This window comes from Electrophorus electricus, chromosome 8 (genome assembly GCF_013358815.1).
Source record: "Electrophorus electricus isolate fEleEle1 chromosome 8, fEleEle1.pri, whole genome shotgun sequence".
Classification (NCBI taxonomy): domain Eukaryota; kingdom Metazoa; phylum Chordata; class Actinopteri; order Gymnotiformes; family Gymnotidae; genus Electrophorus; species Electrophorus electricus.
The window spans coordinates 14,511,678-14,568,232 of record NC_049542.1 but is presented as its reverse complement, the minus strand read 5'-3'; the positions used below and the strand labels follow the sequence as shown (position 1 = coordinate 14,568,232).

At 39.5% G+C, this 56,555-nt stretch overlaps 4 protein-coding genes across 10 annotated transcripts in view; 2 read left to right on the top strand and 2 right to left on the bottom strand.

The window, feature by feature from the left end:
* Window positions 1-5,552: 5,552 nt before the first annotated feature.
* pdpk1a (3-phosphoinositide dependent protein kinase 1a) lies at window positions 5,553-14,038 on the bottom strand. 5 transcript variants are annotated; one of them, XM_027004361.2, is made up of 14 exons: window positions 13,932-14,038; window positions 10,211-10,407; window positions 9,968-10,010; window positions 9,687-9,824; window positions 9,406-9,550; window positions 9,166-9,263; window positions 8,743-8,818; window positions 8,563-8,631; window positions 8,040-8,136; window positions 7,772-7,945; window positions 7,349-7,566; window positions 6,919-6,976; window positions 6,560-6,712; window positions 5,553-6,294 (listed from the first exon to the last, which is right to left on the bottom strand). In XM_027004361.2, exons 2-14 carry the CDS (start codon window positions 10,385-10,387, stop codon window positions 6,181-6,183), a joined length of 1,560 nt encoding a protein of 519 aa, XP_026860162.2. In that variant the 5' UTR covers window positions 10,388-10,407; window positions 13,932-14,038; the 3' UTR covers window positions 5,553-6,180. The 5 variants fall into 5 exon arrangements, with proteins under 5 accessions (XP_026860162.2, XP_026860313.2, XP_026860236.2 ...); XM_027004512.2 differs by lacking the exon at window positions 13,932-14,038 and adding an exon at window positions 11,115-11,134; XM_027004435.2 differs by lacking the exon at window positions 13,932-14,038 and adding an exon at window positions 11,060-11,113.
* Window positions 14,039-20,207: 6,169 nt separating this feature from the next.
* LOC113567475 (interleukin-21 receptor) lies at window positions 20,208-28,546 on the bottom strand. Its single transcript, XM_027001311.2, has 10 exons — window positions 28,235-28,546; window positions 27,766-27,889; window positions 27,512-27,620; window positions 27,129-27,316; window positions 26,844-26,998; window positions 26,515-26,701; window positions 25,808-25,889; window positions 24,864-24,957; window positions 20,617-23,370; window positions 20,208-20,252 (listed from the first exon to the last, which is right to left on the bottom strand). The coding sequence occupies exons 2-9, from the start codon at window positions 27,821-27,823 to the stop codon at window positions 22,633-22,635; spliced, it is 1,611 nt and encodes a 536-aa protein (XP_026857112.2). The 5' UTR covers window positions 27,824-27,889; window positions 28,235-28,546; the 3' UTR covers window positions 20,208-20,252; window positions 20,617-22,632.
* A 276-nt stretch (window positions 28,547-28,822) lies between these two features.
* Window positions 28,823-35,141, top strand: ube2ia (ubiquitin-conjugating enzyme E2Ia). Of its 2 annotated transcripts, XM_027003820.2 has the most exons (8): window positions 28,823-29,318; window positions 30,019-30,117; window positions 31,875-31,958; window positions 32,193-32,265; window positions 32,386-32,495; window positions 33,826-33,905; window positions 34,015-34,049; window positions 34,181-35,141. In XM_027003820.2, exons 2-7 carry the CDS (start codon window positions 30,052-30,054, stop codon window positions 34,016-34,018), a joined length of 417 nt encoding a protein of 138 aa, XP_026859621.1. In that variant the 5' UTR covers window positions 28,823-29,318; window positions 30,019-30,051; the 3' UTR covers window positions 34,019-34,049; window positions 34,181-35,141. The 2 variants fall into 2 exon arrangements, with proteins under 2 accessions (XP_026859621.1, XP_026859542.1); XM_027003741.2 differs by lacking the exon at window positions 34,015-34,049.
* A 5,287-nt stretch (window positions 35,142-40,428) lies between these two features.
* baiap3 (BAI1 associated protein 3) overlaps window positions 40,429-56,555 on the top strand; it is a 30,672-nt gene continuing 14,545 nt past the window's right edge. For both annotated transcript variants that reach the window (XM_027003295.2, XM_027003369.2), the window contains exons 1-5: window positions 40,429-40,652; window positions 46,839-47,013; window positions 54,920-55,007; window positions 55,582-55,659; window positions 56,047-56,154. In XM_027003295.2, the coding sequence (XP_026859096.2) occupies window positions 46,853-47,013; window positions 54,920-55,007; window positions 55,582-55,659; window positions 56,047-56,154 (435 nt within the window). In that variant the 5' untranslated portion in view covers window positions 40,429-40,652; window positions 46,839-46,852. The remainder of the gene's footprint in view (window positions 40,653-46,838; window positions 47,014-54,919; window positions 55,008-55,581; window positions 55,660-56,046; window positions 56,155-56,555) is intronic.

Genomic DNA, 56,555 nt, shown 5'->3' with positions numbered 1-56,555 from the left:
ACACAGGCCAACAAACTTTTGGGCCACCCTATGTGACACACACTTATTTTGTCACTACACCAACAGCTATGTTTTAGCATAATTTTTTGCTTAGCTAAGTCATTATGAATTGAAGTTTTAAAATATAAATGAAATACAGAGCCATCCTAGAGGCTTGAATTCTAAAACTGTATACAGATGTGGATTAAAATAATCTGCATTTGGTATTTACAATGAGAGGTAAATATCGAAATGTAAACACACACACACACACACAAATCTAATATGAGGCAGGATGATGTTCAAAATATTTTTGGTTTAACTGACCAAAGAACTGGACATAGATGATGACATAGAGCAACTATAGCATAGATATATGTTGTTTTCCATTTACTGAGTATGAGTTCTTTCATTGAAGACATAAATAATTAGGTGTATAAATAAACAATAAATCAAATGAAACAGTTGCTATTGTATCACTTCATCTATAAATGTGTCTTCTGAGCTTTCCTCAATTATAGGTTAAGGGTGGCTACATACAGTGCATGTTCTTTTTCCTCAGAGGGATAAATAGCTAAACCTAGTTTGGTTAGTTCTTGTCTGAGATAGTTTGCTTGAAAAACACACCATAATGTGTAATCTTGAAATGCCTTCCACTCACGATTCCAAGAAAAATCATGTTTCTATTTTTATATATTAAGGAAGCACAGGGATATTAAAGTATATGATCTAATAGTATTCTGTGCACCAGTGCTTTACTATATTTGGCTGTACAGTCTGTGTATATCAAGCATCTGTGGTCTTTGGTTAGGCTCAGAGAGTGTCATGCAAACACTAACTTCATATCTCATTTATACAGTATATTATGCACAGTTCCAGGTAGCTCTGTCTGACCCCTTATTTCATGTCAATGTTTGACTAAATTGCTATACCACAGGTAGTGTAGGATCACTATGTGAGACACTAAATATTTGTTAAGGCAGGTTGTTGCCTTGTACATTCTGTAATTCCATACCACAATTTGTCAGACAACTTCATAAAAAAGCTAAAATAGGTGTTTGGTTTGTCTTTTCTGTGTCATTACATTTTAAAGTATCATTGTAATATTCTTCCCTCAACATTATTTTATTTGTTGATATGCATTACTATTTTAGTTGTATTTGTCTTTTAGGCACACATCAGCATTTGAGGAAAGTTTGTTGACTAATTTGTCCTTTGACTGTTTATTTTATATAGACTAATGCAGTTGTTTGTTTGTGTGTGTGTGTGTGTGTGTCTGTGTGTGTGTGTGTGTGTGTGTGTGTGTGTGTGTGTGTGTGTGAAAAGCTTCAAAATGCATTCCACATATGAAAAGCCCTGTAAGATTAAAAATAATCAGGACACAAAATGTAGTCTTTCATTAAATCTACTTTATATTGTGTGTTGAACACATCTCCTAACTCTTGCACATTTGTTTCCATCCGTGTCATGTTTTATTTAATAATTCACAACATAATTGTAAATAACGGTACAGCCTTATGCATTATAGATTGAGCAAATTGTAACGCTGAGCGGTAAGGAGGCGGACACATGCGGAGAAGCAGGGGAATCAGGCTATAACAAAGACTAGGGAAAACTCGGGGCTAAGAAACACGAAGGCTAGGATACACTGAGTACAAACTAACACTTCATTCAACCAAACACACTGAACCTAGCACACGTATTCGAATAAACATAATCGCACGGATTCAAAGAAACACAACCATTCAAATAAACATGCAATAAACAGCAAACATAGAGGCCTCAAGCCAGGGTTTAAATACATGAATTTAACAAGCCTAGAAACGAGGGACAGGCGTGGAAACTCAAACGAGGGCGGAGAAAACGAAACTACGGAATGGAACTAAAACAAGACAGGGAAAACATAGCTCATGGAAGCTGGAAGGGACTAATCGTGACACAAATATTTATACACCAGTATAAAACTATAAACAGCCATTGTTTGTATATATGTGCAAAACGTTTGCTTGGCAAATGAAAAATCCCAGAAATGTTATTTTTAAGAATAATATAATAAACAAACAAAACTGTTTGAAACATGCTTATGGCTTAATCTAAAACTGCAAATATTAGGTAACAGTGCAACACCTTTTTAAAATGCTGACTTGTGAGAATATTCATAAAACCCTAAGGATAAACAGGCTTTTGGTGTCACAGTATTAGTTAATATGTAGTGTGGAAGCATTGGATTTTTTCTCAAAAGACATGACTCAATGATGAGGTGACAAGCTCACCTTTCTTATGGTATCACACACAACATACGCAATAAAAGTACACTTTGAACTATACAACCCTGCCATCTTGTGTTACCCCCTACCTAGAATATCTTGCATCACACATATCTTACAATATTTAATAGGTTTCTAAGAACTCTATGGAGCATAATGATCAGATATGGAGAGTAGTGCAGCATAAACAGAGAAAAAGGCATATAACTCAATATTTCATGTCATATCACACCCTCAGTTGTCATGTCACACCCTCTAATAGGAACAGTCAATCTGAATGCCTGGAGAACTATGCTGAGTGCTACAGCTCACACTATGACAGGCTGTCCCAGCTGCAGTCTGAAGGATGCTCTGTTGTAGTTCAGTGCTGCAGTCGGCACTCCACTGTTCTCCTGTGTTTCGATCTAAGCTTTGGAAAGGCTGATATCCATTATCAACTGGCATAATGGTGCTTTCACAGCCAGGCAGTGAAACATCCTGTGCATTCGTACTGCAAAATGCCATTTCCAGCATCTGATTAACATCATCGTGAGAGTTAATAAATGCATGGTCCAGAGATGCATCTGTCTCTGGCTTGTTGCCATGATCCAGGACTTCACTGGTGCTCTGATATCCAAGAATAAAAGTAAAGTCACTGCTGGAGGGAGGGACTGTTAGGCTGGTGTCAGAAGGCCCTGAACAGCCATTACACTGGCTACACTCAAAGTCTGTTGGTATCAGTAGCTTCAGGTTCTGAGCTAAACAAGAAAATAAATCCTTTTTGTCATTTTGGCAGTGGACTGAGTATCTAATGGGTTAGCATCAACTCCTTCTGCACTCTAGTGGCCAGTTTGATATAAAGTCCAATATAAAGTCCTAAATGGTACAGTGAAATCTGTCCACACTTATCTTGCTGTTAGGCAAGGGATCCTTCTCTTATGTGGTAGTGGAACTGCTTAGGCTTTATGGGAAATTTTTGAGAAATAGATAACCATCCTGTTTCTGAGCCATTTTACCATTTTAATATAGTATTTGAAAAAATGGTACAATAGAAACTTCCCAAATTTGCACTGGTGATAGGCAAAGGCTACCACTCTTGGGTGGTAGTAGAACTGTTTTGGCATTATAAGAAAATTCAGGAAAAATATGTAACAATACTTTCTCTGAATTGAATGGACATTTAAACATTATTAAAAACACAATGATTTCAATATAGATTTATTTAAAACTGGTGCTGTAGAATATTTTCAAACTTGATCTGGTGACAGCCAAGGGCCACCACTCTTGGCAGTGGAACTATTCAGCCCTGGAGCTCCCTCTGCCCTGTATATTTGCAGAATTCCACTAGTTACAACCCCTGTTTTAGGTGGCAGTCAAGCTCCATAATAAACCTCTGAGAAACATTATATAGAAAAACCATTTTCCCAATGCTTATTAAGCTGTTTAAATATATTAATAATTGTGTTTAATGTAATGTTGTAAGTAAACTAGTTCAATCAAGTACACTGTATTTTGTATTTATAAATGCAGTAAAAGTGCGTGTCAAAGCTATTCAAAAAATACGAAGCAGCGAAATACCGTAAAATTGCGCATATGCCAGCATTAGGATTTAAAGCACGGATGACTCGCACGTGAGTCGGTAAAGCGAGGATAGCTTGACCGCGGTAATGAAACGTGGCCTATATATAAAACCTAGCTGGTGTGGTTGCTATGGTAACACTACAGCGATGTCTGTAAATACAATATTAGCGCAGATCATTTAAAAATAGTATTGTAATTTGATTTTATACTGATTTCATTGCCAGATGGTTACGCTTAATCGACCTGGCCCGAGTTTTATACATTGTTGCATTATCTTGATTTGGTAAATTAGTTATAGTACAATAGAGAAGAATAATAGTAGAAAACTTACCATAATATTCTGTAAAAACAACACTGATGAGGGGAAAGAGTAGTAGCAAAATCACAATGGTACGCATTGCTGTCAAAAAGTCTGCGGACAAACGAAAGCGTAAAAATTGTGTATAAAACATAATTTAGCCGAATTTCTCTTAGATATAGCTAAAGTGCGAGATGTGTAAAACCGGTCATTTCTATATATCAAAAAGTCTATATCAAATATAAAAAACTGTTTGATCTTGTGGAGAATAACGTTAAACATAGAAACGCCACGGTAATTTGGCATCAATTTTTATGAATCTGCCTCATCATGCTTTTGTGCATATTTCAGAGAATTCCATGGATTATGGTTATAGAGGGCTAAAAATACATTCATGTTCTCAGACTTCATGTTTTTGTACATATCTACGAATCACAGGTACTTGGAGCTTTTAGTTGGGGTTAGCTAGTCTCTACTGAACAAAATATGCCTTTACTTAGTCAAGAGTCCGGTTTGGTTTAATATGGAGCTTTGAGCCACTGCATTTAAAGACTTGAAGCCCATAGATGCTCTCATACAAAAGGTAAATAAGAAATCTGAATAATGTGCAAGACATTACTCTGAAATAGTAATACCCTTTTATTATATGACTTTCCATGAGTTCATGTGGAACAAATCTTCAATTTAATTGAAGTAAGCAAACCCCAGCAGAATAAACATATTTCTTAAATTTGAAATAAATAATTGAGTTATCAAACAGGAAAATTACAATGAAAAAGAAAGGACATTGTTTACAGTAAATATTGAATCAAAGGCATTACATATCAGTACATACACAATGGCCCCCGAAGATAACTTCTTAAAACATGGTTCATATATTAGAATTTAAATAACACAAGAAACAGCATGTTGAAATGCTATCAGCAAATAACCTCATGTAAGAATAAAAATATAAAACATGTGTATCCCTGTATCCCTGTAACATTGTGTTACGTTAATTTTACATATGTACATCACAGTCATATTCGGCCACAGACCAGGTAGAACTCCAAATGCATAAACAAACAAAAACAAACAACAAGCCCCCCATACAAGTAAACAAACAAAAAACCCAACTAAATGACAAACCCAAACATTGCCATATTCTTTGAGGGAATTGAGTAACCTTTTCGATATAAAGATTGCACTTACAGGATTTATTTACAGCTGAGAATGGCAACTTTCACTAAAGGAAAATGAAAAACATGTACCTAAAACAAGTACACCTTTACTTGCATTTCCATTTTGTTAAAAAAAAAAAAAAAAAAAAGAAATTTATATATATATATATATATATATATATATATATATATATATATATATATATATATATATATATATATATATATATATATATATATATATATATAGCGCATCTGTAAACCAATAAGAAGAAAGGATTCCATCTATATTGCAAAAGCAACAGCACTCTATCTCATCATCGTATACTTACTTAAGCTTTCATTTGATCGTTATTTTTTAGTTTGTGGCCGGTTCAAATACAACATACAGCATCAAAGTCTACAGAATCTAGGTCTATGATGAACTGCAAAACTGCAAAAACTGTAGTTGTTTTTCTTGCAACAAAATGAAAAGATAACTGGCATGTCTCATAGAAGAACCATCTATAAGACACAGTGGTTACAGACATTCCAATTTACCACAGCCTCACTATCACTGGTAGAGTACTCTGTACTAAAAGAGTAAACAGGGAATTCTGACTATATATTTTTTTTAAATACATACATGCGCACACACACACAAACACACACACAGACAGACACACAGTGCAATAACCCATAGTCTCGATAATCGGCAGCCCAACACTAGAAGAATCTTCACCTATAGAGCAAGGTGCTAGCGAGTATAAGCAAAGTGAACACACTTATACAAAAGAGTGTACATAAATTTGAACTTAATATTGAAATGTGATCCTTGTAATGTAATATTTCAGGGAACAGCCAAAGTCTTTCAAGAGATTTAAGATCAGTTCATAAAAGATATGTCTTGATGGAGAAGGACACTCCCTGCAGCTTCTTACACTCCCTCGGTCTGATGGTTATGGTAAATCTTCCCCCATACCTCTTGGATCTTCCTACACCATTTGTCAGCATTGCCACTGGGATCCATTAAATAATAGGTCCTGTTTGGCTGCATGGGGATAGAGATCAGCATCAGGAGAGGATTGTTTGTTTCCATTTCATCCCTGGCATGAAATGCAAAGGCAAACAAACAAACAAACGATTCACGAGAACAAATAATTCTCACATGTAAATACATTTTTTAAATCAAACAAGCAAAAATCACACCTTTGCCTTTAGCAAATAATCCATCATATTTACACCTGAAGTTCAACAGGCAAAAAAATGTGCTGTAAATTTGCTTTAATATCAGGGAACAACAGTTGAAACTATACCGTGTGGACAAAGAAAGTCTTGAAGTTCTTGGCTTCTGGTCGCAGCTCTGGAGACCACGGGATCTCTCCCTTAAGGACTTTGTTCACAGGATCTACATAGTAGAGATGTGGTCCCTCCGTCAGCAGCAGCTGCCGCCGGCGAGCAAACAGCCCCTGAGGTCATAGAAATGCAAGCAATACTTTCATAGTACTGCCAAGGTCACTGTCATTACAAACACAGACTGCAGAGGGTGCTCCAAGGCTGAAGAGACAACCACATGTTATGCTATGCTGCTTTAAGCAAATACCTTTGTATTCATACTCACTATACATTACACTCTTTTGACAAAATTTCAGATACAGAGTTTAAAGTCCCTCACCTTCCTTTTGTCAACTGGACCCATTTTAAGTATTAAATTATTTTCAACAAACTGGTGCCTTGAAACAAAAAGAAGAGAAAGATCATGTTAAATGGTAGTTGGGTTATTTACTAGACAAACCCACTGTTCAGTCTAAATTCAGAGTAGGGTTATGGAAATTCCATAATGTCCAATCAGAGGATACAATTAATATGAATACAATGCATTGCTGAACTTTAATTGTGAGATGAATTCAAACTCATGGGCTGAACAAAAAATTAACTTGATGTCAACAGCATAATCTTTTTTATTTTGCCTGGAAAAAATGCATATGTTCACAGCGCACATCAAGGACACACAAATCACTCTAGTAAAAATGTTTAACATGCTAAAAAAACTGCAAAAGCAAAATTTTACAAGCACATGGCTGGAAGCACGTTACAGTACGCACCATGGGTTCCCAGTGGTCTGCTTCTGCAGTAGCAGCTGTTTCTCCTCACTGGAGAACTGCAGGTCCAGCTCGAAGGAGTTGGAGTCTAGGTCATGGATGTACTGCTCAATGTTGCTGCTGGACCTCCGGGGGAACAAGGCAGCTGGCACGGTGAGGACCGGCAGGGGTGTGGAATGCACCACCTCCATGTTCCCGAACTGACTCAGGAGGTTATCATACTGCCAAATGACATATTCCAGTACTGAGCATGGAGTAATCCAAAGTATCACAGCATAAGGTTGACTGTACACTCTGAGGGTAACACTCTGAACAATCTCTCACAGCTGAATGTATGAAGATATGGAAACTGGACCATAGTTTGTTAATGCTTGCAAGCCCATTTTGTTGTCTTAAAAAAACAATAAAAACAAAAAACACACTCACATTGCCATAGTACTCCTCATCATCCTCAGCCATGGCTGGCAGGTAGGGAGTGAGCTTTGGGGGAGTCTGGAGGTGAAGGTCCTCCCAGGAGATGCCCTCAAAGAACATGTGAGCTCTCAGCAGATTGTAGCCTCCCACCTCTTCACAGCCCAGCCTTTGGGCTGGGTCTAAATTCTGCAGAAGCAACATTGAAATGCCATTAACAATACTTCCGATTGGAAGCTGAATGCAAAGTGCTTGGTTTCTGGCACCTCATGAGCAAACTCACTAATAGCTTCTCAACCAGATCCTTCGCTTTAGAAAAGAATTTCTCTGGGAACTCATACTCCAGTTTAATTATCTTCTGGAATGTCAAGTACTCGTTCCTGGGAAAAGACGTTAAAAAAGACATTAAGAAAATCTTTCATTCATACAGTGGCACTATTATTAACACCGTGTTTTTAAGAACGTTAATGAGCAGGGGGACTGCACAGTCACATGATGTTTATTTGTTGTTTTCAATGGCCATTCAAGACTGTGAGTTGTATCGTAACTGTGACAGAGACGCCCCACGTGATACATTGGTTGAGGTTTTCTCAGAGCCTTCAAACTCACTAAACACAGAAGTCATAAACACCAAAGCCATTACTTCCTGTTATTTCACACCATGTTTTTCATATTAAAGGAAAACAAACTGCAGTTACAACAGCGCTCCCCGGCTGCAGGAGCGCTGACAGGCAAACCAGCCACACTCACAGCGTTAGAGAGATGGCAGGAGGACAGAGGAGAAGGGAGAGCTGTTTGTGACTTACACTGCTCTGAAAGGTGCCAGCCCTGCCACCAGCTGGTAAACTATACAGCCTAATGCCCAGAGGTCCGAACTGAAAACATACAACACAAAACTAGCTGGGTTTTTTGTCTTTTTACATCTGAATGTAAAAGTGAAATATGAGGGAAAGACTCATTCTTATCAATGTGTCCAGGCTAAGCACCTCTTACAGGCGGACTTTCTGGTTAGCAGCTCTGGAGAAACATATTGCGCAGTACCCACAAAGGAGTTTGCCCTTGCTGGAGACACAGAAAGAGGACAGTTATAGTCAACAAGCATGAGAAGTTCCAGAGCACTGACTTCCAGTGGGCACAGTGCCTTTGCTGACTGACAGATATAAACAGGGCAGGGTCTTACGGTGACCATGTGTTTTCTTTCTGAAATGCATGCATACACTATGAACCTTATTTACTGTTTTGGTGCTGAGGGGCAGACTATAGCTAATGTCTCTATAAAAACAAAAGTTAATCTCAGACCTACAGGGAGGTTAAGGCAAGTTAACCACAGCAGAGTGGAATAAACATTGCCTGGAGAAGAGGAAAGTTGACACAAAGAAAAAAAGTAGTCATAGTGGAGTCGACGTTACTTTGAGTACTTTCAGAAGAAAACTGTTTTGCTGTTCCAAAATCAGTAATCTGAATGTGCATCTCTTCATTCAGTAAAATATTTTCCGGTTTAAGGTCCCTAGGAGAGAGAGAAAAATATAGCAATGCAGTCAAAAACAGCAAAAACAAACATAAAAAACCCCAAACAAAAAGCCATCTAAAAACATCATCCATCACAAATACAGAATTTCATGTATTGGAACCATACAACAACGAATCACCTGTGAATAACTCCTACTGAATGCAGATATTCAAGAGCGCAGACTATTTCTGCAGAGTAGAACCTTGTGCAAGCTTCATCAAAGGAGCCTATTTTGCGAATGTATCGAAGCAGTTCACCATTCTTTGCATAACTAAGCCCAAAATCTGACAGACACAGGTTAAGGAGAGACAGTGGTTAGGGACAGATGATTAGAACACTAAATAAAAATATCATCATCATCTCAGTACACCAGTAATGTGTGTAAACACAGGCAACCTTTTACAATATCAAAAAGGATACATAATTTTTCAACATCTTGAAATGTGAAGTAGAGTTTTACAAAAAAGGGATGGTCTAAACTTGACAAGATATCCCTCTCCCTTTTCACATAGTGCATTTTTTGCTCCCTTCTAATGTGCATCTTTTCCAGAATCTTGACTAAAAAGATAAAAAATTAAGAGTAATAATGATAATTTAGATTAGACAACTTTGTCTCTTACCTGAAGAGGTTGAGTAAAACAGTGAAAATGAACTGCACCATACTGAAGAGTGCTTATGAACTGTGTAACAAAAATCATTACTTGCATATTCCTTTCCTGTAGACAGTTCTCTTGCTAAAACAACCTGAAATAAAAAATGAAAATCTTGTACTCTTGTGCAAGAGAAAGCAACTATAAAACAAATAAAAATATGCAAAAACCGAGAGAAAGTACCTGATGAAATATCTGTTCATCACTTGAAATGCCTTTTTGAATGGGCAACTAAGTTAACAATTGTACCCAAGAAGTAAACTGCACTATCAAATGAAGAGCAAGCTCACTCACGGTGGAGAACGACCCTTCCCCGAGGATTCTGCCAAACTTGAAGTCCTCTGGTCCTTTCTTGTGTTGCTGCAGGGGTTGATGGGCCGGTAGTGTGCATGGTTGGGTACCGGGTTGGCCGCCGGGGGCCTGCATGCTGACGGGGTGCTGGCAGCTGTGGCTCACCCGGGCCCTCACCATGGAGAGGGAGCCACGCTGGGCTGTAGACAAACACACATACACACACAGTCAACTGTATAGATTCCCGCACTACAAACAAAAGGCAATAAAAAAGAGAAAAGAAGCTCTTGGTGAGCAGCAAGGCAGCAGTGGATAAAGCAGTTCTGAGCCGTTCAGAGTCAGGGCTGAGCACTGGCTGTTTAGAGAGCAACAGCAGACCTGTGTGCCTGTCCTGCCTGGAAAATACAGTCCAGCTAAGGACTTTTCATTCCCCCCTACACAATACTACAAAGTCTAGAAAGTTCACAATAATTAGTCTTAGCGCTCACAGCCATCTGTGCCTGTTAGTAACATCACATAATTAAATAAACTTACAAATCATTTTCAGTAACATGGATAATGTGCTAAAAATAATAACCTGGGATGCAAGCTAAAGTATCACATTGAATTTGTGAAACTGAACCATAAAATAGCTCTTCAGTAATTTATGGAGTACCAAAAGAGGAATCTGATAACAGGAAAAACAGGGTAGCATGTCAATTATCCATTACATTTGCAAAAATACATCAGTAAACTTCCAGCAGATAATTACTACACCAGACTCCTCTCAGGTAAAAAAAAAAAAAAAAGCCCTGTTAACCCCTTCTGCTATTTTAACTAAAATAAACATGGAAGAAAAAAAAACAAACAAACATTATAAAGCATTAAGCTGGTAGTCCTGTAAATTAAGGAAGGCGCAGTTCCCTACAAGAAGCTGATCAGTCCTCATTTGTTTGTAAGTGTAGCAAAACAACATGCACTGTGAGAAGGTTCTCTTATTAGTGTGGCTGTCTGGTACTTTCCAGACACCTGCCACAGCAAGTACCACCCTACAATAAAAACCCATCAAGAACACTCAACCACAGAAACCATAGGAGCCTTAACCCCACTTCCCCCCCCACCACACACACACACACACACACACACACACACACACACACACACACCTTCTTACAAAATAGAAGGCGTCCCTGTACATGGAACTGGATAATATCACACAGACAAAATCACAAGGACAATGTGATATGCATCATTTCACAACCTTAAGGTTCAGAATGGTTTCAGAAACTTGCCATATGTCTAAAAAGAAATTCTAATACAGACAAACATTAATATTGATTAATATTTAAAAATCTCTAATTTGAAAAGAATGCATTGGATATTTGTGGCTTACTGCAGGTCATCCTTGCCTTTTAAATAGATACACATTACATGAAAATATCACAAGCAAACACTAAGAGTCTGAAAAGTGCACAGATTGAACAGTGCCCAGAAACACTCATGCTGTGTCTCTGTAAAGCAGCATCAGCATTAACACGAGCCATTCCATGTAAGAACACTAGGGAATGTGAACCACCCATCACAGATCATAGAGACACTGCCAGAAACAAATTAGATGTTCAATATCTGGCAGATGGTAAGGCAGTGAGACAAATGTTTGTTAAAATTATACATTTGTATTTGTATTTACTAAAGTTAGTCAAGGAATGGGTTAAAGTTGCTTCAGCATACAACTTTACAACTGCAACATATGCAGCCTAGTTAAAAAAATTATATAAAAGTATTTACAACATTTCTGCACTTTTAAAACATCTCAGGAAAACATTAATCTAAACATAAAAAATGATAAATGTTTTAGGAGACTAAAACCACATGTCCACAATTACCACATGCTGCTACTCATGCCATACTGTATGCTGAAAGCAGACCTTTCAGTATGATGAGGCTACCCTCACTCATTACTTCAGCAAAGCGGTTTTAGCTCGTCAGGGACAAGTAAAAAGAAAGTTAACAGCAAACCGTAATAAGCTTTTTCTCTAGTCCCATCTCACTGCTCTTCATTGGGGTGTTGTCCTTCAAGAGGCCATTAGGATGAGAATGCAGTTCAAGCAAAGTTGGTACCAGTTTGCTCCATTCTGAACCTTATGCTATACTCAGATATAAATGTCAGCCAGTGCAGTTTTCCAAATTTATTATTAAATTAATATTGTTTTGCAAACAAAAGGGTATTCTACACATTTCTGTTTTATGTACAAATGTTACTCATATTAAATATAATATGTGGAGTCTGTCTCTTGTGGAAGGGACAAGTGAACAAACTCTGGAATTGATATGGGGCTCCACATCTGAAGCAAGCAGGCTAGACTTAGACGTCCAGTATACTGTGAAAGGCTAAGGATTGGCTCAGATCCTAAGACAAAATTATTATTATACATTCAAGAGAGTAGCCGAAGCCCACTCTTTTAAATACAAAACTGGAATAAGCAGTTTTATGCAAACTATCTGCACTTTAGCTGGTGATTTAGTTAAATTGGGAACAGCTAACCCGATGCAGATAGTAAGGTAAGAGATCAAGTCATTGTCTTGCATTTTACTTTCAGATAAGGCTACGTTTGTGAACAATCACTCGGAGTTGCGTGATTTCAGTTCCGACTCAGTTCAAAGGTTTAGGCACTTTTATAGAACACCCTTATTTATTTGAACATTGGACTTCACAGACAAGGTACTCACGGGAGCCAAAAAGCAACATTCTATCCGCTTACTTTAGCAACCCTAAGTCAAGGACCAAGTTGTGAATTATAGACAACAGTGCATTAACCGTACTTGGGGCTGCCTCAACGAAGATCAGCAAAATGCAGTTTTAGAACCCCCTGTTACAAAGGCAGTCGTGAGCTGCGGCCCACAATTCATTGCTTTGTTTACAGATGTAAAAATACCTTCAACAGTGGCCAATATTGCAGATTTGAATGCTGACTCAAGTAACGCTAGCTAGCGACTGTGAGATAAACAACGAAACTGTGTAAGCACGTAACTAGAAATAAACTACGTGCGTTAGGTACATTTCATAAAATATCAATTTTATGGGATTACAGTTTTCTTTGATTTAATTAGCTAGCGCTGGCTACGATAGCCGACTTATTCGTGCAAATTCCAGTCAGCTAATGCTAACCTACCAAGCTTTTCGGTTAGTTAGCTAGAATGTTCGTACGGGAACTAACGTTGCAGGTAGTTAGTTATGTAGTCAACACATTAACTTAAACGTTCAATGTATGACTGCTACAATTCATTAGCTAGCTAGCTAAAAAGTTGAAGTGACTAGCAATGTTAGCTAGATAGCTAGCCATAGCTAACTTAAGTTATTCACGGTGCTGTTTGTTGTTAACTTGTAACAGCAGGGAGGGACTTTTGCAGTAAGTCCAATTTGTTCCCATTATGGGGCAAAGGATGTCATAGTTTAAAATGCCAGCGGTCACCATCAGATAGAGACAGATTAAACGTGTGATGAAAATGCACTGGATTCAAAATGCATGAACTTGCCCAAAACAAAAAGTCAAACACTTCCCGAAACACTCGCAAGCTGATTTGCTAGCTAGCTAGCAACTTCTGCAACGTTAGTAGTTTGACACGCAATTGAAAACAAGTGGCTGTTCAGTCCCAAGAGAAAATGCTAAGCACTGTTCTGATGTTTTTATTTTTATTTTTTTTTTTTCTTGAGAGAAGGTTAAATGATTATTATTATACTCACTCTTCGACTACAGGTCCTTGCCATAGAAGTTTACAACCAGATTTGTTAAAAATGTAGTCATTACAGAGCCATGGATGACGGTTGTGTCAACCCCCTCATCTTCCAAATTTGACGTCACTCACCACACAGCAACAAAGAAGCAGTGACAATAATAAAACTTTATTTGTATTGCACTTACCTTTACCGTGTTGTATAGGTAAACCAACAGGCATGTCGATAAGCTAAGTGAGTAGAAAACTATATGGTCTATGCTACATTTTTCAAATCTTACAAATATTACACAGTTCAGTTGCACTGATCACAAAAACTTGTGAAAGCTATTGAACGACATATTAAGAAAGAGCTATATACAATAAAAGCAAATAAACGCTAACAAAAAGTGAAAAATTGCTTAAACGAAGCTGAAACAAATCTGAGTAATTTCCGATTGATGGGGGGAATTTCATAGGTAGGTTTTCTTCAAAACCTTTGGGAAGTAATTTAAGTATCTGAAGACCTATTACTGTTATCTATTATTGTAACAAGGCTGAGATCTATTACTATGAGAATGCTCTTAAAGCTCTACAGTATAGGTTGAGAGTGCATGATTATGTGATGTTTTATAAATCAGAAATAATCAACTCTAAAAATTAGAATAAGTAATGAAGTGACGCTCAAACGGGATTACGTTTTAGCGTATAGATCCCCTAATTATCAATCCAATGGGTATCATACAGGGAGAAGAAACTTAGGTATAGAATAAAACGTCAGTATATTTTAGCCAGCAGAGGGCAGTATGTTATTTGGTATAATGTTCGCTCATAAACAAGGCGATTGTGTGGAATTCTAGTTAACTTAGGTATAGGTCGCCCAGGCAAGAAAGCTGGTTATGAATATGTTTACTGGGCAAATAATAGGTCTTATATGATATTTAAAGCGAAGGAAACATTTCATTAAGAATATATGACCGTGGTCATTCTTCCATTGACAACTGCAAATTGTCAAGAGTCAATGTAACCACTTCTGTATTCTCTTCTAACTGCATTTTTAGCAGATCTGTTGAGATATGAGTATCTGCCACCAGATCAGGTCCATGTGGCCCTGCGCTTAGAGTGGGAATAAGGCCAATGGCAGTGTTTGTTAATGTACAGTAATTCTGAGTAAAACATGCAAGATTTGGAGTCAAAGCAACAGGGGGTGAAGAGGTCTCATCGCTAGGCTCAAGGTCTGCCAGAGACAGAAATCCCATGTCTGCATCATCTGTCTGCAAACACACAGGCTTTTCTCCCAGGCGCTCATCTGGCAGCAAGTTGATATCAGCACAAGGCATGCCTGTTTCAGAGCCTGGCTCCTGCATTTTGAAGGGGACCCAGGCTTCCACTGAGGGGCCCACATAAGGTGTTCGACATTGGGCTATGAAAAACTTGTTACAGATCTTTACTGGGTCCTCCTTTACAGCTGTGAGCTCTGATATCATATCAATTGTTGAAATTTCTTCACTGCAGTTTTGTTGCATGTGACCTTTCAACCCTCTGCCCTACAAACAAAAAGGCAATCAGTACACATTAAATTCATAAGGATAAATTGCATGAAACCTATTTAAAGTGAGATGTACTACCTGGAAAGATCCATGATCTTTATGGTGAAGTGAGTGTAAGTATGGAGTTGGTGTTGATAGCCAAGTGATCACTTTAATCTTCATTCTGCTGCAAAAAGAAAGTGTGGTTATATATATATACACACACACACACACACACACACACACACACACACACACACACACACACACACACACACACACACACATTTCAAAGAGTTGCCTTCAAACTAAATTCTCTTCTTCTCTCTGTGCATACAGACTCTGACTTTTAGACAGCTAGGTGTGTTTCATATGTATACAATTAAAAAACTGTCTGATCTGTTGATCTGTCAACCACTCTCTACCCTGTTTGTCACTGATCAGTTTCTTACCACAGGGATATTGCTGGCAAGATGATATTTGGGTGGTGGACCATTCTCAATATAGCACTAACACTGACATGGTAGTGGCATAGTTGTGAAGGTAAAACTAAACAGTAAGCTAAGCACTGCTAACAGGAATGTTACATGTCCACCACCCACATATGTCCAGCCAGTAGAGGTCCTGTGGCCAGGAACACAGTCTTAATAAAGATTAGATTAGATTAGATTAGATTAGATTAGATTAGATTAGATTAGATTAGAGATTTTTTTTTTCCATTTATTTAGGGCAGTACAAAGCACAGTGGAAATTTTGTGCATGTCTCACAGAGTCATCTTTACAAAAATCAGAAAAATACTTTTTAAAAAGCAGCGTAAGTAATGGATACTATTTCAAAAAAACTATACACACTATAATAATAAATGTACACATAACAACAGCCTCTGTTGAGCTCGTATTCAGAACTTGTTCCTGTGCTGCCATGACTAGTGGCTGTGTTGTCTTTCAACCCATCTTTTTCCAGTCATTTGTTGGTGGTACATACCATGTAGGGGTTTTTAGTCCCATGATGGACACTATTCCTCCTCATTTCCATCCTCCTCGGGTTTCTGCTGTTTGTGGTACTCACTAAGCAATTTATCACTTTGTGCCATCATCCTGGTATACCCCTGGATCTTGGTTGTTTCATCCTGGACAGTGTCTCTGATGTTCACTAGTCCCCAGTCCCCGTCCGCTTAGTGTACAGCTTCAGAGTGCTGGATTTGAGATGAAACCCACTATGCATTGTAAGGAGTTTCTTTGTCTTGATGTCAGTGGCTTCTGGCCAACTTATTATGCCATAATGACTGGCAGAGCATACGTGCTGATAGCCAAGATATTGCTCCTCCCATTCAACTGACTTTTCAGGACTTGCCTCACACTGTGTGTGTATTTGGCTGTAGCTGCTTTCCTTGTGGCCTCTTTATGATTTCCATTTGCCTGTGGGATCGCAAGGTACTTGTAGCTGCCCCAAACATCTCTGGTAGTATAGTCCCCTCTGTTCTAGTTAATTTCCCTCACCTTGTAACCGTTCAACCACACTTATCCATTCCGAGTGACATTCTGATTGCTGTATATCCTGGTGAGGTAGATTAGTGAGCCTATGTCTTGTTCACATAGACATAGACACAGCTTGATGATAACATCAAGCTGTCTGGAATATAGCTTGATGTTATCCATGTAGAGAAGGTGGCTGATGTTTGCTTCATTCCATAACCTGTAACCATAGCTACATTTGGTGATGATTTCATTTAGGGGGTTCAGGCCTATACAGAACAGCAGTAGGGACTGGGCATCTCCTTGGTGTATCCTGCACTGGAGGGTGAATCGTGCTATTAACTTGAATTGGCCTCTAGGGTCGTCTTCCACAGTCCTGTTGAGTTCTTGGTGAAGGCTCTTAGACTCCTGTTATACAGCCTCAGGCATTCCAGGATCCATGTGTGGGGCATTGAATCATACGCTTTATTGTAGTCAATCCAGGTGGTGCACAGGTTGGTCTGTCTGGTCTTACAGTCTTGAGTAACTGTTTTATCCACCAGTAGCTGGTGATGTGCTCCTCTGGTGTTCTTTCCAATGCCTTTCTGGGCCCCGCTCATGTATTGAGCTTTGTTCCTACTTATCTTAGCTGCAATGATGCCTGACAGGAAATTCTGTGTTGTGTAGAGGCAGGTTATCGACCAGTAGTTGGATGGAACTGCCATTTTCTGAGGGTCCTTCAGGATCAGAACTGTCCAGCCTACAGTTAACCATTCAGGGTGGGTTTCATTAGTTAGCAACTGGTCCATTTGTACTGCCAGGTGTTGTCTGTGCAGTTCTTTGTATTGAAGACCATTTCTTGGATATCTGCTAGCGTGATGGTTACCGGATTCTGTTCAGGGAGGTTGTTGTGGTCTGCTCTCTGGTTCTCAAACCACTAGGCATTGTTTGTTGTTTGATGCCTCCTTCTCCTATATGTATTTCCAGTATTGTTCAATCTCCAGCTTTGGTGGGTTTGTTCTTATGCTATTATCCTGCCAAGGAGCATACACTTTGTATGGGTCATGGGTGGGCATCCTGTTTATTCTCCTGTCTATCCTCTTCAGGCAAACACCCAGAGCTGTTACTCTTTGCTTGGCAGTCTCCAAGGCCTCAAGAATGGACAGCTTGTTGTACTTCTCAGGTACCTTCACCACACATCATTTCTGATAGCTGGCTGACTTCTCTCCATGTTGCTGTTATCTTGGCCTCCATCCTCCTTCTCTGTGGATGGTATTCACTTTCTCCTAGATGGTGTTCATCTTGTAGCCAAGCGTCTCAAGTACCAATGTTGCTGTGGCATATATGTTTGATCTCAGTGATGATCACAGCAGTAATTGTTCATAGTGCTGCAATCACATCTTCCAGCAGTCTTTCAGGTACTTCACTTGGTTATGGCTTGGTAGTCTGTTCATCTTAGCCATGATCTTCAATGTTGAGCTTGGTGCATGGACTCATTGTGTCGTGGTTCCCAATACTAGTTGTTTTGGTGTTAGTATAGATCTTAGGTTTTTAAGTATCCATAGTATCTGAGCTATCCCTTGAGTCCTTAACCCTCACAGCTCCAGGAACACTGTATGATGGCCATTCCTGGGATATGCAAAGTACTATACACGTGACACGTGTATATGTATATATGACAAAGGCATTCCATCTGGCGAATATATATATATATATATATATATATATATATATATATATATATATATATATATATATATATATATTGAATTGAGAGAGAGAGAGAGAGAGAGCGAGAGAGACTGCTTGCACAGCTGATGATGGACCTCTGTCTGAAACTGGACTTCTTTGTATGACACCTTGTCTATTACATCTATTACATTATAATTTTTACTATCTCTACATCTTTGCTACAGCACCTGCAGTTACTCCCTGGAATCTTCATATATATTTACCTTGCCACTGGGTATATCAACAGAAAAGTTAGTACCACAGCCAAACAGATAGGAATGATGATCTTGCTCCAGGAATTTAACACTGGGGTTGCTGTTAGAAAAATGGGAATTACAAAGAGTTGAGATTTATGCAAACATATCTTCTACACTTTAACAAGTTTTTTCAGTAATTTTCATCTGAATCCACTTGTAAAATATCCTTCTATCGACTCATGGGAAATTACATTAAACAATGTTGAGAACAAAGAAGGCATGAAATAACATTCCAAAGACAAGTCCCTTATTGAATTTTAATGCACATAACTAAAATGTTAGCTCAATTGAATCACAAATCTCCTAATATCACACTAACCATATATTCCTGTGTGTAAGGTGCTCCACTTGACTGGATAGCTCCACAGACTCTTTGTCCCATCATATGAACTACTGGGAATGACTTCACTGCATACCTTTGCAATGTATTCAGTACCTGGCTCAAGTTCATCTTCTGGAATGTTGAACATTGTTTGAGTTCTTGTATTCAACCTTAATGCCTGCAAAGAATGGTAGCAATGTACTTAATTCCTGCAGGACTGTGCAGAACTTAATATCAGGAGATGAAAATATCAGGAGATGAGTCTCACATGCAACTTACTGTGTCAGGATATCCCTCTTTGTGGTATGATAAAATGTATTGAAAGGGTAAGATTTCAGCATATGTGTGGTTCTCATATCCACTTATCCATCGGAAGGTGTATTGTTTGGCTGCATATTGCATTGTCATATTATATGGTGTTATTGGTTTGACTGTGAAAAAAGTCAAATGCCAGTAAAACAATTATCTTCAATATTTAGAATATAATCAGAATATAGTCTATATTTTCTGTGTACATATCAAAAGGTAATCAAAAGTCAGCAAAAACTATATATTGTTTGATTACCATTTTTACAGAATGACAGATTATGAATTGCTTGATACAGAATACATATTTCAATGGAAACTCACTGTGTTTTGCTGGGGAATAAGCAGAATCCAATATTCTAGACTTCTTATGGCCGTTCTCCAGAGAACATAGATGTATATCAAAAACATTCGTAACCATGAATACAGACTGAATTTTAATTTTGGCTGTGAAATTACAAGTGTAATGATCCTTTCCAATTAAAAGTGAACAGTTAAAGATTTCCCTGTAAGTGGGAGAAGGATCTGTTAGTCTATATTTTTTAAACAAGGTTAATAAAGAAATACAAAATGTAATTTATGAGGTATATTAATTTTCACTGATTACTTTGGTTTACTTGTTGCTTTTTGTTTTAACTGAAATTCCAGCCAGTTTGAATCATTTTCGGTGCCATGGGAAATGACAGAGGAGTTTAAAAAACAATCAATGGTCAACCAGTAATTGGTCTTACATGTGAGCCCACTGTCCTGAACTGAAACATTAAACAGAGAAAGTTGTCTGTTATATGATAACCACAACTCAAGAACACAAGACCTTACATATTCTCAGGCATGTCTCTTTTGGTAGGTTACTTATGTGTATAAAGAAATGGACATGGTGTATATATTTGTTAATAACTTGAACAGGGGTGTCAGACTCCAGTCCTTCATTAATTAAGTCTGCTGATTTTTCAGACTATACCCACAACCCCTAATTCAAGTCAAAGCATTATTAAGTCTTTGTTTAGCCAAATTGTATGTCAAACTCTATAAAAACAACACTACACAATACATTTGGATTAGAACTGAAATCTGATACCTCTGAACTACAATATTCAAATATGAAAGGCATATCACCTGATGAGTTGGCTTTAGAGCGTTGTGTAATGGTTAGAAATGTACAGAGGACTCCAAATTGTAGAATCATTTTCACACGATGTATTTGCCGACAAAATTTACTTCCAACCAGAGTGCTGAGGCCCACCTCTTTAAATACAATGAACATTTACATAAGACATATAATCCATATGCGCATACCTTTTATATTTAAACCTGCAATGAAATATATATAGTACTTTTCCCATCTTGTGTGCACACATGGCAACATTCATAGGTGCGAGCTGGTCTCCATAAGCTTTTCATTATTTAGAGCCCCTATTCTCAATCACTTGCTAACTGATAGCAGCAGTAATCACAGAATTCTTCCATTCTTACAAATGAATTGGGAACACGCCACACGTGTGAATCAGACGTAGGAATTGACAATAAGCAAGAAAACAGTATTAAGCCATTTTTATGAATACCAAGCATATGTACAATCAGAGTAATGGAGTTCAAGATTAAACCAGAAACGGCAAAATCAAAGCAAAGTAAGCAGTGAAGAACAATTCCTTTTTGCCCAGTGTTAACAGTTTTTGATATAGCCATCAAGATGAATGTGTGGCAGTAAGCCCAACTAAGTAATGACACAGTGAAACATAACAGATGCGAAATAAAGCATGAGAAATATCACCATATTACCTTGCCCAGCACAACTCTCTCAGGTTATCAAGAGAAGAGGTGCATTTTAAGCATGGGTTTATACATACGGAAGTTCCTGTTTTGTCTGATCTAAACCTCTGCTATCTGTACATCTTTGATCAGTTAATGAAGCAAGCATGCCAAAGATTGGTCTCTGAGCTATGACTAGTTTCCGAACTCTTAATAGTCATACTGTGATGAGTCAGTATGGAATATTTAATCCTAATAGCTTACAGAGCATATAGTATTTGTGTAGTATTTGTCATGTATTTTTACATCACAAGACAAACTTGATTGGAAGACCAGATTTATGTGGAGGGTTTCCTTCTCTAAATTTAGCCAAACAGTCCTTTGTTTAATGCAACTGTTATTTGTAATAATAATAATAATAATAATAATAATAATAATAATAATAATCTACATTCATTTATGTGCAATACTATATGTATGTGAGCTGGTCATGGTTAACTTAAAACCTGGTATGATAACATAAATGTTCTGTGTTAGCTAAAAGGTGCTAGTTAGAAAAAATGCTTTTGCAATAGTGCGCAGCAGGAAAGTGTTTTAGCTGGAATGCCACTACCATCTATTATGCAAAACTGGGGTGCCCAACGTAGGTTACCACTAACATTAGGGAATTTCCAGCCCTAGGTGTGCTAGGGGAAACTTAACTCAGCAGACTGTCTCTTCATAAACAAAGCTTGGCACCACAATGTCTCACAACTGAGTTATGCTTTAGCTGTAAAAAGTGCCATAGCTATAACAATATCTGCAGCATACATTGCAGAATGTTAAAGTGGAGAAAAATAACTGAGCTCAGACATTCTAGTCATGTAGGCATAAGATCTTATCAATTTGAAAACACACTGGCATTATCAGATTGGGGGTTCATAACAACAACTGAACATGCTTATCTCTCTTAGTTAACACACTCATCACTCCTGTGCCAGTCCAGTTCTCAACACCAGAACTTGATAAACACAGATCTGTGGGAAATACTCTCAAGGCTTGTCTCTGTTCATCTTTCATGTCCCTCCACCACAAATGCTGAAAAAAACCCCAAAAACATACAGTTCTGAAAGCTCAGCGATACCAAATCAGATTTTGTTGTCACAAACACAGTCGACTCACTTCCTCAGATTTTACTTCAGCAACCAGAGAATCACCAGTCTATTGTTCCCATAGTCCAGGCTGTCAGTGTAAACTAAGCTCTAGGTAAGTCTTTATGCCTGTAACCATCCAGAGTGAAACATTTCTAGTGATTCTGGTACTGCAAGTTTCAACCCCCTGCATGATGGGCAATCAGTGTACAAAGAGAAAAAGAGTTCATAGTAAAAGTAGTCCCTCACTGAATCACAGACTCTGCTGCCCAGAGTTGCTTCTGTCTCCTGATGATGGAATAAAGGCCACCCACTGTTTGACATAGTTTGAATGAGCACCCACACCACCACTCAGTAAAGCGGCTTCCAATTGTTCGCCTCCATCACATTCAGAGCTCAGTGGGCTCGAGCAGTCTGATTCCAGGAAGCCACTGTCGATGGTGTCCAAGTCCAGGCCCACTTGCGGGTAGCCATCGTCATATTGCTCGTTAGAACTGTACGAGTCGAGGGAGCTTTCTTCAATGTTCTCCATGTCAGTGGCTTGGAGCTGCCACTCTTCAAAGCCCTGCCCCCTGGGGCCCCTCTGTCCATCTAGCCCTGGGACTTTGTCATCATCTGCAAATCCATCTGCCCTCTGATTGGCCCCTTCGAGGCCAGGCTGGTCTTCGAGCTGTGGCCCGTTCCTACTGCCTCCAGTCCAGTCTGAAACGGTCACGGTATCCATGGAGATGTGGCCCCCAGATCGTGTGGTAAGAAGGCTGCTGCTTCCGAGGAAGTAGCGCTTGGACATAGGGTTGACCAGGCTGCGTGTGCTCCAGTCTCCCATGCCACTCCCACTCCTACCACCACCATCACCACCACCACCATGCTCCTGCAGAAGCTCCCTCTGACATGGCAGAGCTGCTAGTGGCTTCTCACTCAGCACCTGCAGGGGCACACTCTTCTCCAGGATGTCCATGGTGTTGAAAGTAAGGACTGGCCCAACCCATTTCTGCAACAGCAAAGGGGAGCCGTTTTAGACTTTGACTGCTCACAGTAGCCTATATATATTATAAGGCTTAGCATACCCATGCTTATCTAGGATCAGTTTTTACAATGTAGCTGGTAAAAATAATAATATAGAAAAGGAACACCTGATGGAAAAATGAGCATATTTTAACCATTACATAAAACAAAAAGAATTATGAAAAACAGAAACAAGAAACATGGACACTGGCAATTAAATTTGCCAAAGAGGAAGTTGCTGCAAAGCTTATAAAAAGGCCTATCTTTGTGTACAGAGCAAGACATTTATAGCAACAGCCTGAAGAAAACCCCAAAATGCCACTGCAGAACCACAAGCAGCAAAAATTTAATATTATGACAGTCCTGAAGTTGATAGAAGTCAAGGCAGCAAAAGGGGCAAACAGGTTTACCCTTAAGATGAAATCATGGGTTATATCAGGGAAAAGGCCTTAAATGTCAAATTCTTGACTCATAAGGGTAAAGTCTATGACTCAATACAAAAATAAGCAGTAGAAAAAATGCAAGTAGAGATCAGAGATTAAAAATAATCATATGAAAATTAAACAGATCATGGCATTGCCATTATTGTTATATAAGTGTCATATCTATGAGTAACCTCAACCAGAACCTCTAGGACTTGTTGTTTTCCAAAAAAAAAAAAAATTCTGTTTATTTTTTTCCTTTATTTTAATCTTGTTTTACATGATGTCTTCTGTCTTCTGCTACCTGTTATTTATGCACCACTGTCCTCTACTGGGCATGTGGTGTCTGTGAAGATCACATACTTATATAATTTTGGACTTGTGCCAGCTGACAGTCATCACCACTTCCTTTGGAATCATTTCATGCTGAAGAAAGCAGCAGCAGCTCAGTGAGATTGGTGAGACAGTAGAACCCTGTCATGGTTACTTATTACTTCACTTCTAAGATACAAAAACTCTCCCATCATCCTCAGCCACAGACCAATGTTATTTACCACTAAAGGATAAAAAACTCAGTTTTCTGGCTTCTGTGACGAAGATCTCAGGGCTGAGAGATTACTTTGCTTTGTCTGATGGAGTGGAATCTTCATAAAATTTCCCTTTGAGAAGAAAACATCTATATATATCTACCCACCTAATCTGAGTTTAGGTTTGAGCTCATAGTACTTTCCATCTGAGGGGAGAACTGCTACTTTCATTTTGCACATGTAAGTCCACCCAGATGTTAACCATGCAGCCCTCATAGTGCCTTTTGAAGCCCCTGGAGACTGACTCATTTGTGAAAATGCCATGGTCTCTTCTTGACTGTGATGAGAAGGGTTTTGCTATATTTGACACATGAAAATCCCTCTGACACATCGACTCTTAAGAACATTTGGTGTTGAAGCACAGGGTGGGGTGGGGGACGTGGAGGCTACTGGGAAAACGAGAAAGCCACCCAGCAGTGATGGATAGACTGAAAACATCGCCATACCACGGCTGCCCTCTCTTATCTTACCTTAAAGTCTCCTTGATATGTGTGGTAGAGAGGTTTGAAGAAATTTTGCGGATTTGGGATGTACTGACACATGTACAGCTTAATATGCCACCTCCTGTAAATGAGGGAACACAAGAAAGAAGCCCATCGTGTTATTTTAGGCTTGCCCTAAAATTCCTCCAAAGCTTAGTGTAGTGCCACCTCAGGAGCAGCGCAAGAATATGCGACATGTGGGTAGCTGGAGAATAAACAGGAGATTTATGTCACTGAACCTGAAAACCAGGCCAGTGTTGATACAGAGAGAGCTGAGTGCAGAGAAAGGGTGATGCGTCTGTTGCACCAGCAGTAATGCAGCTCTGACTTCCTCTGCTTTCTTGCCTCGTTTGAACCGAGGCAAGGCTGCAGTATGTACTTTGCTGCCGTTGTGGTTTTTGGTGAATGTGGGCGATGTGAGAGATCGATGCATGTACGGTAAAAGACGTGATGTCAATTACTGGAAAAGGTGGAGGCACTATCAGTGTTCAAAATCAGCCAAACCTTCTAATCCTCCATAATCTAAAATGACCACTAATAAAAGGTTAAGACCAATGAGCCATATAATGTAGAGAACAGAGGGATAATGACATGATTAATATTTGATTCAGTGACAGGCTGTGAGTGGATTAATTCAAAAATTAACCTCATGCCATATCAACCAAAAGACTGTAGTTGTATTTGAGGGGTGAATAATAATAATTTAAAAAAACAAGCAAAAAAAACAAAAAAAAAACAAAAAAAAAACAAAAAAAAAGACTTCTCTCTTTTTTAAAATGTAAAAGAAATATTTGTTTTGAGACTTTTGCAGTATTTTTATTTAAAAAACTATTAGATATCAGGCATTATTATACATCCATTAATAAATAAAATGTTCATCTGCATATTAATGAATCTGTTCCTACGGTATGTGTTTCAAAAAATATACTTACAGTTTCCCAAAGAACAAAAGCATAAGTGGGACCACTGACAAAAGCACCAAAAAGTATCGCTTTGGCCCCATGAAATCAGCATCTGTAAGAATGAGAGAACAGTTAATATCAGATTTTACGAACTCATCTTAAAAATGATGTCAAAAGTCAAAAACATTCTGAGCATGGTTTTTTGTGACCATTGTAAATAAAAATAATAATTGCAAATTAAAAAGCTAAAAGAGGTGTTCTGATTTCTTGAAGCAAAATTATGTCTGAAATAATCCAAATAATTTATATATACAAATAATTATATATATATATATATATACAAAGTATATAAAATATAATTTTGGGAGAAAAGAATTTTGCTTCTACTTTGATCCACTTTGAAATTTACTTCAACTAACTGTATTGGAATCCATTAAGAAAAATTAGAAAAACATATCACTGACAGGCCAAACAACTCTCCATAAACAAAGGTCTATTCCAAAATTGACAGTACTGACCTTCAGCAAGCTAAAAGTATAAGTAACTCTCACAGCCTGAAACTTTTTTGAACTGAAATTGAAACAGCATGCTTCTAGAATTCAAAACCTTTTTTTCTGAGTAACTAGTTTGTGGTGTTTTAGGTTTTCTGGGAGAAGTAACAATTTGCACCTACAAAAAAACTGCATACAGTAAGTGAAAAAGAGACTGAGTGTGTTCGAGTGTGCTCTTTGCTTTACCAGGGCAGGGGCAGGTCCATTCAATGCTGGAGCTCCACTCACTCCATTCCTTCCCACTGTTCGGGATCCTCGCAGGGTTCACAGAGGCCTGAACTTCAGCAACATACACTCTCCCCGACAAGAGCGACTCACACTGAATTTCCTGGTGCCTGCAGTCCTCATGGATGTTATACTCCATGTAGTATTTCTGTGTGTCATTTTTTCAGGTGAAAGATTACTTTGCATGTCCAGGAGTGTATGGTTAACCAGAAAATGTATAATAAACAATGCCATCCCCCCATTTGACTATGTTTTAAATATTCAGTTAAAACCAAAGTGGTCTACTTTACCTCATCCAGGTTATCCTTTGGCCTTAAACGCACCCTGTACATCAAATCATCTTGCAGCAAACTGATGTCATCATCAGTATAGACCGTATCCCAGGAAATGTTAAAAGCCTGATCATTTTTTGTAAGAGTTAGATTGATTGGCGGCCATGGCTTAACTTTAAAAACAAAACAAAACAAAAAATAAAATAAAAAAATGAATGAAGAATTAGATAAACAAAAAACTGATTTGAGGAAAATGATAAATGAATCATGGGAAATAAAGAACAATTAGCTATAAATACATACTGATGTGATACAGAATCACATGGCTTAGCGTATGCTCTTCCAACTCAGTTTGCTGCTTTAACTGTTTTACTTTTAGTGTGCAGTTTGTATCCATTTCAATTATGATGGAGAAGTTGTCTGGTTGTATTGTACACCACTGATGTGGTGGTCGGATAGCACATCTCCCATTGACAGAATCAAACTCACTTCTGCAAAATTATGACAATGACAAAAGCATCTCAGCCAAATAAGACAAATAAAGTAACACCTTGTCACATTTGGATTATAGATGAAAGGTATTTTAGAGTTGTATAAAATAACAAAGGGTCCTTGATAAACTAGAAAAAAAGCAAGCGAAAATAGTTTACTTGCTAAGGACAAAAAAGTCTTTAGTGAACTGATACCTGCACTCTGCTTCTACATCACAAGACAATGGTCCATCTGAGGCAGAAATGGAACAGTTCAACATTGACCTGTAGTCAGTGGTGCAGCTTACTCTGCATTCTCCACCACCTGCAAAAGGAAGAGGGTCAGCACAGGTCACCCTGGCCATGCTTCAGCCCAGTCACTCTTGAGTTTAACAGACAATACATTCTATGCAGATACAAACCCATGTGCATGCAGTTCACTGATGAAAGGTGGAGGAATTCAGACTTACAGCACTGAACGAGTCCACAGCACAAAAGAAGAAAAAGAGTTTGGTGCACAGCAGCCATTATGAAGAAGGCAAACGCAATGTGCAGGTCAGTTCAGCTGGTTATTACACAGCAGAAACGTGAAATCTGTAATTAAAAAAAAAAAAATTAAACCAATTATTCTTCATCAGTGTGACTGTTCTAAACAGATCCACAGAATGTAACTGATTTGTCAGAATAACAATTGGAAAACAAGATACATTCAGAAATTGGAAAACAATTGGAAAAGGCAGAAAATCATGAGCCCTGTAGTTAATGAGAAATTTAATTCCCCTTTATTATGTTTTCACTTCTACTTATTTCATTTCTGAAAAAGGACAAACAAGAAACAAGGTTAAAGGACAAACAAGAAACAAGGACAAACAAGTCTTTAGAATTAGTCAAGAATTAGTCAAGAAGTAACTAAGAAGTAACTAATTATTATTGTCTTACCTAAATAGGCCCAGAATGTTTGTTCCATAAATATCCAAATGCCAGAAAAAGACGTTGAGACTTTGAGTCCTCAGTAAATTAATCACCTTAAACATGACTTTATAAATATGTAGCATTTAATGAAATATTGCTACAGTCCTGTTGATCTACATGTTCAGTCATTCACAGATGACATTTGGGACACCGTGTCACGAAGGAAGTGGTTTTGTGGTAATCTGCAATAAACGTAAGCACCGCCTCCTGTTGATTTATTTATTTATTTATGTCTGCGCTAGGTCCTGAAAAAAATGCCGTATCATCATTAACAGGTAACATGTTAATAGGCTATATACCATCATAGGTATTCTCAAAACACACTTCTATTATTATTTATTAAAGTTTGAAACACTGATACAAAAGTATGTGCGCGCGTGCGCATATATATATATATATATATATATATATATATATATATATATATATATATATATATATATATATATATATATATATATATATATATATGAGAGAGAGAGAGAGAGAGAGAGAGTGTGAGTGAGTGTGTGTGTGTTAAACTGATCTAGCCTGTCGTTAAATAGTTGTCCAGTATATCGCCGGACAGACAAAACAGTTCTATATAATTTCAAACAATCACCGGGATACTTTTACATTATGAATACATGAATGACTATTTCAACGATTGAACTTTCCCCGCAACACTATTTTTCCAGTCTCGTGATCTCTTGGACTAAAGATGTCAGGCTAGTTATGTTTATTAGCTTTTTCTTTCTTTTTTTTCTTTTCTTTTTTTTCTTTTCTTTTTTTTTTTTTCTCCGCGAAGTGTTTTACTGCTTATTTCTATCAGCTGTTATCTAAGGATACCTAATGTTATCCAATCCACGGGGAGACCCAGCCTAATTGATGAAGCTTTTGCTCAGGCAGTTGGATCCCTCCTCAAAGGTCCTGGTTATTCTGTTTTACAGGAGGGAAACTTCACTATCTAGTTAGCTAGCTATAAATTGTTTCGAGTCTGATTTAGGTTACCCAAACATTAGCTAGTTGTTTTCTAGCACAAAGAACTACAGAGTATTTTATCTGAACATAGGTAAGTGTGTAAAAGAGTCTAAAACTATAATCAGTTAATTGGTTATCCGAGATGTGGTCTTTGATAGTTTGCGGTGTTTTCGTTTGGTTTGCAATCCCTTTAGCTAGCTAAGCTAGCTGTAGCTAATCATACTTGTGCATCTTTATTAGCTTGCTAGCTGCTTGTTTGTGTTAGCTTAATGTCACTGACTCTGCTTTAAAAATCTGTCATTTGGACACTTTCAGGTTAACGTTACAGAGTACAACAATATATCAATCAGTTTATGTCGAAATAACAAGGCGTGCGTAGTAAAGCACTTTGGCAGTGATTTTGCGCCGGATGATTTTCAGCCACTTGGAAATATTAGCTAGGTTAGCTAACTAGCTATGCTAAGTTAACCTAGGTAGCATATATAGGTTTAAAGCTAAAGGACTCAACATTATTTGACAAGTTAATAAGCTTTTTATATGGGAGCAATTGCAGCAATTTTAAAAGTTTGGTAATATTTATAGTCGGGATGTGACGAGGCATTAGAAAAGTGTGGGCGTCTTGGTGTTAGATTTGGTACCACCACCTAGTTAACTACTTGGCTAAAGTACCTAGACGTTAAAATAGTGCGCGTATTCTGATTTTGCAGTACCCCAACCACCCTATGAAAAGGCAAGCTACGAGGTATTTGGATAACGTCTCTTGCATCACTCACGCCTGTATGTTTTTCCAGGTTTACGTCCATCATTTTAAGGCGCCACGAGTCATGTCTGGTATAGCGTTAAGTCGTCTCGCGCAGGAACGGAAGGCATGGCGGAAAGATCATCCATTTGTAAGTACGAGGTGGTATTATGCCGATTAGCATTACACATCTCTCAAATGCAGTTTCCTTGTAAGAAAGGCACCTGCGTATGTGTATTCGAGATACTGTTATGGCATGATGGACTGTCTGCGAATAACAGTATTTAGACAATTTGAGGACTATTGTTAAAAGGTGGTGGGGGGTGTGTGTGTTTGATGTAGAGGTAGTAAAAATTGCAGTGAAGTACATATTTCCAGAGTAACAATACAGTTCCATGCAGATGTCGTTCATCAGCGGTTCATGCATTATGGCAGCAGTGAAGTTGGAAAACTCAAACAAAAATAACTTATCTACACACTGCGCTTTAGAACCCCATGGAATTAATGTTGTAATTTAAAGATGTTTCCTAATATAAACGAACCTTCTAGAATGTCAGAAGCACTTTGCTTGCACAGCTGATGAAGGTTCTCTGTCCAAAACATCCTGTTTCTCTGGAAACCTTGTACTTTGCTGCAGTCTCTACAACTTTAACAGTACACTGCAGTTACACCCTGGAATCCCATATATAAATAAGATTAGGGTATTACAAATTGAAAGATTAATGTCCAAATTGTTGTTGTTTTTTTGATAGACCTATATTGACATTCACTAATTTATTGCAATTCATCTTGTGATTTTAAGGTCTGTAAATTAAAGTTCAGGTGGGCATGCATGGTCCACATAGTATCAAACATCTACCAAATGTAATTACAAATGGATCTCATTTGTACATAAATTAATTTAATTATAAATTTCAGGAAGGTAATTTTTACCCTGGCTTCAAGCTGTTCTCATCACTGCTGTTTTATCAACCAAAACATGCTGTTCTGTTTTATTGCGTTCATGTCACACATTAACGGGGTAAGTAAATGTGTTCATGTAAACCAAATTCCATTAATACATGCTTTGAGCAGTGCTACCCTGTCAGCTTGCTACAAAGATCCAACATCTGTGAGCACAAGATGACCTTAAATGCTCACTCAAATATTTCTGTTCTCTGTACAGTCAGCCTTACTTGTGCTGTGATTTCTAGCAGTCACCGTTTTGCATAGTGGTTGCATGTCAATCCTTTGATAACTAAAGTAGCCTGCTTTTAAAGTTTGCTTACATCAAGTTTAAGTGGGGTACGTGCAAGAGAGAACATGCTCAACACACATTTTGTACTTCATTGTGACTTAAATTGAGGTATTTTGACTTATGCCCAAAATGATTTAAGCAAGGTTTTAAAGCAGTGTAAATTATCGACCATTGGTACATATGCCAAGAGCAATATTTAAGAAATGCAACATACCTCTGAACTTCTTTTCAAACTGAAGCAAATAAAGTTGTAAGGCCCCTGTAGTTCTAATTTCAAATATATGCTTAAAGACAAGTGGTTATGTCCCAAAGTATGCAGTCCACTGTTTGTACCCTTGAAATAGTAATACCCCACCCACGCTATTTCCACTGTAGTGCACATCTCTTTTTATACTTTGTGAACAGCTGATGGAGGTTCATTTTTAAAGTTAGGCTTCAAGAAAAACTCAATGCAGTTAACTTTAAGTACATCTCATTTGTAAAGATATTTTATGAAATGTATTTACAGGATCACTGTAATTATTTTTTACAACTTCTGAGCAAGACAAAGGAACATGGTGTTTTGTTTTTTTTGTTTTCTTATAAATCTTGATTTGTCTTTTTTTTGCCTTTGTCAGGATTATCTAAAACTTTGAAGAACATTTGGCATTAAGGCATATTCTCTTTTGCAGGGCTTCGTAGCTGTTCCAACCAAAAACCCAGATGGAACCATGAACTTGATGAATTGGGAGTGTGCTATTCCTGGAAAGAAGGGGGTGAGAATCTCGGCTAGAGAGGGAGAGTAGCTTGGTGCTCAGCATTGCCTATACATGTTGGCCTACTTGTGCTCACATGAGGGAGATTTATTTTTCCATTAAAAAAAACAAAAACTCTCTTTTGCTGAATATGTTTGCGTTTTGGTTGTAGTTCTGATTTTGAATCCTTTAATGAAGTAATTATCTAAATTGTTGTTTAGAATTGTCTGTGTCTTCCAAATATCTTCCCTCCAGACTCCTTGGGAGGGAGGCTTGTTTAAACTGCGGATGCTCTTTAAGGATGACTACCCTTCCTCCCCTCCAAAGTGTGAGCTATGGTTTGATGTTCTGATGATGTGTATTCAATATCATGTTCTAAGCATCAAGCAATTCTCATCCTTTTTCTTTTTTTTTCTTTTTTTTTTAAAAAAGCTGTTGCTTTCCGCAGGTAAATTTGAACCTCCCCTGTTTCATCCCAACGTATACCCATCTGGCACAGTGTGCCTGTCAATTTTAGAGGAGGACAAAGACTGGAGGCCCGCTATTACAATCAAGCAAGTAAGCAAGTAACTTCCAGTTTATTTGCACATACTGCACTATTAGCTGTTATATTGACTTTGCTGACTGTTGAAGAAAGCAAATATATCAAATAGATACATGGTTTTTTACATTTTATACAAACACACTGCCCCTTTAAGGCTACAGTATCTTCTAGAAGTAACATTTCCTGAAATTATTCTTACTAAATAATTTTGAATAAAAGTTCAGATTACAAATAAACAGAATGTGGTGTTTTTGAGTAGTAGGGTGTTTGTTGGTCTGCCTAACCACTGCACACAGTAATTGCTAAAGTGTAGAAGCCCCATTTATAAGAGCTATATTTTGGTTGGGTGTTAAGTTGGTGTGCTTAAGCTGACCTGTGAGAGCTCTAAAGGTAAGTGATTCAGGTGAGGGTGATGAGGATAAATGGCTTCAAAATAACTACAGAACAGAGCATACAAAAATGTACAATTTGGAGTATCTAGAAAACACTTGGTTAACAACCACTAGGTCAGGTGAAGTGGACAGCTCCATGATCTGATTACAGTATTAAAGTACATCTGATTAAAGTAATAAATGTACAAGCTTCTCAAACCTATTTTTATGGGCATAACCCTTCCTATCATACTAGGCAATTTTTATGTAACGATCAAGACATCTGGAAGTGATCTGTAGTAGTATCATGGCTAAGGCATGCTTGGCCTTTAGAATGGCTCTCATAATTACTGGTGGCATTTTGGCTGCCAAGGCAACCAAAAGAAAAAAGGTGGCTGTTTTTCAGTTCGCAAGTTAAGTCTCAATTTGCATTAAAGAAGACATCACTTTCGCTTCCTGAAAGTAGACTAGAGTAAACAAGGGATCACAGACAAGAACTAAAAATGGCTGGAGAAGACACTTGCCAAAATGCCCTGAGGGAAGACTGTGGGTGTAGGTGTTTGTTACTGGGTCGCTGGCTTTGTTGTAGGTATTGAACGTGAGGCATATGGAGCTTATTATTACTATTCATATGGCTTTTATTTGTTTAATTTATTTAGGCCGTCGCTTGTGTTCAGTTATTGTAATGTGTCCAAAGGCCGTACAGTTCCAGAACACAACATGCATAGCAAAAAATGAGTTTGTATTCTTGCCTCATTTTGTTTGTCCTTGTTTTCACATGCTTTGGTGTACAGCACAATTTGCCTTAATCATTCCAGTACTTTTGAAGGAAAATTATTTTTCCTTCAATGGAGGGATTATAAGTGCATTTAACTGCTCTTGTAGACTGCATCCTGAAGAGGGCAGTATGGTCTCACAGAAGGTGTGTGGTTCAGTTTCCTGCTGTGCTTATCATCTTGGGCTTGTTTTTTAGATCTTGTTAGGAATTCAAGAACTCCTAAATGAGCCGAACATTCAGGACCCAGCACAAGCTGAGGCATATACAATTTACTGGTAAGCCCATCTAATGCCCAGCCCCTGGTGAACAGGAAGCCTGGGTCATGCTCACTATTTGAGTGCCCAAAAAAATTTGATTTTTTTTTTTTTTTTTAAACATTTCAAGCTGACTAGCAGACTACGTTCTAAGATGCAGTTTTTGTAAGTAAAGATTTGATTGTCTTCAGAGATGATTTTCCATTTGGAGTGGTTGCTTGTATTATGTCTGCTACATCCAGATGTAGTGGATTTCTTTAAGTCACATGTCTACACAGTTTTTGTTTTTGTTACAGCCAAAACAGAGTGGAATATGAAAAAAGAGTCCGAGCACAAGCCAAAAAGTTTTCTCCATAAGCCTCGACGTTTTGCCGCAAAGGAAAGAGATTTGATGAGGTCCTTGCAGTCACTCCTCACCACCCCTGCCCAACCCTCATCCATTTCACATTAATTCTCACCTGGATTTAAAGAGAATTCAATGTCTTGTGCCATTCAGTCCAGTGACACTCGTCTAACAAAGCACTCTCTTGGCTCTTAATTTGTCTTTATTTCCTTCTGAAAGAGGTAGTGTCGCCATTGCCCCGTTGAAGCTAAATCAGGGCACAGACTCTCCTTCCAGAGGGCTGCAGGTCTACATGGTTCCATTTTCCCCCGTCCCCCTCCTTGCTCTGGCCTGCTTAGATTCGTGATGGGCTTGGTAATTACCTGATGAGACTAATCAGGCATGTCTGAGCAGGGAAAACAAACTACAGTAATGTGGCCATTCTGGTCTGCAGAAGATGACATTTTGGAGATACGGAGTTTGTACTTTGTACGTGCAGGAAAAGGCACTGAGAATTGATCCATATGCAGCATAATGAAATTGTATTCCACGTACGAAGTTATGAACATAACTTGCTCTTTTTTTCATTCTTTCAGACTGGCCTTCTTTAAACTCTTCCATGGTTTAATGATGTAAGACAATTACTTAAATGTCAGTATTTCAGCTGCTGTAAAATGATACTTTTATACTTCCTTGATTTTGAATTAGTGTCTCTAGAACTTTCATTCCTGGTGCAGGCAGTGTAGACAGCATGTAATAGACAGTATGATAGCATTGTGCTGCCTTGGCCAACTAAATATGTTGTGCAAAAAAGAAAGGCCTCTGAATCAAAACGGAAAGGTGGATTAGTTTGTTGCTGCATCACTCTTTGTGTTAATATGGTGTTTTTGTTCATGTGAGTGTTTAGAGTAAATAAAAATGTTTATACAAAATTACTAGTGTAAAAGCTCAATTTCTGTAAAAACAATCCCTATGCAACCGACAGTTATGAATTTATTTAAAACAAAATGAATTGCTACCCCCTCTTTTTTTTTTGAGCCATCTGCCGTGAAGCAACCTGGCCAGGATTTCTTGAAAGATGGATTTATCGAACCAGAATACTGGGCTGAGCTAGATCACGTCACGAAGGCATACCTCGACTAGCCAGGGTAACTCGGGTGGTTTGGTTTTGCCTGCTAATAAAATGAGTGTGTGCGCTTCCATCCTTCAGAGCAATGAAGATGAGCTCCACTGCAAATGGTACACGTAAGTTCACCTAGGGGTGATGTGAGTGGTTTGTTCTATTAAGAAAAAAAAATCAGGTGGAATAATTTTCAATTATCAGGAAAAAGCTGGCATCTTACTGCTGAAATAATTTTTCATCTAAGTTTTCATTAAACGGATCTCTTGGTCACTTTTTAAAATCACAATGTAACTTGCTCCTGAGCTGGTTAGCTGTGGAATAGTCTTACAGGCTAGCCCTTAGAGTTGCAAGAGTGAGTTTTCTTAGTGACAGCATGTCAAGGTAACCCCAAGTTAGCTCTTCAACCCAAGAATCCTGGTTTGTCATATATGCCTGATGCTCATTTTCAGGGCTGGGACATTACTGAAGAAGGAATATAAATTCCAGTCTCATGCAGTGTGTACCATGGATGTTAAGGGGGTAGGTTGGCATGGATGCAGATCCTCCAAATGGCACATTCATAACCTGTAATATGCTTTGGCTGTCTCCATACGTCATAATGGCACATTATTTCAGGTTGGATCTCTTCTAGAGAAGCATGTTAAGTTGTAAAGTTTGGGCATATTACTTGATATATTCTTAACGTCAGGTAGAGGATATGACTGAAGTTTGATAAAATTTAAACCAAAACTTTTAACGGTGCCAACTGGGTCTTGGACAAAATATTTTTCAGTGGATGATCCCCATGTTGAGCTTCATTCAAACCCTAAATCTCTGTCTAGGAAACATGGCCCATACTGACAGCATTTAGGCATCAGGTTATGCTTTACTAAGATTTAAATCTGACATTTACATTTCCATATGTATTCTACTAAAGATGCACTGGGTGCTAAGTGATAGTTTGGCAACTGTCAAATTCTCATTTTTAGAGTGCATTGGTTTGAAGTGTTTGACCATTTCTAAAAGTATGGTCACATTTACCCTACAATCACTTCGTAAACAGCGTTAGTAAATTCCAGGATGAAGTGCATGATGTCTTCTACTGGCAGTTGTAATGAGAGTCATGAGTAAATCTACCATAATGTCTCAATGGGCCATGTGGGAATTCTAAACAACCCACCACAGTAATTATCTTCAGCCAAGGACACTTGTCTTCATGTGACTTGAGCTAAACTATATTTATACTCATCTATGTTTATAAGGAAGTATTGAGGAAGTTCACATATGTAATGGTTGCAGTGCTGCCGTGACCCATTTAGAAGCATTTGTAGAGCCTCCCAAGGGAATCCTCACCACAAAGCTTGAGGGCCTTGCTGATGCACAGCAGGTTAAATAAAATTAACACACAATGCAAATTACAGCTCTGCAATGCAAATTAAATCATTAGTGCTGCCACAAATGCCCTGTATGCTTGAGATACAGGATGTTGGTTAATCTCTTGAGTCTTTAAAAAAAAAAAAAGTGTTGACATACTAAGTAGAATTTTCACTTGGTCATGGGGACAGCTACATTTCACCTTAAGCAATCCTATTGCAATTGCTTCCTGTTTTATGTACAACTTAAAATAAGTTAAAAATCATGGTTATGCATCTTAAGACGGCCAAGTGGCAAAAAGTAAAACAGCCCTTGGAATGTTAGACAACTGATAGGAAGTGCCCATATGTCAATGAGGTCAGGCTTTAAAAATGCTGCATGTTGTGATTTTGGTGCCAAAGAACCCTAAGCAAAATATAGGGCTGTAAGCGCATGATCACAATTTATCTGCTCTCTGTCCTCCATCCACCCACCAACCTAACCCCTGCCTCCTTTCCCCATGCTAGGTAACTAGAGGAACAATTATTTTAAAGATGCTGTGAGGCTGCCACTTCAAACAGTCCACACCAGCTGGGGTGGTACATTAATGATGTGCCCATGGAAACCAAGCAGAGGGCTATTGTGAGCCCTCAGATCAAAAGACCAAATGGCATCTGTCTATAGTTGTTCACCAAACTGCTCCAGTACCAGACAGTGCTGACTTATAATGTGAGTCATTCTGATGTGGGGTTTTTTGTTTTTGTTTTTGTTTGTTTTCTTCTTCTGTGTTTCATATTTCAGGAAAGGAATTTTTGACCTAGAAGGCTCATGGGTTATATAATGTCCTAGTTAATTTTAGTCCTCCATACACATGATGTCCTCTCACAATTCCTAATTAACTAGAAAATCACATGCTATTAAATGGCATTTCTTTCATCCCCACCCATATAAACATAATTTAGCCATCTTTATAATCTTTTCTAGTTTTGAAAGTGTTGTCTTGGCTCAAGCTAATAAAAAAATATATATAATCAAAGAAATATTCATGTTGATAAGTTTTATTTAATTTTATACAAGGTCTGTTTGATGGTATCTTTTTGGATAAATGCCTCAAGGGCCACTGGAAATACATTAAAACCAACATGTTCATTTGATCTTTTCAACCAGACACTGCAGATTGGAATATGAACACAGTAAAAGCATTGCTTGTGGGCTGGGTTGCTTAGAGAGCCTATTGCGAACAACCAGCTGCAGAGCAACACCACCTATTCAAAAAGGAATACTTTAATCAAAATGAATACACTAATCTGACTAATGCAGTACCAGTTACCATCTTTCATCCACATAAAGAGAATCAACCATCTGTAGTTTTTTGTTTCATTACTGATGTTAGCATTTTGGGGTTTATGTGCCCTGTTTAACAAACCATGAGCTTTGTGTTTTCATCATTATTCAATTTAATAATGAAACAGTCTTGCAGTTCACACTGCACCAGATCTTTTGGTTCACTCCAGTTAAGATGTGCAGGATCTTATCCAAAATTACTACCTGGCTTCCTTGGTCTCGTGGGGCTCTTTAGTCACAGATATTTTCCAATAGCTGAATAGTAACCCCAAACAATAAAATAGTTTAGAATAGGTCATATATTTCTCTTTACTGATTCAAACTACATGCACTAACCTTGTTGAGGCAATGATTTAGTGTGTTGACTGCTCTCACATACCTGATTCAACACTTTAGATGTGTATAAAACTCCCTGAGAGCTGAACCTGCATTTAAAAGCAAGAGAAACTGCAGTTCTGGGATACTCCACGACCAGAGCTAGAAAACATCAGACTACAGCAAGAGGCGTCAGGCATGCCCTGTTGATTAGTCATCCACTTTTAACAGTCCACGGTAGTAACGCAGGAAAGACAAAAGGCAACTGGGAAAAAAGATGCACACACCTCCATGATTAACTATCGAATCAACAAGTACTATGTGTATACAAAATTGTCTATAAAATTAGTGCTCCGAAATTCACGCTAAAAGTGTACACAGTCCATTTGGGAACTGAAAAGCTTCCAGGTTCGCGAGACCACTGAATCATGAGCGCGAGCAGCTGAAAGTTCGGAACACCCAGACCCCCTTCATGTTCTCGCGCCCAGCTGAAGCCGTTTGAAAGGTTTCACTGGCCATTTGGCAACTATCAGTTTTTGGTTTACTGCCCATGCGTCGAAAAAATTCGAAGACGTGCAAGGCACCTCACACCAGCAGCCGCGTAATTAATTTGTCCGAGTCTATTTATAGCAGCAGAGTAGCTAGAGAGGCGGTGAGGATGGTTGGGTAGTTACTGGTGGTGTTGATGGTAAGGTCCGAGGTAAGGGACGTAATACAACTCTGTTTTATTCTTCTAAGGAGGAAATCTAAATCACACTAGCAGACATAATCTAAACAGTCTACTTAAAGATCTTTAAAAAATTGTATCTGGGGGAGTGTGTTCCCCTCATCTGAATCTGAAGGTCGTAGATCTGTTAGTCACCGAGTGTATAATACTGCGGCTGTTTCGTCGTGGTTCATTCCTAGCAAAAACGGTTTATTAAGTCCGTCTGCAAAGAGTGGAATTGACAGGCATAATTGCAGGGCTGACATTCGGTTACATAATCCTTCTTACCTCAGTAACTGACAAATAATCAATAGCCGCAGATCAATGCTTATGAAGAGTAACTGGCATATTTTATTGCGCGAATCCATCTTTACTCCATAATTCCCCAAAGTGGTAGTTTCTGAGATAGAGTTTACAATTACGGTGGATTATCAAGAGAGTGAATGGTAATATTTTGGGGCCTAAATATTGGGGTATCACCTAGTATTTAGGCTATCAGAATGTTTTTGAAGAAACTCTAATGCAGATCTAATTAAATACATGAGAGATATTGTCTTTTACCAAAATATATATTTTTACATACGTGACGGTAACGAACCACAGGACCGTATGACTCGGGCTAGTTTCGGGGCCCAAAGCTGACGTTTTACTCGCGTGCATAAACGTCCACCGTTTGTTGTCTGCAGGATACTACTTCCTCATACTGCCTCATCTAACTGGAACAAAATACAAGCGCCCACATTTACTAAATGGCAAGGCTTGGCTTATCACCTTATTCGGACTAGCTCTGTATACTAAGGAGGGTATTGCTGCTAAGGGCAATGTCTATACGGAAAAGTACTTATTAGCCCAAAACCTTTGTGTCCTCTTGTACGCTTTGAATGATATGAAATTGAGCCCACAAGTAGTAGTGTATTACCTGAAAAGAAACAGACTTTTTCTTTCTTGTACTGCCCAAGCTAATAAGTCTGTGGTTAATTATGGAAAGTGAATGACACTGCACATAGTTCAGTAATCTTTCTCACCGTCTGTTAGCATAGTAAGTCTGCTTGACCGTTACTGGATACTCACTAGCACACGATCTTTGCAGATTTTTCATAAACATTACGTGTGAATACGTTTTGGATTGGAGAATTTTCGAAATGTTGGGCTTGACTAGATCACAGGAGTGAGCGCTCAGTTGGTTCTCCTGAGACTAACATCTCTCTCAGGGTGTACAGTTGCATAGACGTGAACATACCACATCATTATGCAACGAAAAGGACTCGGTTTACGGAAAACGTGTGTATGAAACATGTAATCGCAAACCTCTACTTTCGTCCGAGAATACAACTGACGTCCCCACAGCAACAGCTCGAGGCATGCAAAGTCTCGTTGCACTTCCCTTGACCATATATGGATCACACCGGTTTAGGGAGAGTAGAGAGAAAAACCGTGTCGGAAAATAAAGCATTTTCTGTGTGATCAAATAAAGCCAAATTAACGTTTTTTCGTCAGTTGACCATCTCTGATTTTAAAGGGGCGCTACCAACCAGTTGCGCATATTTTGATGGGCGAAGAAAAGTCAAAGACGCACAAATCAACACTTGCACGCACGTCGCACAACAGTGAATGAGAAGTCCACAGGTGAGCAGATTATTCTTTTATCCAGGATTCAGTGAAGCAATAAATATAAGTATTAGTTTAAGGAGTAATTTCGCTGTTTGAAAAGGAATTAAGATGTATACTCGTTAGTACTGTTTATTCGGATAACCTGTTTACAGCCTACTTTAATGTTTCTGTTGCGTTAGTTCTTGCGTCTATGATTTTAATCCTGCGTTTATACTTTTAGTGGATTGTATTCGATTCCTATGGTGAAAACTGGAATCGATTACATAGACTACTCTTATCATCATCATCATCATCATCATCATCTTTAGCTATATCGGTTGTATCTTAGGGTAAAGCTACTGGTTGTCATTCCCAGTGTGTTTTTTTTTTTATTGCATCACCTGTAGCTGTGTTTCAACAGATGTTTGGTACTAGAGGATAGTTTACGAAAACAAAGTAAATAGACGGGCTAACCTTTTTTTTGTCTTATCAGTATTGTTGACTCAGACAAAGGAAATATCGCATGTTTTCTCAGTCGTCATGCCTTTGTGCTACATAGATTTATAACGATATCCAGTTTTTCATTTTTCTGTCAATTAAAACCGTACTGAATTTTCTGAATGAATTTAAAGCCCTATTCAGGGAATTGGAGACAAAAAAGTGGAAGATACTTATAATGTTGAAACAGAAGCTGACATGCAAAAACATGCAGAGGATTGTTTGTTTATATCTGCGTTGTTTGTAACAGCAGGGTTAAAACCATGACTGACACCTGGTTGGAATAACTATTAAACAAATCTCTGAAAGGGATAATTGTCCAGCATAGGTCAGAGTATACAAATATATTTTTCTTGTAAACAAAGCTACTTTCACATATTCAATCTAGTTTAAACTTGTACAGAAGAAAGGTATTGGCTATAGTTTAAATATATTGGAAAAATACAGGCAGTTGCCTCTTTAGAACATAAGTGATTTCTACATTGTACAATTAAAATTACAGATGAAGAAATACCCTGGTGGAAGCCAGCATCTTCAGTTAATTACAATTGACTTTACTCAGGTAAGGTGGCAGAGAGGTACATGAAGGAGGGTTTGTTGCCAAGACAACAACACCTACACATGTATAAGAGTTGACATGAAGATTGACAGATTTGACCAATAAATCAAAGAAAACATGGACAAGCATGACTGAAACTCATTTGAGGAGCACTGAATTCAACTTAAGGTGTCAGCTGTTCTTGGTCTATGTGGGTGGATATTCAGCAGACTGCTCCCTGCTATAGACATTTTGCTTCAACTGGGAATTTCAGCACAGCCCTTGGGAAATGTAGGAGAATATCTAGAGAAAACTGAACCACAGCTGAACAAAAGAGAGTAGGTGACAAGAATGAAAAGCTTGTCCCTGACTCTGTACTGGTACGTGAAAGCAGCCCCCCCCCCCCCTAACGTTCTATGCCCCACCCCCGAACATGAGTGACAGTTCAAATGTATGCTTGGATTAATGGAGCCTTGGCAGGAAAGCTGACAGCTCTTCATGCTTCAGGTTAAGGACAGCATTTCAGTCATATACTGGCTCCTAAATACAAGATCTTAAAACAAAGTCATGAACATTTTCCCTTCATACCCCTTTTTTGGCACAGACTTTTTTGTTGATTCCAGAGATGAGCTAAAATAGCGCCAGCCATGCTGACACCAAATGCTGTAATTTTGCTTTTAAAAATCCCTTGTTTTATGGTTTGTGATATGCATTTAAATTATACTATCAAAAATGGTTTCAACTGATGAGGGAATTTATTTAATAGAACACATCTAAAACAATACAAAGTTTTTTGAATTACTCTTTATATTTTGCTTCCTCTGGAAATTAAATTGGCTGCTGATGTTGACATATTATGACTACCTGGTGAGAGATAAACACTCAGTAGCCTCAGAAGGTGCACCTGTCCCCCATCATTGTAAGATCTCAAATGTTCTAGATGTCTAGAAATGCCTCCTGAGACTAATGTTTTATAGGCAATCAAAAATAACAACAAAAAAAAGGGTTAAATCTGGGCACTAGGAAGTAAATCTAGTAATATCAGTAATATCACCTATGAAGAGTTGTTATCTTATAAATGAGTTATCTTATTGATTATCCTAGTCAGATACTATGAATTCGTGATATTCGCCTCAGCAAAGGTAGATTGTAGCAGTTCCCTGCTGTGAACCCTCATGCTGATGCTTGGTGTAACAGCAGAGGTCTGGTATCTTGCAGCTGCAGGGGTAGGGAAAACAGAAAACCAGTTCCACTGTCTGTCTAGTGCTAAGAAATCAATTACATAGTGCTCTCTGAAAAGATGAATAGCAGCATTCTCATTTGTTTCATTACCAAGCTGGGTGAGCAAACATGTAGAGCTGTCCATTGAGGTGGGGGGGGGGGGGGATCCCTCCACCTCCTCCTCCTCTCCTTAGTGTTTAAAGTGATGGTCCTTGCTTGGCAAATTGATCTCCACTGTGTAGTACCTGAGTGGTATCATGGTTGACGTTGGGACCGATCACGGCTGGAGATTGTCCACTGAGTGATGACTAGACTTAAGATGGCACAAATTCTCTGATTTGCCCTTTGGAACTTTTATCTGCACCTGGGGGATTATAATGCTTATCTGCTTATAGATCCTAATGATAATCCCCCTGACTCTGAGGGTGCAGTCTGCCCCTGCATGACTGATGGTGTGCTTGTGTTTTATAGCTAAACAGCAGTGGTTTGTGTGCATTATGCTTCTTGGAGCAGAAACACTTTTTATTAGGTCAGCAGTGGTTTTGGGTATGGTGATGAATAAAGTCATAGAGTTAATTGGAGCTGTACGTAGATCATCATTATTTCTTTGAGAGACATATGGATTAGGTTTTGTCTTATAGAGATTTATATGCCTGTGCCACATAAATGCAAGAGCCCACCTCAGATCCTTTTAATCCCAGATGCACCTGCTGGTGTGCACATGTCTATTAAGTGCCACTCAAGTTGTCAAACTGATGATTTGGCCCATTCCCCCACCAAATGGTATCATCAGAGGGGTGAAATTGTGCAGAGCATGTCCGTTCACCCCAGGCAAGGATCATCAGCAGTGCGACGTGGCTTCCAGCATGACCTCCTGGGAGCCTTTGTATAGCCTGATTAAGGCTCTCCCTTATAAAGAATTGATTTGATTGATTTACATGGCAAGTGGTTACAGGGTGAAAAATGTTTGTGTGTGGCACTTTCCCTTGTCAATCGAACACAATGCTGTACCTCTCCCTGACCTTTTTCTACAGCCGTTTCTGTGCCTCTCACCGAAAAGGCCACTTGACATTTTGGCAATTTCACAAATTGTGGAAACACTGGTTTAGACTCACCCTTGCTGCTTGTCCTGGCAGCCCTGAGATGGAGGGAGGAGATTTATGATTGCTTCGCACAACAATCTTGGGCCCCAGTGCCAGAAATAAACGTTGTCAGAGATGTGCCTGCCACATTTGTCTGTGCAGAGTGGCACAAGGTGAGGAACAGCAGGGCAGAGAGCAACACCTGCAGCATAAACTAAGGTGCAGTATGTAGATGTAGCCTAAAGGATCCCTTCAGAGTATGTGAATCTTACCCTGTCTCAGAGTCTTACCCTGCCATGTCTCAGGCTTTTCGCGGGCGCGAAGACTAGTGGTGAATAGAAAAGAGTCTCTGTGCTGGGGGTCTCCTCCCTTGCTTGTCATATCCTGTCAAGTAGAATTTGCTTCAGCCCGTGTTTGTAAGAGGCAGGAAAAAAAATGCAACGCTGCCTCTACTGTGTCAGGCCAATGAGGAGATTATGCAGGAGCACTGTCTGATCTCATTCGAAAAGGAGAGCTAGCTTCATCCATTTGCATGAATGAGTTTTCCAGTAAGATGGATTGCCCCTAATTTGCCGAGCCACATCTCCTATCAGTTTTGTAAGCCGGAAAGCGGAAATTGGCCTTTTCAGAGTGACATGTCTTAGATTGGGACATTCAGTCTCTTCTGTCATCTTCCATCATCATGCATGTGTGGTCACCTGCAAGGACATGTGCCACGCGCTGTGATAAGACAGCTCAAGATCCTCCTCTTCCTTCCGGAGTACTTAACTACCTAGGAAATACTGATATAACAGCAGCAAGGCTGTTCTTTGTTCAGCCCTTTCTGGAATCCTGTGTACCTGTGTGTGCGACCCCTCTCACTCTGCTGTTACCATAGAGACCCCCTTCGTGCCTAGCAGATGCGGCTGGAGCTGCCTGGCTGTCTCTTGTGGGGCCGGCTCTATGGAGCAACATGGGAGCGTACGTGCATGTCGGCAGGGGTGGAGGGTGTTGACGGCAGCACTCATGCTCATGGTACATTGCCAGCTCTTCCCTCCCTGGCAGCTGGTGCCATGCGTCAGACTGCACAGTTTCTCTCAGGGAGAGCTTGTGGCCAAAGGTGGGTGTTCAGGTCGGGATTGAGCTGCACTTTCAAGAAAATGGGCATACAGACCACAAGCAGCTTTGATCCCCATGAGATGGACACCCATCAAACCCCCCCCCCCCCCCACACACAAACACGGTCTCTCTCCCTCTTTCTATTTCAATCCAAGATGAGAACTGCTGGGGAGTGGGTGTGGAGGAGCCGTTAGTCATGGCAAACTATCAACCCCACTTGGTGAGTGTGACCTTTCTTAATGCACGTCCGGTTGTATTAAAGTACCACATAGTCCAAAACCTTTGCCTTTGTTCCAATGGGTTAATAACATGGTGGGTGGGGCATTGGGGCTGGGGGTGGTGGTGGGCTGCCGGAGCTGCATTGTCTTCTCTGCCTGATTCCTGCTCTGCTCTTCATGATGTGGCACTGACTCCCCTCCCTTCAAACTTCATCCAGGGCAGCATTAGGGCTGTGTTGATTGAACAGCTCATTCATTGATGCCAACCTGCTCAGGTTGAATATAATGGGAACAAACGGGAGGTCAGAGTCCAGTCATACATAAATGCTCAAATCTGTGATTTGCCTACATTGAACCAATCAGACAGCAACTCTTCTGGTCTATGTTGAATCTGAAGCAGGTTTCAGAAGAATCGATGACTAAAACATCCTGATTCTGCTCAGATTTATACATCACATATTGGGCCTCAAATACCTCTATAACAAGCTGAGAGTCAGTTTAGATTAGCTCTAGATTAGTTCACCAACAAAGAGTATCAGAAAATACACAGCAGTTGTACAACTTGAAATGACTGAAAAAATACTGTCAGTGAAAAATGTACCATGCCTCCTACAAATGTAAATTTTTGTAACTTCTTGTGGTGTCCTTTTGAAAAGACTGTTCTCACTGTTGTATGAAAGCCATGTCAGTTGGTGGTGCTGTTGAATAGAGTCCTAACACTGGGGATGTGCATGCTTACTGAGTGAATGCACAGCTTTATACTGTCTGAAAACCCAAAAAAGCTTGCTTTTCTGAAACCACAGATAAATGTTTATCTTTTCCCTGTAACCCAGACTTCATATAGAGGATGAAGCATGAGTAGGCTACAGAGCTCCACCCCTTAGCATTTAGGGATTTGACAAAAGAGAATGTTCATTGTCAGTTTTGTGAAAGGGGTGTTTTTGTGTCTGTTGGAGTCACCTCGATCAATCAAAACCTTTTCCATCATCATTTAGTCATCTTCCCTCCTTCATGCTTTTCATGCCGTTTGTTTCAGTCCTATTAATGGTATTCTGTTCTCCATTGTTTCCTGGATCCAGAGTATAGGAGCTATTCCTTCTAACAGCACTGGCTAAAGCAATGACCGGCGCATTGTTTTTGAAGAATTAAAGGTGTGTGCAGAACTCTTGTCTGCTGTTGTCGTTGCGTTATGGAATGGTTCAGTAAGAAATCTACAAAGCTCATGGCCCCTGTGCATATTTGTTGGCTCTCAGCTTCACACCACAGTCCGCTCACGGCAGCACAGACCCATGTGCCTGGCACACGTGCTAATTAGCAGCAGACAAGAGCTGCATGAGCCCCTCACAGAACGCAGGCCAAACTGGGTTATAGGAGGGGCTGCTGTGATTACAGTAATTACTCATTACACTCTCCATGTGTGCAGCCAAAGGTTGGCCACCGAGGTGGACGTTGGGTTAATTGTTTTTGTTTTCCCTGCAATTTGAGGACAGAGGGGAAAAAATGCAGAAAGCTCACAAGAACGTGTGTGTCATGTGCGCCACTAACACACTGCCGCTTTTGTGCAAAGGTGGTGAATGAGCCATGTCGACGCTGCTGGAACTGAAGAGCAGTGTGCTGAGGCAGGTGCAGAGAAGCCAGTCACTGAGGTCCAGGAGGGAACCTCCCCCACCCACTGCCACCGGTAACACCGCTGATGCCATCCCCCCGTACCACACACGTGTCTCTGAAAGGACCATCCTTGGGTGAGTCCACATTGCACACACAGGGGTGTCCGAAATTGGATCTTTGTATGAGAAGGGAAAAAAAGTTAATTTAACATTTGACAGTGAACCCACTCAGATTTATTCCAGAAATTTTGGACCATTCATCTATTCATCCATTCATATAGTCATCCATTCAACATGAATTGTTTCCACAATGTAAAGGGCAACTGGTGTTTTCAAGTAATTTAGAAAATTAAAAACTGATTTTAATGGAGCTATGAGCTTTTCTTATGACCGCAACATAGACAGAGAGCAATGGAGAATGTCCCAGTTCTTCAGAGCTGTACCACTGGCGATGGTCATGGTTTACCTATCAAAACAGATGGCAGGATGACTGTCAGCGAACAGACCAGTGAGTCAGTGAGCATGCAGTCACCTGCCATGGCTCTGCTGTCTTCATGCCTTGGAAGTGACTCGATTCCAGGCACCTCACTCTCCCACATGTCAAATTAACTGCTGTTCCACAGATCGCACAAGGACAGCCTTTATGAGGATTGAGCAGCAATTACCTCTGCAGCTCATTAAGCGGAAAGTAGGCCGAACATGTGGAATGGACCTTTTCACTCAAGTGCCATCTTCAGATTATTTCTATACTGTGCAGGTGGGAGCAGTGTGGCCTGTGCCGTCTAATACTGACACATCAAACCTGGCTGATCTATTAGAAATAAATGTGTTTCTGCAAGCCCAGGAGACACTGGTAATGCTGTGGTCTATAAATATGGTTGCCAGCCCAGTAAAGCTCTGTGGTGGTTTGTGTCTGCTCCGAACAGACCACATTTGAAACATCACATCCAATCTAGCTCCCCCATGGGCACATCACACAATCAGCCTGCAATGGGATGGGCCCACACACTACAGTCAGCCTGAATGCACACACACACACACACACACACACACACACACACACCACAGTCAGCCTGCATATAGACACACACACACACACACACACACACACACACACACACCATTTAGCAGATGCGCTTATCCAGAGCGACTTACAAAAGTGCTTTGTCATTTACTCATAGAATACATCCTAGCCAGTACAGTAGGTTAGAATTCAATGTACCAATGATTTAGAATACTGTAAAAATACAAGAATCACTGTTGATTCCTAGAAGTGCAAAATTCATAAGGTCTATCTTGATAAGTGCAAATAAATAATAAGTGCAATAAACAATAAGTACTAGAGTTTGTTAGACAACATCAGTGTAATAAACAATACCCTACAATAAGTAGTAGTTTAGTTAGTCAATATAGGAGCAGGGTCAGTGGTCATTTAAATATTCTATGAATAGATGGGTCTTCAGTCTGTGTTTGAAGACTGCAAAGGACTCTGCTGTCCGGACAGCAAGTGGAAGTCATTCCACCATCTCGGAGCCAGGACAGAGAATAGGCTTGATACCACAGTCAGCTTACATGTAAAAACACACCACAATCAGCCTGCATACATGCGCACACACACACACACACACACACACACACACACACACACACACACACACCACCCCCCACCTCCACCCCACAATCATCCTGCATACACACACACACACACACACACACACACACACACACACACACACATACCATATTCAGCCTGCATGGACACACACACACACCACAGTCAGCCATGGCACCAAAAACCCCCTCAGACACCTCAGACTGGTTTTCAGAAAGCAAAAATGTCAGAAATGTGCACAAGTTGACATTCTAACTAACTAAATCATTATGTGGGTCGTTGGATGGGAAAGTGGTAATGTTTGTCCAAGGCTGATGCCATCAGATAAGAGCTGGTTGGAAAGCTGGTTGGAAAACCACAGGTGAAACAGGATTGGGTTGTTGTTGTTAGTTTCTTGTTTTTTAATCTTTTTCAAACACTGATCTCAGTGCCAAAAGTAATGGGAACATAAACCTTGAGGTTTCTATAGCAACCAAAACAGATCTGCTTATCACAGCTGCTAAGATGTGAGCAGTTTTATTTTTTATGAGAGCATGTCCTCTGTCTTGTGGATGAAAAGCACCTAAGCACCTGCTTCATACTGTGCTGAAGAAAAAAAAAATTTTGTTCCTGATATACTTTAATTCACCTTGGCGCTGTGCTCCACACAAATGGCATATACTGATGGTAAAGGTCTGCTCCTGTCTCTGAGCTTGCCATCATGGCTCCTCTCCACGGTACAAGTTTTTTTCCCCTCTTCTTTTTTTTTCTTCTTTTTTTTGTACATAGTCATGTTTTTGACTTGGTTTCCCTTGACATTTTTCCAATTAATTTAGTATTTCTGAGGAGTGTCTACAGCCAGCTTTTTTTTCCTGCTGGATTCAGAAAGCTCCGTGTTAAAGTGATCATCTATAACATCAAATTTTCTTGATAAGTATTCATGAAATATATGCATGTGTGTCCCTCCTCCCCCTCCCCCCAGCAAGGAAGCCTAGTTTCAGTCAGTCCTAAATAATCCATTCCTTTTTTTATCGACTCCCAGTGCCAATAAAGACTCTGGAGCACACAATCCTCCAGGCTGCTGGCTGCCGTAGTTACGGTTGCAGGAAAGTGTCTGTCTCCTTCATTCATGCCAATGAAAACTAATGCCCCTGGTCCAGCCACGCAATCATTAATATTATGCAAATTATTGGGAGGTGGGCACCTCCCATCAGGCCTGCAGGGTGTGTGTGGTAACCCAGGTAATCCTGATGAGATCCTAGGGGCTAGCCAGAGCTTTGGCAGCCATGTTTGGGAATGATTATTACCGGCCTCCCTGCTCTCCAAGTTCCAATTTGATCACTATGAGCAGCGTTTGGATGAGGCAGCAATCTGTCCACCTGGAGACCCCAACTGCGCAATTTGTCATTGTTCTCACATGGTGGTGGTGATGGTGTGTGTGTGTGTGTGTGTGTGTGTGTGTGTGTGTGTGTGTGTGTTTATGCGTCTATGTGGCTACTGGTCACCAGATGAATCACCACAGTGTGTATCTATGAGGGTATGAGGAAGAGTCTCCTGTGTCTTACAGGGAGGGTGTATTTAGATGTGTAAAAAGGCCTATTCAGTATAGACCAAACAGCTCTGTGTTAAATATAACCAAGGCTAGAGTTAAACTTAAACAAACCACCTTATGGTAATCAGAACTGACTCTAGATCAGTCCCAGTTTATATTAGCCCCAGTGGTGGGGATGTGTGTGTGTGTGTGTGTGTGTGTGTGTGTGTGTGTGTGTGTGTGTGTGTGTGTGTGTGTGTGTGTGTGTGTGTGTGTGTGTGTGTGTGTGTGTGTGTGTGTGTGTGTGTGTGTGTGTGTGTGTGTGTGTGTGTGTGTGTGTGTGTGTGTGTGTGTGTGTGTGTGTGTGTGTGTGTGTGTTCCCTGTTCTAACATTTGATTCAGCACATGAAAGTCTCATTATCAGCAGTACAAGGAAAACACAAAAATGAACAGAATAATGGTGCCCCTGGGTTTCGATTGATGAGCACTGCTTAAAGTTTGGATAGGGACATTTGATTACTGTATTCTCTCTGGTTTATGAAGTCATTATGAAGACTTTCTTTGTCCCTAATTGCAATTAAACTAAATAGATTTTAATGACTTTGCCTTTTTATTAGTTCCTGAAATAGAGAGCCATCTGTCTTGTGCAGTACATGCTTGACAAATTGGAGTACCTAGCACAAAGCCTGTCCTGAGCAAAACTAATTACTGCATGATATTTGTGCTCCCTCTCTGGAATAAGTGCATAACAGAATAAAGGCCAAGAAATGCCTTGCGCAAAACCAGAGGAATTATATTTAATCTGATGAGCCAGACAATGTGTGAATTTGAGATGAAAAACTTAGGACTTTCTTTTGGGCAGACCAGTGTGTTTGCTTTGTATATGTCTTTTAATATAAAACAAAAACATTAACAGGAGTTTCCTCAGTCAATAATCCTTATAGATGACAGAACACTTAAAGGGCCCCTATCATGGAAAACTGCATTTTCCTCACTGTATTGAAATAAAGAATTTCAGAATGACCATGTGGCTTCTGACCATCTAGAGAGAGAATGAAAATGGTAATCTATGGTAAAGAGTATGTATACATTTGTACTAGGAAGTTAGCTCACTAAACTCCTGCTAGCAATGCAGCTAATTAGTTCACAGTAGTGTCACTTATATTCAGTCTATAGCAGTTTAGCCCCACCCACATACATTGCAGTTCTCATGTGTGTTTCAGCTCTGAGTGCTTATTGAATGAGGCACAATACAAGGCAGCCAATCAGAACAGAGCTCTTTTATCCTATATCCATCTTAAAGGTGCAGTAAAGGAAATAGCCTATTTAATTCTAAGGTTTGAAAAATAGTTCGATGAATTATGAAGTTTTGGAGCATAAAGCCACACAAACGGACATCAAGGAAGAATATGAAATAAAAGAAAAATGTAGGATATTAGGGATCTGGAGAAGGTGAATGTCAGGGTGTTATGTCTTCAGGAAGTACTAGTCACACACTGAGGGATGGTGATGAGCAGACTGAGGTCGACATTAGAAATTAGTTGAATCACCCGCAGTGCAGCGTGAAGGCCAAGTGGATCCAGAGGAAATGAATTCCATCCAAATTTTTTTTTCCTCTTCTGTGGGAAAGCATTTCTCGTATTTTCTTTAATAACCCACCAAAATGATGTTCTCCAAATGTCGCTAGTCCTATTGCATACTTAACATTTAATATTTGGAGGTACATATTTGATTCATAAGTGCTGTGCCTAATTTTTGCCCTGTCTGGAGCCAAGCAGTGCCCATTAGGTATTTTGTGTGTGCGTGTGTGTGTGGTGGTCTATTTTTGTGAATGTTTATATGTGTATTTGTATTTAGGTCTACGTGGGGGTGCATGCTAGCTTAGGTTAATGATTACATACATTTTACCTTTTCATTTTGCACACTCTCCACATTCTCATATACCTTTCGAGGTTTGAATAATCGAAATAAATAATATTGGAATAAAAATAAAAAGGATTCATGGGGTGAGTCTGTTTCCTAGCAACATGAAAGGAGGCTGCTATCTAAGCTTTATGTGTGTGTGTGCGTGTGTTTGTGTGCGTGTGTGTCTGTCTGTGTGTCTGTCTGTGTGTCTGTCTGTGTGTCTGTCTGTGTGTCTGTCTGTGTGTCTGTCTGTGTGTCTGTCTGTGTGTCTGTCTGTGTGTCTGTCTGTGTGTCTGTGTGTGTGTCTGCGCGCGCGCACGAGTGAGCGAGTGAGTATGTTCAAGCGTGTGTTGTGCATTTGTGTGCCTTAGTGTTTGCACAGGATAGCACTGATGAATCCATACTTTCAGAGATCAAAAAGCTCTCCACAGCACCAGTAAAGGTGTCAGGCTACAGGACAAACATGTTCATTCTAAGCAGTTTAATATCATATGCATCTCTGATCATAAAACCAAGGCCTGGTCTACATGTTCAAGAGGCAAACCATAACCGTGTCAAGTAGTGTAATATGTGAATCTGATGTTCAGATATGAGACAAAACGAAGCTCTGTCTTATGACCCACTGTGCATAGCTATATGAATGAATAGTGTTTCTAGTCCCCCACATGGAGACAACTGACTACAGGAAAGTCAGTGCTTTTGAAAAGAGGAGAATGGGAATAGGGCTTTCTTCCAAAGATGACACAAGTTTATAAGGTGTGCAGAAATTCAATCACTGTTGGAAAAAGTTCTTAAAAAACTGTATTCACTCTTTCACAAAGTATTTCTAGGAATTTTCTTATAGCCTCTGTAGCCAATAATTCATGGGAACCTTAGCCTGGTACCCAGCTTCTGTTGCAAAGCTGACAAGCTGACAGGAAACATACTTTTTTTTTTTCCCTCACTGCTCATGCTTGTGAGTTTCTTAATTAGTTCTCAACTGACTTTTGATTGGCACAGCCTTGCACAGGAGCCCTCATGAGGTTTGTGAGCATGCAAAGAAGAACAAACGGCCACCACATGACCTTTCTGTGCATTCTAGGGCATCTACCCTGAGAGGACTGATTTACTTTTATTAATCAGAAATTCCTCCATAAACCCAGGGCAGGGTTTATCAGTGGCATTGATTAATTATGATTGCGGATTATGTGTTACTTTGAGGGAGAGAAAGGATGGCTTTGATAAACATTCCAAAGCCAATGTGATCTTACTAGCAGTCTTGCTAGCAGACTTGTTGACTTATATGGTTTGCCTAAAAAAAAAGTTTTTTTTCCCCGAAAATATTGACCATCAACATTGGTCAGTTATCATATACAGTTCTATCTAACTTACAGTTCTTTGTTTACTGTTTGGTTGGTCATGTTGTGTGGACTCTGACATTTTCAGACTGCGGGTGCTGGGAGCACAGATATAATTATTTACATGTCATTTTGTCATTGTCATTCGTCAATGCACACTGTACACAAATATGGCAGCACAATCAGCTAACAAAATGGGTTAAATTGCTGTTTTTACAAATAATGTTGAATGCTAGAAATATTTCTAAAGGCTATTTGATACAAACCTGTGATAAGGAAGCTTCACTGACTAAATCAGGACAGACTGGGCAAAATCTGACACACCGTAAGAACCAGCACACCTAGATTTTCTAACCGCCCCCACAGAAAAATGGATAAATCTGAATTTAACTGAAAATATTTCTCAATATTTTAGAAAAAATGCTGTTATTTTCTTGTCTAGTGGGCACATGATCAATAGATGGCTAACAAACAACTGATCTCTCACATCTTTTTCTTAAAGGACATTTTCTTGCTTTGAAATGAGCTAGTCTAAAGTTTCTGAACCATTTCTTTATTATGCTAAACAATGTATGCAAATTGACAAAAAGAAATGGTTTTGATGTGGACCCATGGCAGGAAATCAGGCTGCTTCACAGAGGTAGTAGAATTTAGCTTAAATGTCCTTGCGGAACAAAGTGCCTTTAATATATTATATCATCAGACATTACACATGTCTTTGATTGGGAGGTGCCTTTGAAGTCACTCTGTTTTTCTTTACTAAGTCTTTTGCCTAAAGTGCATGTTGCAAATGTTTCAACACACTATAGCAAAGTGCACTAGCAATGATTCTTTTTATCCAGCATCCTCTTCCTTACTACCTTTGAAGAAAGAAATGACCAGAATGAGCTAGGATTAGTCAAACACCTGCTTTGATTACACTGAGAAGCCAGGCTCTCTGGTAGCCTGTTAATAATGAAAAAAGAGACAGACAGAGAATTTTCATTCCTCCACTATTTGAGTCCAGAGGACAGCGCAGGGAGCAGGGCAGGGTGGACACGAGCTGGCTGGAGTAGTGCAGGGTGGAGATGGGATGGGGAGGAGGTATTCCCACCAATCCCACTATGAATATGCTATCATCTCCATAACTACAGAGGCTTGAAGAGGCTAAGTCTCCACCACCTGCCTCTGCTGTCGATCTCTGCCTGATAAGATGACCTAAGTTAAATAGCAAAAGACATTATGAGACATGAAACTTGGTGCACATGAATTGTCCTTCCTCTGTTAGATAGTGACAGGAATCGCAGTATGCCCATCACATAGGCATACTTCTCATGGAAGCTGCTTTCATGAGACTAGCCTCTAGCTGTTGTTTTTCTAATTTTGTCAGAGAGACAAGGAACCTTCTTACCTCTTGTCCATCATAAAGCAGAGTAATTTAGTAGACAAACCAAACACAACATCCCTACAAAGTTCTACTGCCAGTGGGACTTCCTACCACTCCAATCAGTGTTATATGTTTATCTTTCTGAAGTGTGCCTGATCCTTCTGTTCAATGCTAAAATACCACATGGACTTCAGTCCCTCAAAATCTATTTCCAACGTGAATCCTTGGCGTCTTTGATTTGGATTATTACTGCAGATGACTGACGAGGGAAAGACGTTCCATTGCTGAGCAAATCTGTTTGCATGTTTCAGAGTTGCCAAGGGGAATGGCGAGTTCTTTGAGCGAATGAACAAAATCATCCAGAAGCAAGACAGTCTGTTAGCTGCCACTCAAGTTGAGGTAAGTATAGGATTTTCAGGGGATCAGCTTGCCCCAGGGGGAGATAGGAGTGGAGGAGGTGGTGGGGGCAGCAGCAACAAGACCTTCCTCCTCCAACACCCCTCTGTTGAGGGCGGGGGAGTGTTGGAGCAGTCCAATGAGCTGCAGACAATGTTGTGTGTGGAGCATAGTTGATTATTATGGAGCTTGTTATGGTAGCTGGTTATTGAGGCTGCAAGTTTGGTTATCAGTGTTTTTTTCCCTTTTATCCCTAACCCTATGAAGTAGGTGTTTGATTGAATTTGCCTGACCGAGAGGTCTGTGGTTAAGCACTCCCTGTGTCCTGGCACTGAAATGACGATAGGAGGAGAAATCGATAGTGCAGACAACCAGCACATAGAGTAATTCTTTTACTGTGAATGACAGAGAGATGTAGTCTGATAATGCAGTTGAATAAGAGCATGGCCCAGCGTGTCCAAGCGGATCTTGATTCTGCATGTGCACAGAGCTTGTTGAATGATATTGTTGAGCAATATAGGGACCTTGTACTCTGGATCTCATGTTAGTCACTCTTCTCTCTGTCACACATTTCAAGGAGGAAAATATCGCAGGTCCACCACCCACTGAGTGCACAGACAAGGCTTTCATTCCAGAGAAAGCCACCAGAAATGAGGTGAGCACTTCCTCATTTTCCCAGTATCCTTTGTTCTACATAGATAATCTGATTAATTTGTTGAACGCTAAATCTAATGTTTGGTTTACAAGTTTGCATATTAATGAAATGCAAATTCCTTGAAAACAGATCAGTGTTCTCTGATAGCTTAGTCTACTTTCCAGTAATATTTTTAGTACTCAAATTTGATTTCAGCTTACAACAGTGAAAAAAAAAAAATGTTTAGGCAAGTATATATATTTTATAGATTGTGTTATTTCCAATTTTACTAATTATTCTAATCCCTCCTTTAATCATAGAGTTCCCAGATCAAATCTAGCTCTTCTGCATTGCAACATCTATGAATATTGTTTGGCTTAAAGTGAAAGTGAACTTGGTCTCTTTCAGATGGATTTATTGTACGAGGAAGCAGTCTACACGGTGGTCAATCGGGTTGGCGTGCCATCCCCTGAGTATGTGTCCTGCGAGGGGGACTTGTTCAACTACCTACAGAAGGTACAGATCTTCCTTTCCTCATGTGACAAAGGCAGTAAATCATAATATGCATCATATGCTGGAGTTCTTTGGATTTCCAGAATGTTTCTGACGGATCTTGTACATAAGTGGGGAGGGGTGGGCCTGGGTTGAGGGTGAGTCCATGGTTTGTTTGTTTTGGGTTGGGTTTTATGAATTGGCGCAGATGCTCTTGCCTCAAATGTGGTTATACATCAAAGCCCAAGCCTGCTGGGGATTGTTGTTCAGTGCTGATGTTACAGCCGCTTGGCTGTTCAGCCGCTGTTGACCCACCAGAGGCCTACATCATCTTTGTCTCCTCTTACAAGGAGGTGCTTGCGCTGTCATTTCCTTGCCATGATAGATGACTTGTGCTGTCTTTATGTTCAATCACTGAAATAAAT

What these genes read in the sequence shown, in the direction of transcription:
- pdpk1a (XM_027004361.2), bottom strand. Translation starts at nt 10,387, where the DNA reads ATGGTGAGGGCCCGGGTGAGCCACAGCTGCCAGCACCCCGTCAGCATG. An exon ending in TCAAGATGTTGAAAAATTAT is followed by an intron (nt 9,551 to 9,686) that starts GTATCCTTTTTG and finishes TGTGTCTGTCAG; the next exon opens with ATTTTGGGCTTAGTTATGCA. An exon ending in TCAGTAGGAGTTATTCACAG is followed by an intron (nt 9,264 to 9,405) that starts GTGATTCGTTGT and finishes TCTCTCTCCTAG; the next exon opens with GGACCTTAAACCGGAAAATA.
- LOC113567475 (XM_027001311.2), bottom strand. Translation starts at nt 27,823, where the DNA reads ATGGCTGCTGTGCACCAAACTCTTTTTCTTCTTTTGTGCTGTGGACTC. An exon ending in CTGTGGACTCGTTCAGTGCT is followed by an intron (nt 27,621 to 27,765) that starts GTAAGTCTGAAT and finishes TTCCTTTTGCAG; the next exon opens with GTGGTGGAGAATGCAGAGTA. An exon ending in ATGGACCTGCCCCTGCCCTG is followed by an intron (nt 25,890 to 26,514) that starts GTAAAGCAAAGA and finishes TCATTCTTACAG; the next exon opens with ATGCTGATTTCATGGGGCCA.
- ube2ia (XM_027003741.2), top strand. Translation starts at nt 30,052, where the DNA reads ATGTCTGGTATAGCGTTAAGTCGTCTCGCGCAGGAACGGAAGGCATGG. An exon ending in CCCTTCCTCCCCTCCAAAGT is followed by an intron (nt 32,266 to 32,385) that starts GTGAGCTATGGT and finishes TGCTTTCCGCAG; the next exon opens with GTAAATTTGAACCTCCCCTG. An exon ending in CCGCTATTACAATCAAGCAA is followed by an intron (nt 32,496 to 33,825) that starts GTAAGCAAGTAA and finishes CTTGTTTTTTAG; the next exon opens with ATCTTGTTAGGAATTCAAGA.